Source organism: Sander lucioperca, chromosome 1 (assembly GCF_008315115.2).
Source record: "Sander lucioperca isolate FBNREF2018 chromosome 1, SLUC_FBN_1.2, whole genome shotgun sequence".
NCBI lineage: Eukaryota > Metazoa > Chordata > Actinopteri > Perciformes > Percidae > Sander > Sander lucioperca.
In genome coordinates this window covers 12,251,393-12,312,340 of record NC_050173.1, presented here as the reverse complement: position 1 = coordinate 12,312,340, position 60,948 = coordinate 12,251,393, and the positions used below count along the sequence as shown (strand labels likewise).

Here is a 60,948-nt window from a genome sequence, read left to right as displayed (position 1 = left end):
CGTTTTGAGCTTTTTCACTGAAAACAGCTGTCTGCTGCAGCCGGAAACAACAGTATGAGAACAGTTAGAGTAAACTGAGTTTTCCTTTGTAGCCGGCGGGTGGCAATCTTTGTTATGATTCGGAAACAGGTGCAGCTTTGAAAGGATTTTTGAATCATTCAGTGGATGGAATATTTCTTTTCATCCAGATAGTTAGAAAAGCTCTAACCTGTTAACATGGGAGCCGAAATAAAGATGGACACGCCATGCAGCTGACACGCTCACGCCACGCAGCCAGTGTGTAGCCGGCCTAACAGTCATTTAATACATTGTCATTATAAAAAAAAATTGTGTGCAAACAATGGAATTTGAGGTCATGGAATAAATTATGCCCAGGCATTAATTTGTTGTGACCACCTTGAATAAAGTTAACATATACAACCTGACACAAGAGACAACTCGGGATGCTTGTGGTATCTTGTAGCTTGATACTGGTCATCATGATTTGTACAAATTAGAAAAACAGACAGCCTGTTTTATACAAGCTTTATTTAAAATGTAATTTCCAAGTTTTGCAGTGTAGGAAGCACATTTTCATCAATAGGTCCTCATCGGACAGATGCTATAATGACATGGGTCTTATTTTCTCATTCTCAAATGGCCAGACACCTCCTCTACCACTGCCACAATTAGTATGTACATAGTGTGTTTGTATACAAGCAATATAAAACTTGGCAAATGGAAGGTTATTTGCTACTTCAATATGTAAAGAAAAGTTTTCCAATGAGTAAAAAAATACAGCAAACACTGCACGCGTAGTGATAAGATTCCTCATGTTGTTTGTGTCATCTCTCTAATACACTTTTGACAGTGCAATTTAGCAGTCAAGTAACACTAAGGAACACTGGGTACTTTCTTTAGCTGAGGCATATAAGTGATACACCAAATTATGATCAGGTTTTGAGAAGATGACTACAATCTTGATTCAGTATTTTGTTCTCAAACACTCAACATTCAAACATGAATATCTAGGAATTATTTGGGGTTAGAGCTTGAACAGAATCAAATGTCACCTTTGCTTCTTTATTAAGAAGACATTGGCTTTAGGTCTGAAAATGGCAGAAACTAGCTAGCTTCTGAAGCCAGTTTCTCTGGTTATATTACTGTGATAAACTTTCCCTGGTTACTCATTATTTGCCAGAAATGTTAAGTATATACACAGACACAAATGAGCAACAAAATACTGTAGTGTGGCTGACTTGATGGGGGATAAAAGGGGACAACATAATATGCTTTCTCTTAGAGAGATATTAAATAAAAGAAAATGTTTCCCCAATATCCCTGATAAAACACGTCAACCACAATGCGGATGTGTTCCATTATATACAGATTTCTTAGCAAACCAATGACTCGTGGGGATGGACGGTTAAAAGACTTCTATGTAATATAACTTACAGCTGAATGTTAATGGCAAGTGCTTTACGAAACACTGATTTGGACAGAAACAAGTAGAGAGCTGGACAAAGCATCATGTCTTCACTCTGCAAATGAATTTATACTGCAAATGGGATTTCACCGCTCACTTCTAGAAAACTAATTTATTTGATGGCCAAACGTAGAATCCTTGTTTATTAAAGTTATCCAAAGTCTGAGCACACTTTATTTGAATGCAATTACATACGCATGGCCAACAGCTATATAATACCTTTTCCCATGGAACGTGACCGGCGTCTTTGTCGCCATCGCTAAAACACAAAATGTGCTTTTTTTTTTTCAAAACAGGACACGTTTTCTAAGAAACTCCTCTTCCTGAAAAGACTTGAGGTAAATGGAACCTTACACCGTTTTCTCTATTTGACACTGGTCTCAGATGACACTGGTAATAACCTTTGTGTCATTTTCATTAAATGGAGACAGACACTACACTATTTCAAACCATCTCCTCTTTTTGTTGCATAAGACAAGTATTTAACAGTATTAATGTTGTATGGAAACTTCACATCCATTGTAACAGTATGAGTGGTGATATTATAATACTACTGATATTTAAAAAAAAAAAAAAAAGTAATAACACTGCTGTACAAGTGGCAAAAGAATAAATAAGCCATTAAGATAAAAATGCACAGCATGAATTAATCCAAGGTTACACAATATAACATTTATGAGTAAAATAGGTTAAAACACAAAGAAGAAAAGCCCTCATTAAGTCTACTTAATTTGAATAGAAGTTGTCTGTCAAGAAATGTATCATGTAGATGAGATCAAAGCTCATCTCAGGCATTGTTTTTTTCTCTATTTTCTCAAATAATGCAATACAATTGGTCTCTAAATGTGGCATGCCTTGCTGCCTTTAGTCTTTAAAAGACTAGCCAGTCTTGTTTTCTTATCGTATTTTAAACAAAGGCACTAAATTTGAGGATTACACAATCTCTCATTTGAAAAATGTATGCAATTATGCCTTTAATATGCATATATCCTTAGGTCCAGGTGTTTATTTTCTCTTTCTTTCTTTCTGTCTCACTCTTTTTATCAACATACTTTTAAGACGCTCTGGAAATAAAATTTAAATAAGACATTTATTTTAAAAAGTGACGCACAATGCACAGTATGACTTACAGCAACACCAAGTTAAGTTTCCCTATGACGGATACTATAAAATGTGTCTTGTATAACTTATTTGGTTAACACTGCATGTGTAAGCAGTCTTAACTTTTTTCCGTTAATGCCAAAAATATTTTTCACATAACTGTTCGGTTAGATCGCGTTAACGAAACACTGTGAAAGAAATGCAGGGTTACTGCAGTATGAACTGCCTGACATGTATAATACAATAAGGGTTTCATCTGTGATTAACAGGATCCTTTTAGATTGTTACAATGGTTTCCCTGTCAACATTTTTAAAATAGTTAGCCTTTTCAAGCCAACAAAAAGTACTGTACATTAGCCTGCGTGAGCTGATGTACAGTTACATCCTTATTTTCAAAAAAAAAAAAAAAAAAATTATTCTATCAAGTTAGTATTCATGTTTTATGGTAAAATGTATTTAACTGTATTAAATTCCATCTAAAGAAAAATTTAAAGTAGGCTTAATAGGGGCTTGTATCCAGTATAAAAGCATATCTGTAACAATGTTATTCAGTTTAAAACACTTATTTTTGCCATCCTACTGCAAACTGTCCCAAAGCTTACAGGGCATCACAGTAATGCCCCATAAGCTCTCCTTGTTGTACTCACTAATACTTGAGGTAAAACCACTTCTAAGAAGCCATCTAGCAACATGTTGAGGAGAGGCTGGCACACTTTTTTTTTGTTATGCAGACTGATTTGCAGGTCGCACCTCTCAAATATTTCTCTCACGCTAATGTGGACTCTCCTCCAACCATGTCAATAAAAACAGATATGTGGAAATATGTCACTGAGGTACCCTGAAGCAGCCAGCCAACGTCAAGTTACACACTGCAGAAAGGGCCTATTGAGAGATCAACTGCTGGATTGACAGACTATGCTGTGATATTCTGCCCCTGTCCTTGGTGTTTGTAACCGTTGAATTGTAACAGACTTGATGCAGTGTGGCATGTCCATAAAGAGTGAGGGGAGGGGGAATGGAGGAGAGGATAGTATAGGAATGGAGAGGGTAACAACGAGCAGGAGAATATGAAAAGCAAGGAACTGGAAAGGTGGGAAGGAGTTAAATTGCTGGCCTCCCCAGGCTTGTCTGGAGGTTACAATGCATGACACTGCAAACGGTTGTTAGTGCTCATGCTGCTGCTGGTGCGCTGGTTATTCGCAAGTCGTGTCAATGCAAAGTCATGCAAAACAGTAGGCAGGCAGGTAGTTCATGCATCGTGTGCCTCAGCCTAGCCCAGCCTGGGGCCAGCGCAGGCCAAAGACAGGCAGGGCCGAGCCACACAACGTTTGGCCAGTTCATTGGTGTGCCAGTCATGCAGTGACATTGCTGTTGAGGGAGGAGAAAGAGAGATAATGGTCAGACGGCGGGGCCTGTTAGAATTAACATTCTGAGCATGATCTAAACATATACACAGCAAACGCACAGGGTTAATTCCAAGACTTCTAAAGGTCTGTCACGTTAATAAGAAGTCATTCATGATGTGCCTTAAAAACAATGCCAATGTAAACAAGAGTGGAACCACAAATGGGTTGCAGAAAGGACAGGAACAGCTGCAACAAGCATACCTATTCAAGACTCCTACTTAAAGTGGCACGGGCAATTCTGTGTCGTGCTTATCAAAACACCTTCTTACAAACCTTGAAAAACCTTTTGACGATGATAGCAATCAACTGACTCTAAAATGATATGGAAGGTGAGTCTGCTTCAATGAGCTACACTGAATAAGCGTCTTCGCTTTGTTGTTATAATTGCATAAAGGGCGATCTACAAAACAAATCCCTTTCCAACCCAACAGTCCCAGGATCTAAAACTCAGGAACTCTCTTGTGACTACGTCTTTCTGTGTAGTGTGAGGAGGGACGCCTGCAGTGTTGCAAGTATAATATTGACCAAATACCGTGGAATCTAACACTATGACACATACGGAGTTGTCCCAGACAACCTGGTAAATGCTGGTAAAGCTAAAACCATGTGAAACATTGCTCGACGTTGGCTCCTTTTAAAAAACATTATGAAAACCAGTCTACACAGTTAGGTTAGTTAGTTTAGCTTCCTAAACAACTTCAACAGCTGAAGCAGTTACTTTAAAAAAATTCCCAGGGGAAATTACCATTCACGATTAATGCTGCACTATTACCAGCCGACAGTTACCAATTTTTTTTTCTCCAAATCATGTCGCCCTATTAGAGATCATTCAAACCATTTAGCAAGCAAATGGAACATTTACATGTGATGACTATACATCTTCCTATGCCTCAATGTATTTGTTGCTTAATATTGCATCTAAATTCAAAAATCAAAAACATAATAACACGGCAGAAGGGCAACGTATCACCACTTGAAAAATACACTTGACATGTAAATAAAAATGGCTGTCGCCTGCTGAAAGCTACATCATAAGAGTTCAAACAGGTAACGCAGGACAGAAAATCTGTCAACTCCACTCAAGAAACAAGATGAACCTCAATTGCTATGACAGGTAGACATGTGCATAAATACTGCAAGAACAGGCAGAGCGGCTCCCCTAAACAAAAACGGACAGTAACTTGTCAAGAAGATGCGACTCTTCTCTGCCTTGGGGACCAAATGTACCTGCCTGACAAAGGTTTGCCACATAGTACAGGTTGAGGAAGGAAGAGAAGGTGTTTGGGGTGATTAGTCAGGCCCTATCAAATATGCTGGGGTGTTAAAAGGGTAAGAGCCTGGCATCACAGCGGTCAGGGTAAAATATGCTTAGTCTTAGATTTTGGACAGCCTTGCCTGGCATCTCTATCTCATGGATCTGATCAAGAAGGAAAAAAAACAAACAGAAAATCAATAGGCAGAATGCAGGAAAACAAGAATGTCCATTAGAAATGAATGGAAATGGTGTGCCTCAAAAAAAGGCACATCTACTGTATGTAAGTTTGGGGGATTTGTTAAGGTAGTTTGTCGCAGTATTTTTCTGCCCTGCTGCCATCTACCTTGCGGTAGCTGGCTGAACGTGGCCCGGATAGGAGCGGCGTGTGCTGGTGGCTTGTCTTTGCCGGGCCAGGAAGGACTGACCAGAACCGGTGTTGGCAAGTCTGTCTTCAGCCGCCTTCTTCTGCAGAGACATGCCCTGTGTGAGAGTACCAGAGGAAGTAAATAAGTCACCCGAGACTCAGCCACCATCAGTGCACTAATCTTGACACATGAGAAAGCAAATTAGCTCAAACACAATATTAGCACCGATTTAACAACCCATGAACATTAACACCAGCTATTGATCAAATGTGTAACAGAGCAAACATTGCTAAGCTTATAGAAAAGCATGTGCTGCCCTCTAGTGGTTAAAATGCCTTACTGCATGATTTCGAATTGACTTCTTCCATGCAGTACTGGGCGCGAAATTTCTTTTTGCAGGATGGTAGGGGAAAACTCATGAATATTCATTAGGGAACTCATCCCTGAATGGCTAGTACTCGTTGCCTGCTCTGGTTGGGTTGGTTAGGTTTAGGCAAGAGGAGTGGGATTGGTTATGGTTAGGGTAAGAATGTCAGGGCGAGCCAATCAGGGATGAGTCTTCCCCTACCATCCTGCAAAAAAAAAAAAATTGCATAATGGGCCTACACTTAAAACAGGTATTACAAAAACATCAAAAGTATTCAAATTGACACATAAAAACATGGAATGCCATGTGTAACAAAAAAGTGTAATGTTAAGTCTATCAAAGGACCAACTGACCCCAATTGTTTTCTGGACATTTAATGTGTAGGTAAGTATGTTTATCAGTGTCTTAGGTGATCGTTTATTTTTAACTGCTGGCGACGGCTCACAACTAACTTGTCAACTAACAACTTTTTGGGTCAGCTATGTATTAATTTAGGGGCTGCAACTGAATGCTTATATACATTATGATGTAATCGTTTGGTGAATTAAACAGCAGAGAACAGTGAAAAACGCACATCACAGTATCCTAGAGCACATCTTGGTTTGTCCGACAAAAGAGTTCAAAACCCTCAAGATCCTCAATGTAACTGATTAAAGGACTAATCGTTGCAGTTCTAGGTTTACAAGTAACAAGAAGTCATTAGTGTGTTCCACAATTAAAAAAAGGACACTGATCAAAAACGGTCACGGTTTTAAGCTGTAAAAAGGTCCTTCTTACCATATTGTACCAGGCTGACACAATCAGTTTCTCCTCGTAATCTCTCTGGCTTTTTGTCTTGTCCATCTCTTTCTGTTGGGAGGAAAAATAAAGACACAAAAAGATATGAAGCAATGCAAGTGCTTTTTAAGATACAACACACTGTTGTACAATTATTGCCAATGTGTTTTCACACACTTAAAACAGGCTTTTTTTTTCCTTTTTGGTTATCTATAAGGTAGTCTCGCATTGCCAGACCTTCCTCCACAGCGCTGCAGAGGAGGGTCTGGCTAGTCTACACAGTACTCAGGGATGGGAGAAAAACATGCTGTGGTTTATTGGCATTTCTTTAAACCAATCACAATCGTCATGAAACGTGTACGTTCAAAAGTTGTTTTAGTTGTGCTAGCTAGTCTAGCTAGCTGTCTGGATGTACCCTGCAAGATCTGAGGAGCAGTTAACCATAGTCCTCATAAATCCACCGGAGTTTAGAACGGCAACACAAAGAAAGAGGAAGGTGACGGACATCCGGCCAAAAATGAGGGACCGGAACAATCCGGGAAATGAAACGTCATTGATATATAGACTATCTAATGGGTGACTGGTTAACCCAATTGATCTAGAAGCTCCCGAGTCCACCCCTTTCCTTACCAGACCATCCAATTCTTCTAATACTTGATTACCTCCAATGAGTGCAACATCCTGTCCTTCTCCTGCAGCTGGTTCTTCAGGGCCTGGACCTCTGGACCTGAACCCTGGTTCTGTTTGGGGTCCAGGGTCCGGATCACCTGGAGAGGACACATTCAACCACATCACATAAATTTTCTTGTTGACCCACACCTACGACAATGCACTGTGCAAAAGATAATTCATGTTAGTTAGTAACAAGAATATACTCACACTCTTGGCTTTTTCTAGGTATTTCTTATATCTCTCCTCCATCTGTTTCATGTCTTCATCTTTCTTCTTCAAGGCCTCTTCCAGCTCTTCCACTCGTTGGGCTGACAGGCAACAACATACATGTTATGTGCCGTTTTCTTTTTGGCATAGCTTATTTCTCCTTTGCAACGTGTTGAAAAATACAGTTTTATGTCTCAGTGTTGAATCTGTACCACAACATCTCATAATAAAAAATTTTAAATTTGAAAAATGAAAAGAACATATGGTAAGAAAGGATGGAGGTCAAGAGGCTGCAACGGCACGTCACACATTCAGAATTCAAACTCACAGCTGCTGTTGTATTTCGGCTCCATTTCATCGATGAAGGCATTCTTCTTCAGTAACTCATTGTTCAACTCTCGTAGTTTCTCCCTGATGAAGAGTACAAAGTCAAAACTGTTTGTAAGGCCTAGTTTTGTTTAATATTTCATAAAAAAGCATCCCAGAACTGAATGAAGAGGATATTTTTGAATCTATTTAAATCAAGTTTTGTCATCCTGGCCCAGCAAAACACATCTGGGTTTGTGAGACGGTAACTTACATGTGCTCCTCATTTTTCTTCTTCAGAATGGAAGACTGAAAAAAAGACAAATAAAGGATGTGTTTTTATAACATTATATCCCAACCTATACAACCTCCAGAGACAGCTTCAGTCTTCAAAACGACTTGATACATTCAAAGAGACACTCTGTTGGATAAAGGCAGGAGATGCAGCAAACTTCAGTCTTCTTGATCTTTATACCTGCGGCCACATTGCGTACCATGGCTAGTTCTCTCGCCTGGTTGAAAGGGACCTCTCAAAGTTGTAATTAAAAGGCACCACAAAATAACAAAACCCTGCACACTTCCCTTCTCATCCAACAGAGGGAAGAGTAGAACAGATGATGAAAAATGTTATTAAAGTGGTATTCTACTACAGTAAGAGATCCAGAATTACTGTAAATGAGGCAACCAATTAGAGAAGAGATGCAGACCTCAAACCAAACCTTATAACATGTAAACAGGAGTCCCCATGTTGGATAATCACAAAGAATATTTAAAGTTAGAGTAGTGCTCTGGTTCATTTTTTTATGTTTTTTTTTTTTAAATTCGGTATCCATTGCCACTATCCATGTGCTGTGCAGCAAAATCATGTGAGAGCAGAAATCTGCAGAGTATCTCTAAACTAGAAATCAAACAGCATCTAGGAAAGAGGAAACCTGGGTTTCTACAGAGAGGAAAAATCTACATGTACAGGATGCCAAAGGACTGATTAAAGAAGGTCTCTATTTCTAACAGGGAAAAGAGACCTGCAGAAATTCGACACCTAGCTAGGAAAAAAGTAACTGTTACTATGTGCTACAACTCAGTGTAACAAATGCATGGAGTTATAATTATTTTTCCAAAGAAACTAGAGAAATAAAGAACAATTTTCCAAAACTTTACTTTTGTGATTTATTTTCCGAAATGACTGATATTGGGCACCTTTACCTGTGTGCAAAATATGACTGTCATCAGATTTTCAGAAGAAAAAATTTATATTTATATAATTATATATAATTTGACATCGAAACGATACCGATGTGTTAAAAAAATGACCATATCGGCCGATATTATAATCGGCGGCCGATATATCGTGCACCACTATCTAAGATGTATGTATATGACACATGAGCACATTTATTACATTCTGAGTTGTTACACATTTGTTTCAGTAAGTCAAAAAAAAAAAACACCTTGAAAGAACAAAGTCTAAAAGAAGGAACTTGTCAGGAATCGCAAAGTTATACTTACTATAGTCTGACAGTGGGAGCATTATTTGAAAAGAAAATGCACAAGTATTTCACTGATTGGCAAGAATCACAAACCTGCCAAATGTGGATGGTTTTACATCCAATCTGTCTAAGTGTCTTTCCCATCTTTGCACCTGACATTTGGCACACCAGCTGAGTGAAATTGTACTGATAATTTTACTTAAATAAAAGGTCTTCCAAAGCAATTCCCTTCATAATTGGGATAATGAATTAAGGATATTTGTTTTCCATTCTCTGCTTATGAGATGCTTGTTCTGCATCTATAAAACAGTAAGTGTTGTGTTGATTTTGAATGAAAAGACAGATGATTAAAGCAATACTGACAACATTGCTAATGGAATGCAAAATCTACACAGGCTGGCAGGAATGGAACCAGAAACCCATGAAATGATTAGTTTTTAGTATTTAAATCAGGGTTAATTATGCAGTAAAGGAAGCTGGCGTTTGACATGGATGCAAGCTCTCTCACACATAAAACGTCTTGGGAGGTGCTCCAAACCATCCTAAATACCAGTTGTCCCCTACAAGGAACTGGTGTGAAGGAGACAGGGAACAGAGAAGAAAGCAATGAAAATGTCCGTCTTTTTTCCTCTCCGCATCACAGATGAAACACAAGTTAATAAATATGTTAATATGAACTAGAATTGATTTATGTTGCTGATATTACGAACCAACATTTAATTAATTTACTGCTGCTATCAGGGCTAACTATGGCTACAACATGAAAACTTTGTAAAAGCGCACACACACACAGAAAAATAAGATCATGGATGCTGGTGTTAGAAATGGTTATTGTTATGAAGAGTTAGTTACAACAACAGGAAATCAAAAGTGATTTCAGCTGTTTCCTATCCACTGAGACAAGCGTGTACACACACAAACAAATGTGACTGTGAATAAAACTGTTAGCTCATTTTGCCTTTCATTTTCACAAGTTACTTTTTAAAGTAAAATACCAAGACCTTGAGCCTTCAGGAGGACCGGTGTACTGCAGTCTTGTAGACCATCTTTGTTTAAGTGTGCTATGGTGGGAATTTGACTCTCTGTGGTTGTTGCCAACATTTCAACTGCTATCGGAGTTATCCATCAAGAATGCAAAACAACCATGTCATTACTTACATCGTCTGCTTTGGAACCCTGTTCTTGAAGATTTTTCTGTAGCTCCTCTACCTGACTCTGTTCCTCCATCAGGCGCTGATTGATTAACCTAGATAAACAGCACAAAAGACCAGTTTGACAAGATAGTTTTAACACATCAGTGAGCAAACATCAGAGAGGCAGGCTGCAGGCTATAAGGTCATTGACTGAAATTCCAGTTAAGACAAAGAAAATCTTTGTGAGGGGGAAAAAAGCTGGGAGATTGATCCACGTTCCAACACAGTGAAACACAATCAGCCCACATTGAAAGTGTGGCTCTCAAAACTAAATGAACAGACCAAAAGATTTTCTCTTTGCTCTATTTTCATTAAATTTGAATAAGATATTGAGCATGAAGGAGAAAAATGTAAGTCTTTATCACCTAATCAAATGTGATAAAGAACTCAACCTGCTAATCCTGATAGGCTGCATGTTTCTGTGCTCTTTGCTGACCTGTTCTCTGTCTCCAGTTCATTCTTTCTTCGGTTGGCATCCTCCAGTAGACTCTGCAACAGTGCAATCTTCTCATTGTCTGATCCCTCCTGGGCCAGCTTCAACATCTTGTTCTCATGCTGAAGACGAATCAAATGTTCTCTGCAACAAACACATTGGACAAAAGCAGGTGTGAATGCCAAACAACACTATAAACTGATCACAAATAGTTGAAACAACCAATAGTGGCCCTGTACTCAACAAAAAACTAAATATGTACCTCAATGTTGTCATTCTAAAATTAAATCGGATATCATCATGGCTAAAGACAAACAGAGACCACCAGTGAGAATTTCTGTGTTTTTATTATATCTGTCCCAGGTAACTGTTTGGCACAAACTGCGCTGCATCAGTCAATATAACGTGAGACATTGTAATTTTGTTAGCACTGGGGACACACACACACACACACCTTGTGCAAACATATGCAACACATCTGCTGGCTGAGTCTAGTAAATACTAAATCATTTGCTGCAACAAGACTATTGTAATGCTGCTGTAATACTGCAAGTGTTGGACCGTCAAACTGATCGACATTGTCTTCTCCAGAGCTAAACATACAGTATGTTTGAGACGCCCACTGAGAAGCCACTATCTTGCACTGTTCCCCCAAACTGACTGACTGCTTCCTGATGATGAACTTTGTACTCAGGACAGAGACATGTCAGGTGGAAAGACAAGGCAGAGATACTTGAGATCCTTTCTCCCTTCAATCCATCAACAGTACTAAACAGATAAGATTGGCTCAGTTTTTTGATAGTGTTGAACTCAGCCTGTCTCTTCTGTCCAGTTGTTTAGGGTGTGGCTTCCGTATGAAGGTAAATATGGTGCAAAAAGGGAGAGCTTGTAGAATACAATGTGAGAACTTGCAGAACAAAAAATCTGAACTTGTATGTTAAAATTTGCACTTGTAAAAATGTAATTTGCACTTGTAAAAATAAAATTTGCACTTGTAAAAAATATTCACACACATGTGATCTGAATTTGAAGTCATACAAAGCAAAAAAAACATGAGAGCTTGTAAAAAAAATCTGAACTTGTAAGTTGAAATTTGCACTTGTAGAAAATGTTCACACACCTGTATTCTGAATGTGAAGTTACAGAAAAAATATTCACAAATGTGTAGATTGATATTTACATGACACAATGACAGCTGCAAACTTATAATGCAACATTTACTCGTATACTTTTTTTTTTTACTCTGGTTCATTTTCCATCACAACCACAACTCAGTGATTACAACCTCTGGAATCTGTCACTGCAACTTCACATATGTGCTCTCTCGCATCACAAAGTGGCCAATCTGCGCACCTCGACTTTCACAACACTCTTGACGATACATTTGGTGCAAAACTAATTTGTACCTGTGGACTTAGGCTGTGGAGCTCTGAGCTAACAGAACGGGAAAAGCAGGGTTTCTATCGCCAGATGAGGGACAACTCTGTCCAGCTTATTTATGTAGCATGGAAACTTGGTGGAATAGCATGCTAGCGTTAGCTAGCTAACTAGCAGCCAGCCCGCTTCTAAATAAATACCTTTTAATTATCTAAACACTTTTTAACATTCAAACTAAAACACGGGCGGTGAGCTCCACGGCCTGCAGCCGCAGACGGACTGTCATCAGTGGGGATCGACCAGCGTAGCAACACTGCTTTTGCCAGAAAGCTTCGCTGCCGACCTCAACCTGCAGTCGGAAACAATAATTTCTGCAGAATTCATTGCTGCCGAAAATTGCATCTAGGTAGCAAGGAAATGCTACTACAGAGTCTGATAAAACATTGATGTCTCTAAACCTTCTAAAATCCTAATCATTATTGATGAACATGACAAAGAGATTTACTATTGCCTAGTTTTTAAACAGTACTTTGCATTATAAAATCATTATTTTCCCTAGTGGATGCAATTCTCGGCAGGGATGCGAAACTTGGCACCTGTTACCCACTGATGACGGTCCGTCTGCGGCTGCAGGCCGTGGAGCTCACCGCCAGTGTTTTAGTTTTACGGTTAAAAATGTTTAGACAATTAAAAGGTATTTATTTAGAAGCGGGCTGGCTGCTAGTTAGCTAACGCTAGCATGCTATTCCGCCAAGTTTCCATGCTACATAAATAAGCCAGACAGAGTTGTCCCTCATCTGGCGATAGAAACCCTGATTTTCCCATAGACTGTATATAAGAAGACTTTTCCCGTTCTGTTAGCTCAGAGCTCCACAGCCTAAGTCCACAGGTACAAATTAGTTTTGCACCAAATGTATCGTCAAGAGTGTTGTGAAAGTCGAGGTGCGCAGATTGGCCACTTTGTGATGCGAGAGAGCACATATGTGAAGTTGCAGTGACAGATTCGAGAGGTTGTAATCACTGAGTTGTGGTTGTGATGGAAAATGAACCAGAGTAAAAAAAAAAAGTATACGAGTAAATGTTGCATTATAAGTTTGCAGCTGTCATTGTGTCATGTAAATATCAATCTACACATTTGTGAATATTTTTTCTGTAACTTCACATTCAGAATACAGGTGTGTGAACATTTTCTACAAGTGCAAATTTCAATTTACAAGTTCAGATTTTTTTTACAAGCACTCATGTTTTTTTTCTTTGTATGACTTCAAATTCAGAACACATGTGTGTGAATATTTTTTACAAGTGCAAATTTTATTTTTACAAGTGCAAATTTTAACATACAAGTTCAGATTTTTTGTTCTGCAAGTTCTCACTTTGTATTCTACAAGCTCTCCCTTTTTGCACCATATTTACCTTCATACTTCCGACTCCTTTCCAACTAGAGAAGTGACTAAATGTTTCAAGATGAACGTACAGCTGCTGGCTAGCAAAGGTTAGACCAGGGAAGGCAAAGGAAGACTTGAAAAGAGGTTCCAATACAGCTTATTGGGAAAATATTACAGCAATATGACCAAATTTCTTGTGAATTCCTACTCTGCAGTAGAGTAATAAAAGAATAACTACATTCCCAGCTGTTGTTCAGCTGTTTTATAGTTTAAAGGGAAAATTCAATCAATCCCAGATGCTGCTTATAAAGGCCCAGACACATAGAGCCGATAATCGGCCGTTGGACAGTCTGGCGAGGTCAGTGACTCGAGTCTGTTCGGTGTGTTCCGTGCCGTCGCCCGTCCGAGGGGCTGTCAGCCTTCATTTTGGCCGATTTGACATGTATAATCGGCGGGGCGGGCACTGCCGGCAGTCGGACTCAAATGACCCATCTGATTGGTAGAGTGCTAACCCGGAAACGAGGAGCGGAATGAGCGTGACTAGAGTCTCTCAAAATCTGACGAAAATCTTTTAAACTGACCTTTGTCGATCTGAAATGAAGACAGATTCAACAACTGCATGGCCTATTTCTCACTTAAAATGTTTTCAGAAACACGTTTCGGTGAACTATTTTAGTTCAATATGAGATCGTATTCTGAACGAGCCGCCATGACAGTCTGGCTTTGAATTTCCGGAGAAACCAGACCCACGTGACGCGTTCGTGACCAATCAGCTGCCGGTTTTAATTTTTGGCGACAATACAGATTAGCACCGCCTGCTGTTATGGAGACGTATTACGTCGCTTTGGTGTGTTCAGAGGCACTTTTTTGACCAATTGGGGGAGACTGATCAGTCCAACTGCCTTTTCTGCCGACGTTTGGCCATCGGCTCTGTGTGTCTGGGCCTTTAAAGCAACAGGGTTAATCTGTCAAAATGGCACAATCTAATTTTCTAAACTCACTGAACTAACAACCAACAGACATAAATGAGCATGAATCATTATCAATTATGTATTTCACACACGGTTCTTCTTTTCAGATATCTTACATAAAACATCGCTATTCCAACATTTTACACCTTTGAAAGCTTGCAGGATATGACATTAGCTCAGGGCACAACAGCCTTTAGTTACTCTTCCTCTAGGTGGTAATGATTAGCCTGGACTGGGTTAACTTAAGTACTTTTTTCCCCCCATTAGTTGCTTTTAGAGGATTTCAATGTAAACCCATATTTATTTTGGTTCACAAGTGTTGAAATAAAATCAGGTACAGTGTGCTGACAGCAGAAAACCCAGCCCTCTTGAAACGCAGCAGTCTGGCTGATGTAACTCACACACAGCTATTACATAACTCGCTACAGAGACGGCTCTTTTTAGGCCAAACTCATCTGCCTTAAAACAGCAGAGAGAGCAAGAGGAACACACTGTAAACCATCTGGCTACCAAGTGAACAACAGCACTACAGACAATACTATACTATACAATACAGACAGACAGACAGACAGACAGACACACACAGATATTTACCTTACTAACCTACTGCTGGATATAAACACATTAGATGATTTGATATTTGTACAGCGCTAAATGACTACCTTCTCTTTTTTTAAATCACCAAAAGTGAAATGAAAACATAGGGTTCAAAATTCATACCGAATCTCTGGGGTGGTGATCTCAGCAGCCAGTGAATCAGAGCCATCGTTGCTGACCATCGGGAACAAACCTGAAACACACCGATAATACCGGTTAAACCCAACTATTTAGGCTCGACCAAGTAGATTATACTTTGCTTTACAAAAGGCCATTAGGTCAGATTTAGCCACTCTTGACCGTTACTTATTTCACCTGATGTAAGCTGTCCTTCCTGGGCTTGGACACAGTGTAGCTCCTCAATAGTTTCCTTCAGAGAGTCTCTCTCCGTCCGCATACGCTACAGAGGGAGAGAAAAATGTGTAAAGATGTTATACACAATGTGCCAACAGAATTCATCTGTCAAACAAGTAGGGGCAGCTCCCTACAGCCGTTGGTCTTACTTTCTTCTTACTTGTTGAACAAAATGCTAATTTACGAAGTTAGGCACACTCCTTTGTATGTATGGTGTTATATGAAGGTGTATTTATCGTCTTGCAGAGTAAAACAAATACTGTTGGGTAATTATTTTATAGTGTACCAGTACTTATATTAATATAATGAATTGTCCACACAAATTGTACATACATCTTTTTCTTTTTGTAGAGAGTCCACTTTCTCTTTGACCCGTTTGTACTCAAACTCCATCTTGTCGGCCTTTTTAGACTCTTCTGACAGTCTGTTCTGAAGTTCGACCACCTGTGCAGAGAAAGGGCAGTTAATGGGAACACCTTATCTCTCAAAATACACATCCAGGGGCCATATAAATAATGATAACTGCATGTGTCCGTCAACATGGCCGTGGGTTGGGTACCTGTCTCTTGTATGTCTCCAGCTGGCCCTTGGTAGCATTCGCCTTTCGTAACTCTTCTTCCAAACTGACGGTGCTCTGCATTAACACTGTGTTCTTCTCCTCCATAAGCTTATTCTGCAAAATAGCGACAGAAATGTAAATTGTATTTGTGCCATCTAACTACAAATTAACAAACATACAAACAAACACAGGGCAGTTGGTAAAAGCGATCTATAGATACTAAATGTTTCTTGCTAACCAATGGACGCTGTGTAATGTATTGTAAGGGACATTTAGTAGAACTTATCACAGTAAAGGCATTAAGTTGTTGCTGCCGGCTGCTGTCTGTGTACCTGTCTTCTGAGAAGTCCCATGTCCTCTAGTTTCTTCTTGTAGTGCTCCACTGTGCCCTCCAGCTTTGACACTTTGTCTGATGAATGCCTGGGGAGGGCAACAACAGGCACTTTCATTTTGTGATGTTACATTTAGAAAGGAAAGGAGATGGGAACATCTTTACCAAGGCTCTGTTTGTATAGCAACACACCTGTAACAACAGAAGTCTGAAATAACAGGATAGTGGTTCAGATATACATTATTTGTCTTGCATCATCTCCTGTTTTTTCTGACTCATTGAATTCCCATCAGGCCTTTGGAATCCCTTGTCATGTTAAGTGTTAAGCTTAGTGTGCTTTACTCAGGTAATCTCAGTGTGTTGCGAGCCAACAGTTTGCATCCTCGTCTTACCGGAGGACATCCATCTCGTCCTTGAGAGACTGGGCTTCATCAGCCAGCGACGCAAGCTCTTCATTCTGCGACTTCACGTCCAAAAGTTCTTTTTCAAGCTCTTCGCAACGGATCCGATAATCATCTTTTGATGCCTCCAACCTAAAAAAAATAATTAGCAACAACAATCATCGTTAAAATATGATTTTGACATCAGCATCAGTCAAGCCAACTCTCACATTTTTTATATGACATGAACATTTCTCTGCTTCTAGCATCTCCACACCTAAAAGTTTCTTCCTGCAGTTGCTCCAGTTGTGTCTGCAGCTGGAGGTGTCTGCGTCCAGCAGGGCTGTTTATGTCCTCTATGGAGTCAGACTGGTTAAGTCTCTCCATCAGGATCTGGTTTTCTGCCAGCAAACTGCTCTTCTCCTCTTGCAGGGCTGCCACCTGTGGGAGGGAAGGGAGGGAGGAATGGTTCAGTAGTGAGATACAAGGAATTGGATGAGTAGGGAGAAGACAAGGATTTGAATAACAAGAAAGGTGAAAAATAGAGGAAAGAGAAAAAAGGGATGGCATGGAGGATGGAAGGATAAAAGGGAGCACAAGAGGTATAGAGAAGAATAGAGGGAAAGAATGTTAAAGATGGAGAGAAGAGAGGCAGAAAAGGCAAATGAGTTAGTTTTCAAATTGTATCGCTCAAGCTACTTTAATTACACGTAACCTATTTTTTTACAGCATGTAATCCATTAGGTTATGATTATATCACTGCAGCATTGATTCTGGTAATAAAGCAAGCACACACCAAACACACTTCAACATGGCAAACCAACAAACTCCAACATAGCAGAGAGAGCTACATATGGTTTGATGTTGCCTTCTCAATGTGATAGACAGGGAATCAAACTCCACACAAAGCAAAGCAGAAGCAGATTTGTTTGGTTGTAATGGGCCAATATTGATACTAATTAATTACCAAGTCTGCTGCACCTCAGAAAACACAAGAACTGATCTTAATATTTGTTTTAAGAGAAAATAGAGACAAATCTGTAAAATCAATAAGCAGGCTTATCTTTAAATTTCTAATTACCTGGCATGTAAAGCCATTACCACATTCCATAATTTCTCAACCCTGACTGTTTTTAAATTTGCCAGGATTAAAGCTATAGTGCGTAGTTTCTGTCGCCCCCATGAAGAATTCTAAGTAATGACAACAACAGTCGTTGCGTCCACACTATATGAGCCTTATGTGATCGCGCACGCGCCCCCACCCCTTCCCCCACGGAGTGGCTAGTAGCCGAGGAGGACACGGAGGATTAAAAAAAAAACATGATGGGCTCTTCAGACAATCTTCTGAACATAGCCATACTGAGAAATAGAGAAATACAGAGAGAGTTGTGAGGAGCTGATAGTCTTAATTAGCTTTGTAGTAACTCATTTGGCAATGGCTTGAATGTAACGGACGCTCATTAATATCAAAAAGTTACGCACTAAAGCTTTAAGTCAATGATCCTACATCAAAATACTGTGACTTTAAAATAAATGCCAATAGGTATTTCTGACTTTTCTTCTAGCTATGTCTGCTTTTTTTTAAATGTTAAGACTTCTATGTGTAAAATGTATGCCATTTCAATGTCATTAACACTGTAATGTGGAAGCATTCTGGGAGAACTTGCACTGGTGTGAAAATTCCCTCACTGCAACAAGCACATGTCCCATTACAGCTGTGACCAGAACAGAACGGAAATAGAAAGGTAGTCAGGAAAGGGTTCCCTAAAAACATAATTAAATCACAAATAGTAATATCACATATGAGTAATATGCAGTATGTGTAATTTTTTTTGTTGTTGCATATATTCAACAGTTTTGCCAAGAAATGACTCCTTCCTGGTTTCCCCTTACTGTCTACTATTGCTGTGGGGAAGCAATGAAACACACCAAGGTAAAAAGACAAAGGATAATTAGTGAAGGAGTGACAACTGACACACCCACACAAAACTGCGGTTGTGGCTGGTGTGCCCCAAGAGAGGACCACGTTTATACGTGTGCACAAACGTGTACACACACATGCACACATAATTAGGAGAAGGGGGATCTGGATTCCGAAGGGGGGGATGCTGGTGCAAGCAGACTGAAAAAAATCCAGGACTATTAGACACGCCACACACCATGAATGGAAAAAAGAGACGGAAAGAAAAGAAAGTTTGGATTTACCCTCTCTTCTAGCTCATTAAAGTCTAACCTCAGTCTATCACGCTCCTCTTGGACATGGAGGGCCTTTAAAGCAAGGCACACAGTGTGGAAATAGTCAGGAAATAAGAGGAAACCCATTTAACACAACAGGAGAACAGGTCACCCTTTAAATTACAGCTCCATTTTTCTGCAATAACTGTGTCATCATTAGCAGAAAGAAAATGTAAATAAAAGATGTCCATTATGATCAACTGATAGATTTTTACAAAAGCTTATCAGTGTTAAGGTAAAAAAAGAAATCCACAATCTGACAAGGAAATAAGTATGGGAAAGTCCATCAGTAACAACAGAATCAGCTTTTATTGATACTATGTAATTATGCAAAAAACGGGAGCTGGTTTTAAAATGTAACCAAAAATAGCAATAAGAAGTATGACACAATCAGTAAGATAGTAAAAGAGTTACACAATATAGCAGCAAAGGTAAGCTTACAACCTAATTGGGTGGACATAAGTGTTCTTGCACAAATATCTTTTTAGTTATTATTACACAACTATAATTGCTAAAGGCTAATGAGTAATGCCTGACACTCAACAGTTTAAATTATACATTTGTGTCATTTTCCTAACAATACCGATAATTGATGAATATGTTAAGCAATTCAATTTCAACACCATGAATACAAAGACCAAATGGTCCTGTTATAATAACCGGCCGCAAATAATAAAGTTATCCACTTTAATGTCAGCTATTCACATCCTGACCTTTTTAATAATGTGCCATTGTGATAACTAACTGAACTCTAAAACCTTGCCAGGCCCATTCAGACACGCGATAGGAGTACCTGCACACTGTGCTATGATGTACAAAACCAGCGGTCAAACAGCCACAAACATGGCGGATAACAACTGCATAAAACCAACCTGCATGTCAAGCTCGCGGCACCTCTGGGCGATCTCTTCCTTGGTAGACAAAGCATCATTCAGCTCCTCTGCTGTCTTCTTCAGCTGAGAAGAGAAAGACACAAATAAAAACCCTGCAGATTTGCTTTGATTTCCACGAAATTTATTGTCCACTTGGATGAGGCTAGAGAAACACACTTTTACATCTCACGGAAACGTTGGATCAAGGGCTAAACAAATACATCTACCCAAAAAAAAAACAGTGGGAGATGTGTTTGAGGCAGTTCATACACAGTAATGATTGCACAGTAGCACAGCGCTTCTGCTGAAGCTAGCTTTTCCACACATCCAGCTGTTTTACAGGTCTGTGGCCAAAACAAGGACGAGGGTGAAACATTAGTTGAAGGGAAGATCTGGGTCAGGTTTTATAGGGAGTACTTTGTGTTCAATGACAATGGTGTTGAAGTTTCAGTGGACAGTCCAGATACCGGAGGGTATCTGTGCGTGATATCAAAGAGTTTGGGTTTTGTGTGAATGTCCAATTTTGTATCTTACAAGTAAAGTCGATTTAATACAGGACAGTTACATTTAAACTTGTACATACTTCCTGAGAGTATGAGTGTGTCTTCTGAAATTTGAGACCCTATTGATGACACTGGCGGTTCTATAAAGTCTCCATACCTGTCTGTCTAGATCCACATACGAGTCATTTCCTCCCATCACCGGAGTCTCTTTACTCATCAGCTGCACAAACACACAAAAACAAGTTAATGGTTCATGTGAAGTGTACACAGCGCCGCCGCTTGTCAACACCTTGGTTCAGTGATGATGCCAACCAAGCAAGCGGGACTGTTGTGTCGATCCTGCACCTGCCCACACCCACAGGATTACCAGCTGATCCTGCAGATGTGCCATCCCAATCCCATCCACAACCCTGTTTCTGTTAACACTCTATCTGACCAATCCCATCTAATTCTCATCGTTAATCAATAATTACCTGCAATCAATTTGATAACAGGTCAAAATAGCATGATAGCTCACCTCTTGGATGGCTGTCATGACAACATGCTGCACTGACTCCTCCATCATCATTATGGTCTGGATGTATTCTAGAGAGCACAGAGAAATAGACAAAATGATGGGGGAATTTTCGAGCCTCTGAGTCAGCTGTAAATGCAATGCGATATCACAGAACATTGTGTTCCAATATAAAATTACACGCACACATACACACACACAAGTATAGAATATGCACCTTGTTTCTGTTCACAGTTGACAGCACAGCCCAGTATAAGTTGAAGCATCCTCCCAAGTTCTGCTGCGTCAGAGTGCTCTCCAATAAGGTTAACATCTGGTAGTGTGAAGTCGTTAATGTGCTGGCCTAGGATCTAGACAGGCACAAAAGACATTTAATAATCACAATATATCATTACATGAAAAGTGGATTATCATAACCTGTGTTGTGCTACAGCGGTTAAGGGTGGTGTCGACAGAGCTTTTCTTAGACATAAGTGGGGGGGGGAGGGGGGGGGCGCCAAGGAAAAAAGGTTGGGAACCACTGCTTTAGACCACCTATCAGTCAGGGACACAGGTTAGATCCCTGATGAAGCGTTTATCCTGGATCCATTTGAAGTAGCTGAGTTAAATGTTAAGGGTGGTGTCGACAGTCACAACTTGTCCCTGTTAGCAACACATATTCTTATGTAAAGTGGATGCTAGGTACTGATCAAATCAAAATGAATACAGTAGATTCTTCTTACCTCCTGGTTATAGTCTAGGATGCCTTTTAGAACTTTCTTTAGATTGCTGATCTGAAACAAGAGAGAATTTTGTGTCCCTAGAATATTAGAAATACCAATAAAAAACTGAAACAGGCAGAGTTTAAGTACTACAGGTGAGACACAACAATCTATATTTTGAAATGTGACAAAGATGTAGTGGGATCACCTAAGTCATCAGGACCATACAGTACCAACAGATAATCACCATTTCTAGATATATTACTCATTTACAATTGGAAAGGTCTGCTATGTCACCTGCTAATAAAACAAAGACTAATTGATGCTTACCTTTAACCTCCAGTTGTCTCCAACCTCTGGCTTGACTCTACTAATCCAAGAGTCATTGAAATACACTACATCTCTAGAAAATTGGCACAGACACAAGAATAGGGATTAAAAGAGTAAAAGATTTTTTTAAGTGGGAGCATCAACAAGGGGCATCTTCAGAATCTACAGGTTTAGGAAATTGAATGAGAAAAAGGCAGACTGATGGAGTCCTACTGAATGTTTTACTTATTAGTGATAGTTATGTTTACAGTACAAACTGGCATATTCTTTTACCACCAACAATGTAAAATAACATAGAAAGAAAAAGTGTTTTTATAAAAATGTAACTAATACAACAAATAATGCATTTTCTGACACGCCACACTTCAGGATGAAAACTCACATTTTTTGTAGAGCTTGGGCCATGACGATGCCACTTGTCAAGTCTTCTACTGTCTTGCATGGAGCCTCCACTCCAAATGTCTGGATCTAAACAACAAACAGACACACACGTTGAGTGCTGGGTGCAGGACAAAACTAGTGCAATTACATCAAGTTGCAAGTCTATTAAGTGCACCTAAAATAATGTCCGCTAACATTTCACATGACAAGCTACAAAAATGGCATGTTATCTTTCCCCAGGAGCTCCCTGAAGGCCAGAGTAAATACAGTCACAAGTATGCAGCTCACACTTACTGCTCCCGTAAACTTTCTCTCAACGTTGCTTGTAATCATTGCTCAGTTTCTCCTACATCACCTCTGTCACTTTTGTTAAGATCTTTTTTTCCCCACATTGTTCTTTTTCCATCCTTCATATTCTTCCCTATAGTTCTTCCTCCAGGCTGAACGTTTGTTGCCCAGACTGAACTGAATATTTTAGTCTACATGCCAACAGTCCACATGCCAAAGAAGAAGGGGGAATTGAGAGCAGGAATGTTGGAATTCTGACAGGAAGAAAATGACGAGGTTTAAATTCTGCCTGCACGTAATTCCGTCTCACTTTTCATTACGTGGCGCTCTCAAGCCCTTAGTCGCAGATTTACAAAGAGCAGAAGGCAACAAAGAAGAGATTCAGCACATTGGCCAAATACTTTAGACCAGTGGTTCCCAACCTGGGGTCCGGGGACCCCTCAGGGCAGCGGCAAAGATCACAGGGAGTGCGCAAGTCTTTATCTGGTTTGAGGTTGAGGTAAAAAAAAAAATATTTGCACGTTAAACAAATTATGATAATACACTAGAATATATAATGTATACAAAAGTCTGTATAAAAACTATATATTTTTGTTCTCGCTTAAAATTGTAGGCAGGCTACTTAGTAGGCCAAACCTCCGGGACCTCTTGACCTGTGACCCTTGCTGTCATCAGGTCAGCTGCTAGCTGCGATCATCCTCGTTTTTCCTGCCGCCACGGCATCACTATTTTATGAACGAAACATGGCGGAGAAACGTAAAAGTGCTGATAACTCCTCTGTATCAAAAAAGAAAGTAAGGCTCTATCTCGAGAGTTACCTCAACTTCGGTTTCGGAGGGGAGGCTCAGCTTTTCTTAGACATAAGTGTGTGTGGGGGGGGCGCCAAGGAAAAAAGGTTGGTAACCACTGCTTTAGACCACCTATCAGTCAGGGACACAGGTTAGATCCCTGATGAAGCGTTTATCCTGGATCCATTTGAAGTAGCTGAGTTAAATGAACTGAGCAGAGTGCTAAAAGTCAGACTCAAGCTGGACTTTAATATATTCACATATAGTATATATCAGCGTGTCATTGTTTTTAACATAAAACTCATTCAAAGTTCTCATGGCTGGAAATACTTTACTGTGAAAAGCAGCGACCTGCCTGTTGGGTAGGCAATAATATGCCATTTCACTTGGTGTCGTCTCCACTGCTATGAAACTAATAGCTGTAGAACAAATCTTAAAATAAACATGATGCAAGAACAACGCCATCTCCGATTACTGTCGACATAATGCGAGTATCCGTTTTAAAAAGATTTAAAAAGGAGAGGTGAATTCACTCTTCTTATTTAATTCATTTTTTAATTCTTTACAACCATTTCCATAGATCTGGGACGTGAGCAACACCGAAAACTATCTAAGCCCTATATTTTCATTGATGAGCAGAGACAGAGGTCAGTAAACAAGAAAACATTCTACACTGTACAAAGTAGAGGACACACTGACTAAACTTGGCATGAGGGCAACATGACTCAAAATAACATCCACACACCATCACTTGATAAATTCAGATAACCTAAATGTTTTTTAAATGTTTGTAAAACTTTGACTGCTGGTTTACTTAAGATTCACAGTTGGTGTACAAGTGACAAGTCAGTGGTGGCCTAAAGGTTAAAGAAGCGAGCTTGTGACCGGGAAGTCGTCGGTTCAATCCCCAGACCGACAGAATAAAAACTGTGTGAGGAAAGTGAAAGAGTCCCTCCCTCATTACCACCACTGAGGTGCCCTTGAGCAAGGCCCTTAACCTCCAACCGCTCCAGTGGAGCTGCTCAGTGGCCAGCAGATCAGACTGTGGTTGTACCGGGCAGCTTCTAGGTATGAATGTGGAACTGTGTGAATGTGATCCTGCAAAAGAGAGGTTGTCTCTCAGTGAACCTTCCCTGAATAAATAAAGGTTAAAAAAAAAAGAAAAGTGAAGTGTGTACTACACAATCAAGATTACACCCGTTCCTGTGATGCTACATTATCTTGTAGAGTGGGTAACATGTTGACTTCCTGTGTTTAGATACTACAGGAACATAAACCTGTCAAGTGATATGGTACTGTATTTTAATACATGGATGGAGTAGCGATGAAACTGTTGCGTCAAAAATGTAGCATTAAATTGGCGTTACACACTGGTCAAAAATATTACAAACATGTTAACATGTTAGCCGCGCTCTGGAACACAAATTATGCATTACAAAAGGGGGTGGGGGGGTTACACTTTAACAAGACAAATAACTTTTCTATGGAGTGGCACAGGGCTAAAATTAGTTGAAATGAGACAAGCTTCATGGTACAAATGGTTGCATATAGGCCTACACACATATTGTTCTAACACTTGGTATTGGCTCTCCACCACTGAAACATTTGGTCTGCATCATTTTCCTTTGCATGAAAGAAATGGAAGTAAAGAAAATAAAGCCCTTCACAAGACAACCACAAACAGATTCCAGCAAACATGGCATCATGACAACAGGTCCAGAGCTATCTACAGACTTTGAAGAGTACAGATCTGAGAACGAAATGAATCGATGGCCCTTGAGTCATGTAATAGGCTATGCCTGGTGCTTGATGTCAGGTTGGAACACCGGTTTGAACACCAGTTGAGGTATTAATCACCTTCAATCTACTGGCTACTTGAGGTCTGGCAAATCCAAATCTGTTGCATTTTGTAGACTGACTGACCAACAGTACTGCACCCCCTTTTAGCAGGGCTCTGTATCTTTTTTTACACTCTAAACGATTGTTCCCAAGCAGCAATAGGTTCTCGTGGCCACATGAACTCCACATGCTCGACTGCATGTTAGGTCAACAAACCTGTGGTATACATACCACTGGATTACAAAGCCTTTAAACAGAATGTACACCCATGTGATGTCTCTTGAAAAGCCACAGAAGAGCAGTGCTGGTGAGTGGCTTTATGCTGTCTATGACATTGTGCTGGCACTGGCTATCTGTGAAAGAAGACCCCTTTTAATTACTGATGCCACATTTGATACACTTGCTGCCTTGAATGTTGATCAGTAATCAGATATATAAAGACAACAGATTGTCCTAACACCCAACTAGGGAAGATTTAGCAGAAATCAACATCGTTAATAGAATCTTTTTTCGGATATCCATCTGCAGTGCATAAGAATCAATAGCCTAAATGGCCCAAATGTTCAAACGCCATGGCTAGTAAGGGTTAGGGTTGCTGGCTGAAACAAGCTGCCTAATGCTTATTATGAGGATTTCGTGCAGTGCTTAGACTGAAACTCATGTCTTCTGGAAAGGTTTAGTCCTTGTGCTAAACCTCTGAGCTGTTGTTCCTGGGTTAAATGTCATTGGTCTGTGTCCCACAGTGTAAAAGGATTAATAGGAGCTATTCAAACGTTGTTGATTTTGGTTGTAACATCAGATCTCTTTACACAGTGCGTTTACATGCAGTTTAAAAAAACAATTATATTCAGGTTAAGGCAATACCCTGATTTCTCAAACGCCATGTAAACACCTTATCCCGGTTAAAATTGGAGTTCTAATAACCCGGTAAACGGAGGTAGAGAACTCCTTCAGTAACCGGGGTAGGCCTATCCCTCCATTTAGCTATAAACCTTAACCGGGCTATGATCGGTTTAAGCGTCTGTGCATGCTTCAACTGCAAAAAGCAGGCCAACAATCACTTCTGCATCTTTCGGACTAACATTGTCTATATTCTCATTATTCTTGCACAAAGCAGCTTTTACAGCTAACCCGTTTTGTGTCTCATAGCTAGTCAGCTTAAACGTTTCCATTAAAGAACCAGTAGCTGTGCATTTTGGTAACTGAAACAGCACTGGTTACTGGTTAAACAGCATATAGGCTATGCTTTCCCAGTACTGGATATTTACCACAGCACATCTTGTGCTATTTTGCACAGTATTCTATGTCCTGTGGTGCCCAATCTGTGGGTGTGAGCAGCAAGTTATGATTGAAAACCAATTAATTTGGAAACAAAGCATCATGTGATCGAGGGATTTTGAGGTTCTAGTTCAGCAAGATTTTCTCATGTTCCAAGGTCTTGCCAGATTACATTAAATCTGCTTTGATCACATCATCCATAGCAATCTGCTAAAAGGGCATAGAAGAGAGCGTAATGCAGTGTAACTGAAAGAAATTCAGACTGGAATGCCGGGTTCATAGTGGGAGTTGTCCACTATGTATCTTCATTGAAAAATGAGAATGTCCGAGAGTGTGTGACACCTAAAGAGTTTGTACAATGGATCCTAGAGACAGACAAAAAGGTGCATTGCCCATGATACCCTCAGCTGTCTGAGTCACATGCACAATAGCTGATGTAATGACAACATTATTGTGGCAGCACACAAAGGGCCACAAAATAGAAAATAAACACTACAAATTTAACATGAACTGAATTTATTTTCTACGAGAGACTAGTATGTGTTCATCACTGAGCAGCCACAGACCTTAAGCAATAAAAACATAATCATATCCTTGAAAATATTGTAATAATTACACTGTGGACACACACAACTCAGATAGGGCGGACTGAGGTCAAAAAGGAAACCCACACCTATGAGTTTGTGGAAACAGTTGGAAAAGGAAAACACATGTGTATCACACGCCTATGACTACTGATCAGAGTGAAGCAGATACGTCCCTCTAAACTATTAGTTTATATCAAACAGCATATCAGTCAGCTCTTCGGTTTGATTAAATGTGTTTTTCCAAAAGGAATAGCACACCAATGCCACACATGCCAACCTTGTACAACTTTGACAGTACCAGTGAACATTCATTTGGTGCCTAATGTAGTGCTAGAAGTAGTACTAGAAATAACTAGTACACAAATTAACCAATGCACCTAGTTGCTTTGGTGATGTGCAACCCAGTGCATCATTTCAGTGCAAAGCATGAGTGAGCCATAAATGTCACATATGATTCTTCTCAAGCGGTGATGCGATATGCTGCAGGTATTCTGTTATTTTTTTGTTAAACCTCTATACGACAGAGCTATAGAGCACATTTGTAGGAAAATACAGGTTATTAATACAGATGTTGAAATATGTAATTTCACTATGTGTATGTCAATTGAAATTTTAAGATAGCTCATGCAGCTAGGGCCATATCAATAGCTATGCCTATATGAAATAAATAATTGTTCATGTGGTGCAAAGGAAAAAAAAGTATATTTTTTGTCCAGTGACTGCAATGTCAAGAGAAATCATTTTCTCACTTGCATCTAGTTATCTTATTAGACAAACTGGTTTATATAACAGGCAAGAGGCACCAGATGAAAAAATGGCTGACATCTGGGTATATTTTCTACACTGACCATGGGATACTTCATGCTTTACAGATATGGTACCTTGACTGAAAGTCTGCAACCTCTTAAAAAAATCCTAAATTCCTGTATTTACTTGTTCATATTCACTGAGAATTGTAAGATAATGAACACCCCATTCAAAAGTAACAGCTTGCCAGTATATTATTTGGGGGAGTATTACATTATGTATGTGGCAGCCATTACTTTGGCAATCTGTCCAAACAGACTACAATAAAAAAATAAATTGACTTAGTACTGTGGCTTCTTATATTTCTGTTATTCATTTATTTATCATTCAATATAATATAACAAATAACCCACTACTTAGTAGGAACTTCATGTTTTTCAGTATTCCTTCAATCAAAACTAATTGGACCTCTTACTGCACTGACCTAAAGCAGAAACAGTTGCCTAGAAATCTCCACTGCTATCTTGTAAGAGTTACAGTCTCATCATGTGCTTCAGTAACAATCTGTTACACTCAGTGCTGTGACTTCACAGATAACAGGTATGTGAGCAATGTTTTCCAGCCACATCATTACTTGGAACATGAAAAGGGCCATTCTGAGTTGCCATACATAAGCTAGGCTATGACAACAAGAGGAGGTGACAGTGATGCACGTAAATGTCACATTAAGCTACAGACACACTGACCAGACGGCCGACCTTCAGCAGAAAAGGCAGTTGGACTGATTAGTCTCCCCGAGTTGGTCAAAAAAGTGCCTTGGAACACATCAAAGCGACGAGACGTAATACGTCTCCATAACAGCAGGAGGCGCTAATCTGTATTGTCGCCCAAAAATGAAAACCGGCAGCTGATTGGACGAACGCGTCACGGGGGTCTGGTTTCTCCGGAAATTCCAAGGGGGTAAGCCTCTCCTCGGACCGCGAACCTCCTATGGCGCCATTTTAATGCTACAAAGCGATCACCCCCTGTTAGCATTCCATTGACTGCCATTCATTTTGGCGTCACTTTGACAGCGAATAACTTTACATCTGAAGCATTTAAAGACTTTATTTGTCCATTGTTTATTTCTAAAGAAACACGACAAAGTATAAAAGGCTCCATTACCTTGTACCTCACGTTATGGCTCCGTAGCAGACATTTTTATAAAAATAGGCTAACGATTGTGTCATAACCATGCGACTTACTGTCGCATAGTAGAGAAATTACCATATAGTACAGGAGAAGCGCGCAGACAGTTTCGTCTCACATTAGCTGTTTAAGTGTAATTACTAATGTTAACTAGCATTTTAGTTAGCAATAATTAGCCTGTGCCTATGTTATCTCCTTACATATACCTACGCTCTCCGTCTCTGCAAGATTGGGAATGATTGAGATTTCTCTTGGCACAGCTATCAGAAGACTTACAACTTTCAGACAGGTTGCTCACGGCACATTTACGTCGTCTCTCTCAGTTGGAGGCTGCGCAGTAACGCTCGGCGCTCACTGGAAAAGTGCTTCTAACGGCCTTCACTGGTCTCCGTCCAGAGCAACGGGATCTGTTGGTCCATTCTTATATACAGTCTATGGGAAATTCAAAGCCAAACTGTCATGGCGGCTCGTTCATAATACGATCTCATATTGTACTAAAATAGTTCACCGAAACGTGTTTCTGAAAACATGTTAAGCAAGAAATAGGCCATGCAGTTGCTGAATCTGTCTTCATTTCAGATCGACAAAGGTCAGTTTAAAAGATTTTCGTCAGATTTTGAGAGACTAGTCACGCTCATTCCGCTCCCCATTTCTGGGTTAGCACTCTACCAATCAGATGGGTCATTTGAGTCCGACTGCCGGCAGTGCCCGCCCCGCCGATTATACATGTCAAATCGGCCAAAATGAAGGCTGACAGCCCCTCGGACGGGCGACGGCACGGAACACACCGAACAGACTCGAGTCACTGACCTCGCCAGACTGCCCAACGGCCGATTATGGGCTTGGTGTGTCTCGGGCTTTAAACACACAAGCTCTGAAAGGCCTATGTCTCAATTTCACAAAAGGGTGTGAAAAGTATGATTATGTGACATCTAAGGAAGCACATGACTATGCAGGAGTGTATCTTGCTTGAACTAAGCCCTACTAAAACCATCACCACATGCATGTTTTCACTATACACTGCTGATGTGTATCAGTAGTGTATAGTGAAAATATGGAAGTACCTATGCACAGTTTCCATCACATGGCATGTCAGCCAATACATGCACAATTCTGTTGACACCTCTGAGTAACGCTTGTGATGAAAACGCATCATACATATGAAGTCAGTTATTCATACCTATGAAGTCAGTTACCTTAATCGTTGCCCTTTCTTTGTCTAAAATCTACATTGCAGTTAAGAGATTCTGGACTTTTCTTGATTTATTACTCTCCAGATGTGTGACATCAACAGTGAATGTCTATCTGCTTGAACATCATAATTCACATAAGCATTTCCCCCAGACATCAACCATCTCTACTGTATGTTGTATCAAAACAATCAACAATGTAAACCTGCTACAATCGGTAGTATGTGATCCTGCAATCTGATGCCTTTTTCCCCACTTGGTAGCTTTAGATATCCGTTTTTTAGACTTTGACTAGAAATATTTAGGGTTATGGTAACGTTATAAGCTCGCCTGTATTTGACATTTTGGATCAAGAGAAATGGGGAAGAGCCAGCCTCAAAGCAGACACCGAGCTGTAACGTTAACGTTTTATGCTCATTCCAAAGGAAGACACCCTTCGCTAAAAAAGCGTAGAACCATAACAAGGCCACCGTCTCTGCCGTCTGATCCCCCCTCTACAACCAATACAACCATGGTTAAAATATAAGACATAGCATTACGAAAGTTGAGCTAGCTAAATACCCCACTGTACATATCTGGAACCAAAATTATAGTCTTGACTGGGTAGACGGTCTGCTGGTGGCTAGCTAGCAACACATCAGCAGCTAAAGCAGCAAACAGCTGGCCTGTATACGTAACCAACGTGAGCCCGTGTCATTTTCCTCTCGCCTGCTAATGTTACCCCCGCTAGCTCATCGAGCTAGCAGTAGCCTAGTCTGCTACCTAGCTTCGCCGGCGCCGGAGAACTGTCTGTCAGTGAAAACAACCCCACAAACTTCATATTTGATCACCTACCCAAGTCAAGAGGCTTTCACAGAGTTCCATTCGATCCAAGGACCCTGATGTAGTCATCGTTACCTAACGTAAACCGACTTTGTGTGGTAAACAGAGCCTGGAGTTAACAGTCGGCTTCATGTACTCCCGAGATCTCTCGCTCTCTGGGTGTCTCACAATCCGTCCTCCAATAGTCGGGTTCGCTGCTTCGCCAGTGCGGCGTCTGCCAGAGGAAGTCTGGATGGGCGGAGTCTGCGGACATGAATGACACATAAAAGGTGTGGAGAACATTTTGAAGCTGGATGAACCTGCTAGAGGGGCACAGAGCAAAAATGAGCCTCCATAAAATAGAGCCTCAAGTTTGTGTAAAAATGCTGAAATAACCTTGGGCCCATTTTAGTTACCATTTCAGTTGTATTGTGCTTGGCTGGTGTATACAAACAAACACATTTGTAATTTATAATATAATCGTTGCCCTCATCAGTCCTTTAGACCTAATCCAGTTTTGTTTGCTTGTGGCACGAGCAGAGGAAGAAAAGGCATTACCATGGGCTATGTGGCCACAAATAGCAGAGATATGTTAGGAGTCATTGTTACAGATTTCTGACTAAACTAGTAATTTAGGGCAGTTGTTCCCAGGGGAGCAACATAATTGGTGGGCTCATGGATTAGCAGCATAGGAAAGCAGAAAACATATCTAGGATACACAAAATGACACTCCTCTAATCTGTGCTTTTTCCTTGTTAATTACTGGATCATTTTATTTCTTCAGTTCTCTAAAATAAAATGTAGTTAAATTGCTCATATTATGCTCATGTTCAGGTTCATAACTGTATTTAGAGGTTATAGCAGAATAGGTGACATGGTTTAATTTTCAAAAAACACCATATTTTTGTTGTACTGCACATTGCTGCAGCTCCTCTTTTCACCCTGTGTGTTGAGCTCTCCGTTTTAGCTACAGAGTGAGGCATCACACTACTATTCCATCTCTGTTGGGACTTGCGAAAGTGCACAGCTGACTCACTTCTGAAGAAAGATGGGGAGTTGTGCTCAGAAATAAGTCTGGAGGATCATGACTACCAAACTTAATAAATGGTGGATGTCTTGTAAGTAATCTGACTCACATTTTCTTACGGAATCCATCAAAGAAGACCATGATAATGTTTCAAAGCCTCAGTCACTTTAGAGCAGTTTCAGTGGAAAACCCTTGAGAAAGGCAGAGAGAGTATCTGACATAGAAATGATTGTGTAGGTGTTAGTTTATACAGTACGAGCAGAGAGAGGTATAATCCTGGCATTATATTACACATTTACGAAATGTTGATGTGTACCTGGAGTATGCCATAAATCACTGGTGTTGTACTTTTTAAATTGTAATTGTTTGGGAACAGTGTTGGGAGTAACGCGTTACAAAAGTAACGCAATTACAGTAATGTATTCATTTTTGCTGTAACGCAGTAATATAACGCATTACTAATTACATTTCGGTAATATTATACTCGTTACAGTCTCAGTAACGCGAGTTACAACGCATTTTAACGCAACATTTAGTGGTGCATTGTTTCTTTTAAGAATTCACCAACACCGCGACACATTTCTTCACAGGAAAAAAAAAAGGCTGTCCTGTTTCTGTTCCCGTGGTCAGAACCAGAGATGGTACGGACAGCATGTATGTCCCAACAGGTGACGGTACGTCAGCGGCTGACAGATATAAACATGTCGGGAATTAATGTTGAGGCTTGCTACACGTAAATATCATTGCATTTTATCAGCGGTGGAAAGTAACTAAGCCTGTAGTGGAATGGCTTCGAATGACGACCAAAAGCGCTTGTCTTTTACTGTGACCATTTACTGTTCAATATGTTGCAGTTTTACAAACAAGAAATTGAACAACTGGAACCTGACGGACATGTTGCATCTCAGTAAGCTAGCAAGAGTAGGCTACACAACAGACAACTTCCGTGTAGCTTACTTCAAAATAAAAGCACTTCCTGTGACGGTTCGCAGTAAAACTAAATTACTGTTAAATAAGGTTGTGTAGGCTACCTTTTCACAAATCAGCTGTAAATCAAGTACTGTAAATAATGTAAATAGTGAGTTTTAATCACACTATAATTGAACATTTCATTTAGAGTGTTTTAAACTAAACAACATGAATTTCTTATTCAAGTGCTATAAACAAACATTTTACAACAATGCCGTACGTTTAATTGAGTATTTTCATTTTCTCCTACTTGCCTATTATACATTTTACTTATCTATTTTTTATAGCTTTAGTTACTTTGCATATTTATATTAATTATACAAAATATGAATAATCTATGAAGTATTAAAGTGGATAAAGAGGAGACTTTATTGATCCGGTGGTGAAATTCACAAGCTAGCTGCCAAATCAAACTTCCCCTGTTATTTTGGTGAAAGTAACTCAAAAGTAACGCAAAAGTAGTGTAACGCATTACAATTCAGAGACAGTAATATTGTAATATAACTAATTACTCTCAAATGACAGTAACTAGTAATCTATAATGTATTACATTTTGGAAGTAACTTGCCCAACACTGTTTGGGAATTATGATGCAGATTGCACTAAAGAACCGACTCTTCAAGCAGTCACAGTATTTTCCCACCAGGGTAGACACTCACCTAACCAGTTCTCAGCTGAAGCATTTACAACACGTTCTTTCAATGGCAAAAACAAAAGGCTGGAGGTTGCTCAAACACCCCAGACACAAACTAGAGGAGACACTAATCAGTAAGGACAGCGAAAAGGTATGACACATGACATTCCAAGAGGGAACTGATGGTCTTTTTGTATCTGAAGCTGTCGAACAAAAATTTATTTGACAGTTGACTGTCAAATGACAGCCACATGAGCCACATGAGCCTGCACCCCCATCTTCTTCTTCTACTATTCATGACCACGAAGGCCAGTGCTTACACAGCAAATCCATACCTAATAAAGCAAATGGCCTGGATACGGTTTCAGTTACCACTCTGAAGCCAACATTTTCAGCCTGATGGTCAGGGCCCTCATGGACTCACAGTAACTTTAGGGAGCTTAGCAAAACTTAACAGGGACAAAATATTCTATTTCTACAAATTGAAAGGTGCCCTGCCACACAAAACCGTTTTTACTTGCATTTTTTGAAATATGTTAGGTCCATGTGTAGGGTTAGGTACCAAAACGCTTCCAGTTCCGACGTAAATGGTAGTAACGAGACCGAATAAGAACGGGAATTTCTATTCTTCATTTCGGTATCTGACTTTTTTTTTTTTTCAGAAGCATCGCTGCACGGGACGCTACGTTACTGTTAGCTAATAGCTGGATTAACACAATGGTTAAAATGCTGACAGCTTACGTTAAGCGGTGTAAAGTGTGACTGTATTTCCCTGTAGAGGATTCCAACACCGGGACGTAACTGTCTGTAGCTGCAGTTGTTTGAAAAACAACACACACTTGAAACTCGCCAGCCTTGTGGTGCATTTTAAGTTATTGTAACATACCCTTTTCCCATCTGGTGCTTGTTTTTGTCGTTTACCAGCAATTTACTGGTGAAATAAGTTATTGTTATAAGTTGTTATTACATTATTAATCAATCATTTCATTTTGATTGTGGTTTTGTGCTTTTTTTATATTATATACATTATATATATATATATATATATATATATATATATATATATATATTTCGGTTCAGGCACTGGCACCATTTTAAAAGTATCGATTTAGCACCAGTATCGGAAAAAAACCAAATGATACCCAACCCTATCCATATGTGTTTGTGTTATGTCGTGAATGTGAAAATGAACTGCTACCTCCTCTGTCAGCTCTAGCCACTGAAAAGAAATAAGTGGAGAAATCAGGCCAATTACAAAAGCTGGTCAGTCTGACGTGGTGTTGCCTGAGCTCATTACTATTCATGAGCTCGCCCAGTTGCGCTGGTTAAAGGATGCTGATAGCCAGGCTCTCATTGGCTAGCTGTTAGCCAATCAGAGTCAAACAGCTTAGCTCGTTGAATATTAATGAGAACTGGCATAAATGAGCTGAGTCTTCCTGCAGGCTTTCTATACCACAATAGCATGGCTTGAAACAAGGTAACCAAGGCATTTTTTCCACAAAAAATGTTACAGAGTCCATGGTAGAACTTCAGACATTACCACAAAGTAATTAAATTAGTGTGGCAGGGCACCTTTAAGACATTATCTACTGCTGATTGTCACTTTGCTTTTTTTCCTTGCAACATGTCAAATCATTTTTGGCCTCTCCTCTGATAAACAAATATTCAGGAGTCAAAAAGGATAAGAAATGGAGAACTGCATCTTTACCACTCCTGTTTCAAAAATGAATTGAAGGATCTGAAACGCTTTGTGCTGTGCATAGAGTTGTTCACCCAGACACTGAGCCTTGACATGCTGCTTTTTGGATGCTTTTATATAGGCCTTAGTGGTCCCCTAATACTGTATCTGAAGTCTCTTTCCTGAAATTCAGCCTTGGTGCAGAATTACAGCCACTAGAGCCAGTCCCACAATGAGCTTTCCTTAGGATGTGCCATTTCTGTGTCTGTAGCTTTAAATACTACGGACCTTTTTCACAGCAGACATTTTGACTTGTCATAGTAGGAAAAGCACAGCTGAAATTGATAACCTTAACGATGGCTCAATTCCATCAAGTGTCCCAGTAAGCTATTTCAGTGAGTCAGCATGCACAAACCAGGGCCCCTCCTAAGTGGAATGCAGCCATCATTAATGGTTCAGAATACACCTGTGCTTTTCCTACTATGCCATGTCAACATGTCTGCCGTGAAAAAGGTCTATTGAGGAGGAGAGGGGGGGGGTGTGGCCTTGACCAACTGCCACTTTGCTTGTTTGCAAGCCATGATGTCTCTCTCTTTCTCATGGGTGGGCCAAATTCTCTGGGCGGGCAAAGCAGAGAAAGGGGAGGCAACCTTGCCCCTTATGACCTCATAAGGGGCAGATTCCAGATCGGCCCATCTGAGCTTTCATTTTCTCAAAGGCAGAGCAGGATACCCAGGGCTTGGTTTACACCTATCACCATTTCTAGCCACTTGGGGACCATAGGCAGGCTGGGGGAACGCATATTAATGTTAAAAAACCTCATAAAGTGAAATGTTCATGCCATGGGACCTTTAAGTTCTATACAGAAGACAAACATCTAAACTCATGATTATCTTTACAAGGTAAGTTAACGTTCAGAACATAAGCGAGTTTACATTCAACTTGACTTTTTTTTTTATCTCTTGAATAAAAATCTGCGAATTAAGAAGTTATTAAGCAACGGTCAGGTTGTCCTGGGCAGCGAGGTTCAGATTTAATCAGATCTGATTAATAGATGTAAAACGTTGGAAGTAAGATGATTCAGTGGTTTTCACACAAGCTGTGTTTTTCCAGTCATTAAGAACATGCATAGTCACAGGTTACTTAAATAAGTGCGTCATCAGTTTAATTGACGGAACAGGCTGTAATAGAAGAGGTGTCAGAAACACAAATCTGTCTGACAGTCGATAATCTGGATGCAGACAGCCAACTTTAAATGCATGTAATCAAGACACTGCCATTAATACAGTACATTCAAGATCACAATATGTTACACAATTGTCTCCTTTTGGCAATGCTGTCATAAAATTGCCTGCTAGTTATACTAGTCATTCAGTTAGGGGTGTTCCTCAAGTACTTGAATGGACCAAAACTATTTCCCTGTTTTACTGCAAAGTCTGATAGGGCAGATATTAACATCACATCCCTACACAGCCATCCTACATGCTGCATTGTTGTTTGCCTTGACGTCACTCAATCTATGAATCATTAATGGCGATACAGAGTCAACATTCAGAGATCATACTTTTGCTAACCCCTCTCCAGTGATGATGAAGTAACATCCCAGGCTTCAAAGTAAACCTCTGAGAGAACCAGCATAACTGATGGACTGTCCTTTTTATTCAGTCTTTACCTGCCCACCTCAGATGCTGCGTTCACTCTTCCTGAGCCTGGTATGAGCAAGCCAAGGCCTCTTTCATGAGCCAACACTTAGCCATTCAGTCTCTGCGTAACCACCTCTCTGTACATGATAGAGATGTACACAAAGAGAAGTAGGATCACAAAGAAATCGTCCATGAATCCTAGCAGACCGAAAAGTGCCTCAGGGAGGATGTCAAGTGGCGAGGCCAGGTAGGTGAGTGCTCCCACTAGGCAGAGAAGAATGCGAATCCTGAACATCCAGAAGAGGCCTCCCACAGAGAACATCTCCCTAAAGGCATGACGGAGCAAGGTGGGCACATCTCGTAGCCTGTCCATATACTGAGAAGACAGAGGAGAGAAAATATGATGAGCTAACCTGTAACTACTGCAGCCCAAATATGTATCTGGCTGTAGAATGGAATAGAATTGGAATAGATTCCTTTATTGTAGTATACTCACTAGGGGTGCACAATTCAGAAAATGTCACGATTCGATTCAATATCGATTTTTAGGCTTAAGATTCGATTCAAAATCGATTTTTAGGCTTAAGATTCGATTCAAAATCGATTTTCGATTCAAAAACGATTCTCGATATAAAAAAAAACGATTCACAGTATGTAAATGTAGTTACTTTTCCCATGTGAATGCAGACATACAATAAAAAAATATGAATAGATTTTTGGAATTCTATGAATCAATTTTGAATCGGTAGAGCTTGAATCGCGATACGAATGTGAATCGATTTTTTTGCACACCGATAATACTCACAGATCTTGGCTGGCCTGAGAACCTGCGGTTGTAATCGTTAATGTCTGTTAATATCAGCTGAGGTTCTCCCTCGCCATCCTGGACCCTCTGAGGAGCGGTGTGTTCATGAAATAGTGGGAAGAGCAGTGTTACCTGGAAAAAATAAATAAATAAATAAAAACTTGACACATGGCAACATACTGATGCGAAAAAAAGTTATTGTGTGGCACACACCTACACAAATACAAATTAGGAGAGAGTAACACTGTGTACTGTATGGTTTTCACAATAACTAACAGAAAACAATTAGACATACAAAGGTATTAGAGTCAAACGTGAGCACAAGTCTGTGTGTCAGCACCTTTTAATAAATGAGAATGTAGCATTTATATCTATGGGTAAATTTGGAAGCAAGCAATTCTAACAAATACCTGTAGGTCTGGTATCTAAAAAAATGGTAATATAAAAACTCAGGTTAACCATTCTACCTCCAACATTTATTACAAGTCTCACCATTTGTCGGCAGATGGGGCAGTGAATTGCACCCAGCCATGTGCCATACCTCCAGTAGGCTATAATGCAGGAGCCTATGCAGAGAAAAAAAAACATGAACACAGCATAAGCTAAAATCAAAGAACAAATAACTATTTTAACACATATACTCCCCAATTATACTTTGATTCATTTTCATTTTGCAACTGAATTCTATATATATTCTGACTTCTGCATATGGTCTAAAACTAAATGCACATTACTAAAACTCAGTCTTACCACAGAAAAGGTGTCCACAATTGGTTTCCACAGGCAGAACAGCCTGCTGTAAACACACAGGACAAGACATGTCTGTGTAATACTGCTGTCTGGCCTCCGCCTGAGGATTTTCGTCCTGACAGAAATCAAATAAATAAAAATAAAAAACACATATGAAGTTTAATATGTAAGTAATCATTGAACAGACGATTTCTAAATGTATCTCCTCATTGAAAAATAAACATTACATTGAAACAAGTAGAATTTGTTAATGTTTAATTAAAAACATTTTTTTTTTTTTTTTACATAGTTGTTGTTTTTATGCTATTTTTGCCAATTAGCTATATTAGGGCGGAAAGGCTAGAGTTGTATTTGCCTGCGTACCTGCTCTGTTTGGAGCTGTTGTCGGACGGCTCGAACATGCTCCTGATTCTCCGGATGAATGTTCTGCTGCTCTTGTCTGCAAGAAGGTCAAAAGGACTGACATTTGAAACCATAATATTCTTTAGCTGAAACTAATGAATGTAACAGCACATTAAGCTATGCAAACTGACATTTTCCATTCAGCAAATTATTTGCTAATGCAAAACACAAAAGTTTTAATTAATTTAAAAAAATATATAGATTTATAATACATTGGGTAAATTACTGTAAGTGCAAAGCAGTGCCAATAGTCAAACTAACTGTGGAGACAAGTTATCCTATGTGAGACTGAGCTAGAAGTAAAAACGTTGGGGTTTAGTGGAATGTATTTACTTGACAAATTGTACCAGCTTAGGTAAACAGAAGTTAGAGCAATTTTGAATATTCCAGTTTGTGATGCTACTTAACATAAATAGCATCCTGAAATTTGGATTTGAATTTACCTGCAGAGCAGAGTGAGAAGGCCCGCAAGGAAGGTGATACTGAGCACCACAACAAATAAGACCTGGTTGCTGACACCTTCGATGAGGGTGTCCTCATCTTGGACCAGGTAGTCCAAGTCCCCACATTGACTGTCCTCCATCACCCACACTCATAGCACTAGAAAACAAAAAGGTAAAAAAAGAGGTTAGCATTACACTGGACAGTGTTCTGTTTCGGATCTGTATCAATCTATTTAATAATAAAAAGAGTAACATAATATAACAACGTAGCTATAACAGCATAAAGGCCGCTAGTTTGACAGAGTAAGATAAGCTCTGTCATTTCTAATATCAATTTGTTTCAGCATATTTAGCTAGCTAAGGTATGAAAACAAGTGTCATTTTTACATCACTATAAGCCTTAACGCCTTCTTATCGTTACTCACGTTAGCTAGCGTTGGTGGACTGATAGTTAGTCAATACCTCCAATCTCCAATCTGATACCAAGGTTACACAATATCTAGGAAACCGTTATTTACTTTCCTGACATTATCAGCTCTGTCTGCCATAGGCTTAACATTAACTTAAGTTACTGAAGGCTACTCCACAGTGACAGCTAGCTAAGATTTGCGTTAGCGTAGAGTAGCCTTCACTGTGCTAATGATACGATACATTTACATTGTATGAATTCTGCTGACGTTGAAAGCCGACGATGTGTCGTTTCGCTTTTGGCACGTTACATCCGCCCGGCGGGAAGTAGCTAGAGTTATTAACGTCACACACCGATAAAAGACAGTGGCTGTTCTTCTAAATCCGAGCTCAACCTGGCCATTATCGCTCGTAGCTAAACCATAAATATATAGCTAACGTTACCCCTTCGCCTGGTTAACCAAGAACGTCCTGGGTCTGAGCACTACTGGCTTAGCAGCTAACTTAAGAGTCCACGTATGACACAAGAGCACACTTGAGCAACGTAACAACCTACCAACTACTGGAAATATGACATCACCTACCAATAGGAAGTCCGCTGTCTCTCAAGGCTTGACTTGCCAACTTCTTTCACTTTGACCCTCTAGACATTTTCTTTCCACCAATGGCAGATTATAGGCTAGTGACTCGCGCCAGATCGGGAGCGAGAACCAGTATCGTTGCCGTCATAGACATACGTCTATGGTTACCGTATCATGAACTGCGTTTGCATCAGTTTTACATGTGTTGTTTCAGTTGGTTTCGTCTTGTTTTCTTCTTCTTCTTTGGGTTTTAACGGCAGCTTGCATCCTAAATGTTGCACTACTGCCATCTTCTGGAGTTAGTTAACTATAGTGTCCAGTATGTCAGATTTTGCTCATCAGTCCTGCTCTTATTGAAGCTGACCAATATCTTCCTTGTCCACTTTCACCACACTCCACTATGTTCTTTACTCCTGCTCTTGCTAAATCGTTTCATTTCTTCCATCATGTCCTTTTTTTCTATCTATCTATCTATCTATCTATCTATCTATCTATCTATCTGTCTGTCTGTCTGTCTGTCTGTCTGTCTGTCTGTCGAGAAACGGGATCTGTTGGTACATTCTTGTATACTGTCTTTGGTCTACAGTATCTATCTATCTATCTATTTCACACTCTGATCAGTAGGTGGCAGTAGTAGGCCTTACAACGGGTGAGAATGTCCTGAAAACCATAAGAAGAAGTACTAAGGCAGTCTGTACCATCAGTTTAACTATCTACAGTTAGCGAATACAGGGATTTAACTGTACCAAAGCACCTTTTAATTGAGGCAAAATGCCTCGTTATGCACAGCTAGTAATTGGCCCGGCGGGTAGCGGTAAGGTAAGTTATCAGTCATTCAGTTGCACGTGCTGAAATGCCTTGTTATGCTATTCGGCTAAAGCGCTATGCTAAGACATGGGGTTGTCTAGTCATCCACATTGACCAAGTTTAAGTTATATCTGCCTTTGATTTGTTAATTTTTGGAGTGTTATTGTCCATTTCAGAGTACCTACTGCTCCACCATGGTCCAGCATTTACAGACCCTCAACCGCTCAGCTCAGGTGGTCAATCTGGACCCAGCAGCTGAGCACTTTGACTACCCTGTCATGGCAGGTGAATAATATACAGCATGTTTTTAGTTTACAAAATTATTACATTTAATTACAAAGAGTACATCTTAGCCGTATATAATACAGAACTAGGATGTTATTACATGCGTATATTGGGTGTATAGTGATTTAGGTCTGATTTCAAAACACTGACTTGTGGTTTGCTAATAATAGATAGCCTACATAGATGGATATATAAATACGTTGGTTCACATACTGTACAACAACAACATACTAAACTAGGACACAGTTTAGTGTGACCACACACATGGTCACAATAATGTTAACAATACAAAAAAACATGAAAAAATAAATAAAAAATACACAAACTGGGAAGTGTACTATTTAATAGTTTAGATATAAAGTGATTTCTCCTGCACTGTTAGAGATAAATGTTCTGAATCACATGCTCATGTTTGTTTTTTTGCTGTTACATTTAAAATACTTAGTTATTTTGTTCGACACAACAACCGGATTGTTTCTGTGTCCGCAGACATCCGGGAGCTCATCCAGGTGGATGACGTGATGGAGGACGCTTCTCTCAGATTTGGCCCTAACGGAGGTCTGGTCTTCTGCATGGAATACTTTGCCAACAACTTTGACTGGCTGGGGGAAAGCCTGGGGCATGTAGAGGATGACTACATACTGTTTGACTGCCCAGGTAAACATCTTGGCAGAGGCATGCTGAAAGCTGGTGCAGGATGGATTTACCCACTGGTTTGTGCTGGGTATGGCCCAGTATGTTAAGAGGTGAAAGGAAGGGGTTTAATGGGATGACATGTGTTCTGTTAACATATTGTAATACATTTAAAAAAAAAAGTAGGCTTCTTGCTCTCTACGAGCAAGACAGCTTGAGTAACAAGCATTACAACTGAAGTTTGAACATGAATTCATTCAAGAAAGTGAACGGGACATACTAAAATGAGATTTGACATGGTTTTCATCACAGTATTGGGATTATGGATTTGTATTTACATCATTATAGCTGCATTGTCCCAGTTTTGGTGCTATGTTTTCTTTTCACAGTTTTGACAAGTGGCTTCCTTTTTGCAGGTCAGATTGAACTTTATACACACCTCCCTGTAATGAAGCAGCTGGTGGAGCAGCTCCAGCAGTGGGAGTTCCGGGTGTGTGGGGTCTTTCTGGTAGACTCCCAGTTCATGGTGGAGTCTTTTAAGGTGACAGACGATGTCTTCATCTGTTTGCTTGGTTCCCCTATGTGTGTGAACACCCAATTTTTTTGCAATAATGTGCACTTAATGTAGTAATGAAAGCAAACATGAAGTATCACATCTTCCCTTTACTCTAACTACAGTTCATCTCAGGAGTCATGGTTGCCCTGAGTGCCATGGTGTCATTAGAGATCCCTCAAATAAACATCATGACAAAAATGGACCTGCTTAGTCCCAAAGCCAAGAAAGAGATTGAGAAGTAAGTTTCATATGAGCAAAGTACAACAGTGTTATGTGTCCTAAGTTAATATGAAACTTGCCTTTAATGTTTGTAGTAAGACCCAAATAAAGGAAGGGTTATAGTGACTTAAATGTTACTTTTCCCTAATATTCTGAACCTCAGTTATGGCGTTTTTCAAAAAAACCTAAACCTAGTAAAGGGAAAAGTCATAAAGGAGAGTCATCTATTTTCCTAATTATTGAAAAAGTTTTTCAGCTGGACGCAGCATTCATTATGTTTTGCTTTCTTTTTCACTAGGTACCTGGACCCAGACATGTACTCAATGATGGAAGATAACTCCGATAACATCAGAAGCAAAAAGTTCAAGAATCTGACTAAAGCCATCTGTGGTCTGGTGAGTGAAGCCCTTAATTTAATACTGCATTAATTTTTATTTGTTTAATGAGACAGTCTCTAAAGTCTTTGTCTGTGTATCCAGATTGATGACTACAGTATGGTAAGATTCCTGCCCTTTGACCGCACAGATGAGGAAGGTATTAACATAGTACTGCAAAACATTGACTTCTCTATACAGTATGGAGAGGACCTGGAGTTCAAGGAGCCGAAGGTGAAGAAACATACAAAAACAAAACGTTTTACAATATGGTGTAAAGTAATTACAATGCATTTGTCATTGTTAATAATAGTGTGAATTATTATTTTGTTATTCCTATTCTTTCCTTTTCTACAGGAGGTTGATGAAGAGCCTGCTAACCTTAATTATGATGCATTTTTTCAAGACAAAGTTGACAGCTGAGGACTGGAGTAGTAGGACTCCAGGATACACTATATCAAGTCCAGATGGAGAATGGCATGACAATAAAAAAGGGGCATGTGTGGGTTAAAAAGACGTGAAGATGAAGATCATGAATATCTTGTGTCATGTACAGTATGTTTTTGTTCTTGGGTACCTTTTTGATGACTCAAGAAATGTGTGATTTCAACCCATTCATGTTTTTTATTATGTCAGGACAGTGTTTAATTTTAAGTTCAAGAGTTGTTAATACATACATGTATTATTGCTATATTTTTTAAATAAAATATGACACAAAATATCCAACTTGACTTCCTTTGTGAAGAAACCCGGTGTGGTAGCGCCTCCATGTGGACGGTACGCCACATAACATGCGGCCACTTCCTGTAAAGCTGAAGGGTGGGACAAGCGGAAGCTGGGTCCTGTAGTGTTAGTATTTTTCTCTCGCTGAGCAGTTGGACTGATATTTATCACTCAACATGCCGGTGAGTAAATTCTACAAGATTATGAACCAACAAAAGCTTCTATTGTGCGGTTTAGAACAAAATACAAATGCATAGAAACTCCACTGTAACACACAAGGGCCTCCGAGTAAACGCTAGCTGTGATTCTCGATAGCATAGTTGGCTAGCTATGTTAGCATTTGCTCGCAATGTTTGTGATGTTTTACAGTCAAAAGTGATACATTCACTGTAACGTTTCTGTAAATCCTCCTTAGTTTAGTATCATTACAATAAAGGGTTTGCTATCGTGGTAGCATAGCCTTTACAGCGGAGGCGACTGTAGCAGAGGTATCACTGATGCTATCTGCCAGAAAGGTGACGTTACCTTGAAAATATACGTGACAGCAACTTTTTCTCTCTTTTTAAGGCGTATCACTCAAGCCTGATGGTCCCCGACACCAGGCTGGTGGGGAATATGGCTTTGCTTCCCCTCAAAACCCAGTTCAAGGGACCAGCCAGAGGAGACGGTAAGGTTTGAATCAACACAAAGTGGAGCCAATTCCTCTATAATCACAGAAATGCATACGCAGTGGTTTACGTTAGTTTCTAAAATGTTCACTCGCTTAGTTTTGTTAGCCTGTTATGACACGTTGCTCAGTTCCTGAAACATGTATCGGCTTCACTTCCATATATGGCCTCAAGAGTACATCCTATAGTTCAACTTCTTCATTGTCTTGACGCTCCGTTTCCAGCATTTAAGTGTCTGTAAAGATTGAAGTGAGTGTCCCTCTCAGACTTTGTAGACATGTTGGAGTATAGATCAGAAGATTTGATGTAGTAGTCCTAGTGAAGTCATGATTTGATGAGATTTTCACCCTAAAAACTGGACATTATAATTATTGTTTGGTCACTTGGAGTTGTTCCTTAGCAGCCTGCATATCACAACTCAAAAATAGGGACTTGCCATACAACAACAAAAGATGTGGTGACTAAAACAGGAAATGACTGCATTAATACATACTTTGACAACACTTATTAAATAAAAGTTTCTTGCATCTTTGAATTATGTAGTGAGCGGAGAGCCTTTTATTGATACATTTTTTTCTCCATTTCAGGCATTGAGTCAGACATCATTGATGAGGCCATCTACTACTTTAAGGCCAATGTTTTTTTTAAGAACTATGAAATCAAGGTAAGAAATGTACTCTCACTTGTATTGGCAGCTGGCATTTATACCTCATTTAAGGTGACTTAAGTCAAATGTTTAAAGAAAATTGAAATTTGTGAGCATCAAGCTTCAGAACTTTGCTTGCCTGTAGATATTCGACAGAGAAAAATCTAACACAAAGAAGTGTTGCATTTTTTTGTTGTTAAGATGTTTAGTTGAGGAACAAGTATGTACCTCACTAGTGTGCGACTGTTTCTGTATGTTGTCTCTTCCCCATCTCTCTCTGTCTTGAAGCAGCTGTGCATTTTGTTCAACATGCCCTAGCTTGCTTCTTCCCGTTCCCCTCAGCAATGCATATTTGCTCAGGATTTAAACTACTGTACTAATTACAATAACATTCATGCTGTAGACACATTTCTTTCAGTCTAATTCCAGGTATTTCAGCTAGTATTGTGTGTTTTCTTCCAGAACGAGGCAGACAGGACGCTGATCTACGTCACACTGTACATTTCTGAATGCCTAAAGAGGCTACAGAAGGTAAATTGCATATTTATTACATATCTCTGCACATTATACAATGGCTTCATACTAATCTTTATATGAATAGCATCAATTAAAAGGCTTGTGCTACAGTCAGGGTTCTCAACCAAAGGCTGAGGACCCACAAGGGCTTACCAGATGGCTTTTAGGAAGCCATTAAGTAGAATGTGAATTTTTTGTTTCTTGTTTTACACACACAGGGAGGAGGAATTAGCGGCTTGAATGCCTATTCAAATGGGTGTTACTATAACAGGTGATCTGACCCTTTGCATCGGTGTGTGTGGTTGCTCTTTACAGTGCAGCTCCAGGAACCAGGGAGAGAAGGAGATGTACACTCTGGGCATCACTAACTTCCCCATTCCTGGAGAACCTGGCTTCCCTCTCAATGCTATGTATGTCAAACCTGCAAACAAGCAAGAGGACGGTAAGAACCAGCACCATCAACTAACTACAATGCTGTTTCACTTGCCTGTGTCCTTGTACTCTTCTCATATTGCATTTAATTCCCAGCCTGAAGTAATATCGAGCCCAAAATAGCAATGCTGACCAAAGCCTTGTCAGCTTTAAGGATCCGACGTTGGAATTGCGTTTTCTTGCTTGCGTTGTGTCCCTCAACCTTGTTCTTATACAGCGGGCCTGGATATTAATCATCCCTCGTGATATGTAGTGGCTGAGACTGTAATTTTACTGAATCAACACATCTTTCCTGAATTTGGAATTGTCACAACTGTGTTTTCCCTTTTACTCCTGAAAATTTACACTGGCTTTTTCTGTAAAAAAAAGGTGGGAGGTCAACAATTCAATTAGTGCCTAAGGTCCTTATTCTGAGTTTTCATGTAGCTGTAATAAATGAAATGTTATGCTATGATGTGACTTTTCTCCATAGTAATAGTGTCTGTTAAAATCCTGGTTCTGTAACCTTTTCCAGAGACTATGAGGGCGTACCTCCAGCAGATCCGCCAGGAGACCGGCTTGAGGCTATGTGATCGCGTGTTTGACCCCCAGACAGACAAACCCAGCAAGGTGAGTCCCAACACCTCCAAAATTTATATGTCCAGATTTGATTGATTGAGCATTAACATAGCACATCCGCTGTAAAAAATATATTGTATATCAACATATTGAGCACAGGGTCAAATGTTGGAGTTCTAGATGTATTTCAGCATTAAAACAAATCTATCCTGTTATTTTTTTTAAGATCTTGCCTCAGGTACTTGCAGAACCTTAGGCCACTTTTCTTAACAGAATTTGTTTTTTTTTTCCAGTGGTGGGTGTGCTTTGTCAAGAGGCAGTTCATGAACAAAAGTCTGTCAGCTCCTGGACAGTGAACGACGTTTCTATTCTACACCTGCAAGATGGTGGGGTGGGGTTGGAGAGGGGGGGGATCTGCTTCTGTGTTGCTAAGATGATTTTATACTCTTTGAGTTTAAGGATATGTCTTAATTTGTCTGGATGTTAACCATATTGAGCTGGTGCTTAATTCAATAAAGAAATCATGGAGATTGGAAAATAATGTGGTACTGTGTTTTGTTCTTATTGCACTTCACACTAAAAACAAGGCACATTCAGGGAGTTGTGATTAACAGTAGCTCTGAATGGACTTAAATCTAAAGTTAGATTTCAGTGACCTGTAGACACGTTAATTTAAGATGAAAACTTGAATAGTGGAGAGGTAGAAACATTTCACCAATCCCTCACACACATCCACAAGGTTTACTTGTTTTCACAATATAAAAACTTGATAGACTTAAAGTGGGTGCCACTGCATACCTATTACTCATCATGCCCATACTAAGCATACTATAGCTATTCCTGTTTAGCTCTATAAAGTCACTTGATCAGCAGATAATGTTGTGGGTGGTATAGGCTTTTACAACAACAAACTATTTGACTTGTTATAGTAGGAAAAATGGCTCCGTTCCTTTTAAGTGTTCCAATTAACAGAGTGAGGCCACATGCGCAATAAATACCAGGACCCTGAAACTGACACAGCTAAATGGAATTCTATTTACACCCATGCTTTTCCTCGTGACTGCCAAAATGGCCTCTTGGGGAAAAAAAAAAACAAAACTCTCCCATAGGCAAGGTGAATGCATTTTCTCTATACACTTGCAGTGTTCAAAAATGTTCAGACAGTTCTTCCAAGCAAGGGCAAACGCAGTTTATATTTACATAAGTAAACAATGTAGCATGTTCATTAAAAATATATTTATTGGTGCATTCTCTTTGGTTTGTCCACAATAGTTTTTCTGGATTCAAAACAAGCCTTCAGATGCAGTCCTTATTGAAGATAAGTTTCCTTCGCTGGCAGTCAAAGTTAAGGCAGCGCTGGGTGATAAGTTTGCCCCCTCATGTAGAGAGGGACCACTTTCTCTGCAGAACACTTTGGCTGTGCAGGGAAATTAGAGCCAATGTCTGTATTTCCATCTCTTCAAAGAGTACAAATACTGCATCATTGATGAAATAACTGTAGACTGGATGGCTCAGTGTGGCAGGTTGAAAATAAAAAAAACTCCATTACAGACAATATGCATCTTAAAACACACTAAATAGTCGCGCTCTAAATAAATAGGTAAATATAAAGTAAACTAAATAAGGCCGCGATCAGACAGAGCGCATTTGTTTGTTATTTTGCTGTGAAGTTAAATGACGTGGGGCATTTTTTCAGCACCGAGTTGAAGTTCTTTTCAACTCGAGGAGTTCAGGGCGCTCTTGCAAAAAAAAAAAAAAAAAAAGCAATGCGCTCATCAACGCAAAAGCAGCGAGCAAAACGCTTCACTTTCATTTAAAACAATTAGCCTACAAAAATCTGCCCCGGGCTGCTCAAACACTGTCTGATCGGGGTCTAATGGTGCATTTATCAAAGGGGATGACTCCTAAAATGTGATGAGTATGTACATAACAAAGAAAGTATTAGGCTGTATAATGCATCTTCCTGCGAGTAAAAATGCTGATGCCATGTGTCTTGTGCAACTGATGGTGGAAAATGGAAAAAAGTAAAATGGAACTTTTGGCAGCATGAATGCCACTGCCCTTCAGCAAGATTTATAAATATCAACACTCAAACTGCAAGACACAAATTAGTAGAGATATATGGGTTTAGAAACTTTTTTCCTGCAAGTCTTTTTCTTGTTTGGGTGGCTAGTTGATGTTGACAAAGTTGTGCCCCATGGTCATCTAGCCGACTTAAGTGTAACCAGTTGTCAAATCCCCTGTGCAGTTCCAACCTGAAACAAAATCAACATCTTGGTTTGGTTAATGCTGTGTAAAGCTACAGCACTATAATGATATTGTTTTACAAGTAAAGACATCCGCCAAATGAGCAACAGTAACTAACTGTGTGTGATTACACTACAATGAATCCTGATAGGTGGTTGTACTCACTGTGTTGATGGCTGGAGTGAGGCCTTAGTCATACGCCATCTCTTGACTCCTCCGCACACAGCGTGCCACCTTTTTCTTAAAAACTCCCTTAGGATCCTCTCGCCACTCTTTCTGCAGGATATAACATTTAAAATTTTTTTTAAAAAAAATCAACAATCTCATTAGCTTGTGCTTTGTTTATAACTACCACCCAACACAGCTAAGCTGATAGATATTTACTTCATTTAAAAATAACTGAGATCAGTTGCATTGTTTTTTTTTAACCAGGGCAGCAGTTTTCAGATTACATTATGTGCTTACATAATTGCAAAAGGGTTCTCCAATGTTGTAGAAAGAAGTGGCTGATCATTAATGCAATATCTACATTGTCCATTATCAGCAACCATTCATCCAATGTTCCAAAGGCACATTCTGTTTACTAATCTGATATCATTTTAAAAGGCTAACTGAGAAAAAATTGGAGAACCCTTTGGCAATTATGTAAGCACATAATGTAATCTGAAAAATGCTGCCCTGATTAAAATAACAATGCAACTGATCTCAGCTGGTATTCTGTCTATAATGGAGTGGAATGTGTGTGTGTGTGTGTGTATCAAAAAAAAAGAAAAAAAATCTACAAACTAACCCTAGCTTGAGATCGTTCTTATATGACAGTGGACACTTACAGCTGCATCTACGTTGGCAGGAGAGTCTCCATTGGGGTCTGCCAACATGGAGATAACACTGATCATGATGGTCTCCACTGTGTGGATTGGCAGCCAGCGCTCTTCAGGCTTCTCATAGCCATACTTGTCCTCGCCAGGTTCATGCAGGATGGAGATGCAGACATCGCCATTTTTTGCCACTGGCAGAAAAAAAAAAATTTAACAGATTACTGACACGTTTGTACTAAGGCAATAGATGAGATACTACTCTGCACTCTGCAAAACTCAAGCCTAATACATTTAATTATGAAGCCAGTTACAGTAAGAGACTTTTGTCAAGGGACCTTTACCAGAGAACTACTATCTGTAAACTAATATACTCACAGCCACCAGTGGCCACTGTTTAAGGGGGTTTTCTCACCTGCGCTTTAAGTCTGGTTAAATCAGACTCTGGTTTGGTTTCCCCCTTGGTGCGATTCCTTTAGGCAGGTGTGAACACAGTAATCGCACTCAGGTGCTGACCCAAACAACCACACCGAGACTCTTTAGAGGAGGTGGTCTCGGTCCAGTCCCAAACAAACTCTGGAGCGGTTTGTTTGTGGTGGGAATGTGATCCGACCCAGTTGTACTCCAAGCTATGCAAGTTTGAGCTCAACGGCTCCTGAAGCCAGGTGTGCTTTGCATTCTGGGATGCAGCAGAGCATGCAAACTGTAGCAGCTTGCGTCGTAGTAGCAGCTAGCCGGAGAATTGAATAGGAATGTTACAGAAATATGCACTAGCTCAGAACACAGGACCTTCCTCATGTACTTACTTTCTTGCTCCCGCCCCTGACACATCTGACCAATAAGCTGAGTAAACGTTCTCACGTGGTTTGTAGTGATGCATTTTACCAACGGGAAAACGCTCCAAGTTTACAAACTCATCAACTGATTCAGACCAGAGTAAAGAAAATTGAGTCCATTTCCCCGAAAAGAGGCCAAAAATTGATTTACACACATGATTAAAGATACTAATTAACAGAATCATGGTACAATAATGTTGATCAATGGAATATAAACGTCTGAGGGATTGTAATGCACAGTTAAGCATGTAACAACAGTATTTACATAGGCTACCCTAATATGTTTTCACACCAACTGCAGACAAAAAAAATTAATTACTGAATACTTTCTTTAATACAGATTAATTAGAGATACAGTGGCCTGGTAAGTAAGTCCTTAACAGTGGTGTAGTCTAATGTATTGTAGTGGGTATACTGCACTGTGTATTGGCCAGAATCTGCCTTTGGGGGAGGGTGGGGGGCATATCAAAGTGGGGGGTCTGGGTGTCCTCCCCCAGGGAAGTTTTGAGCATCAACAACTTCATTTCCTGTATTCAGATACCCTTTTATGCACCAATTTACGGTGGCAATACCTTTATTTAGCCTATGTGAAGAAGAAAAACATAGATGAAAATTCAAAATCTATCAAAAATATAATGGAAAGTATGTTGTTGCGTGTCATTGAGCATTTTTAAAGCTACATTGTGGAAGAATTTCTCCCATCTAGCGGTGAAATTGTATACGACAACCAACTGAATATTACTTTCTAGCCCTTCCAATTCCGAGCGCGGTTTCACTCCTACGATAGCCTGGGTAAACCCTGACGAACTTCCCGCAAATTTGAGATTTGCTCTGCAAGTCAGTCTGGCGAAGAGCCCATTCAAGCCCATTTCTAATGTCCCCAAAATCAAGGCACCAATCACAACCGCTGAGGCGGCCTTTACACCGATCACAACCGCTGAGGCGGGCTTTACACCAATCACAACCGTTGAGGCGGGCTTTACGCAACGACGATAGCGCAGCGACGGCGAGCAGCTTTTTGTTTACATTCAACATGACGGCTACCGAAGCGCAGCGTTACCCGGATCGTTGGTCTGATTGGTTGGACTATCCAATGCGCCCAGAGGCATTTGAGCGGCGTCCGTTGGTGACGCCCCTTTGGAAATGAACTGTCAATGAACCTTTCCCAGACCCACTCTCAGTTACAACTGAGAAGGGTCTGGTGTCAACCAGGCTACTCCTACGGTGGCCGAACCCAAAATTAGCTCTTAGTATCTCTGTTGTTTACACGCAGCTGTTCTAGCCACTCCAGTATTAACTTTGGTCTTATTGCTTTGCCTGTCGCGTCATCGTTTTAATTCTCTTTTTCGCTTCCCTGGCGAGTAATCTCCTGGCTGGCATTCGTCACGGTGCCACTGAGTGTAAAAGCGCGAAAGGCGGAGGTATGTCCCTCTTTGGCTAATGTATTTTAAAGATGGAGGCGCAACATGGCGGCCGTCATTCAAGCGACTCGCTCCTATGTATTCTGAATGGCAGATTCCACGCTTACGAGAATACTTTGATTAGTTGGTGGAAGTAATTACACATGAATGAACACATATTTGTGAAAGAACAAAGGGGTTTTTGCTAAGAATCAACTCAAAAAATTACACAATGTAGGTTTAAGTGGGTATTATGGAAATCCTGGAACTTTCTTAGTGGGTATACTGCGTATACCTGCGTATCACATAGACTACACCGCTGGTCCTTACCATTTGGATGCCAGATTTCTGTGATGAACTTCATCTTGGGAGGCCTCAAAGGGTAGTTACGGGGGAAGGTTAAGGTGGCTTTGAAGAAACCTCCTTCACTGAAAAATAAAGAGGATGGTGTAAATATGCACACTGGGTATTATGAGTGAACAGCTCAGCTACAAATCAAGGTAAGTTCACGGGCAAATGATTTCTCTCACAACAATGTGTCCTGAGGTCCAATGACGACCACTTCCCACTGATAGATGTCATCATCATCCACAAGACCCGCAGAAAAGCCTTCCACTGGGTTCTTGTTGAGCTCTGAAATTTAAGTTGCAGTTAGTCTAGTCTCGCATTACCAGACCTATCTCCACGGCGCGGTGGAGTAAATCGGTTTTTGTCACACAAAGTATATCAACCTGGGCGTGTAGCTAAGTGAATCAAATTAGCTGATGTGCAAGTAACGTAATGACAAGTAGACTGACGAAAAGACACCTGGCAATTAATGCTTAGCTGGCAGCTGAATATCCAAACGTATGCACTGGCTTGTGTGTGTGGTGATTTTGAAATGCCTTCAGTGGTTATTGAGCAACAGTCAGCTAGCCTTAGTCATAGTCGGGCTATCTGTGACGTTACACGTGCATTTCAACTTTGTTGTCACTAGCCGCATATGTAACAGTTACGTAAACGGTCAAATGAAACGCAGCGGCTGCTCTGATGTGATAACTTAGCTAATATAACGTTACCGTAAAATAAGCTCTAGTAGCAACAATTATCGTTAACGTTAGCCAACTTACCTGCTAATTGTTTACGTAGTAACAACGAGGACTGTCCCGTCATGTTATAGCCAACGTTATAAATGTTTAACCCCGTTATTGGTATTTATTAACGCCAACTAACTGTGAACACGGTTAAATTTAACATTGGGCAGCTAATACAGCTAAAACAAACCGTCCACGTTTCTCCTCCGTCTCTCTGCTCTCTGACAAGACCAATAACATAAGTGAAAAAAAACGGTGAGAGGTAAATTGCCCTCGGTACAAACTCTCAGGCACGCCTTTCTTTCAGACGTTATACTGTCCCCAGTCCCCAATAAGGTCCAATTAAATGAAAGTTAGTTTCAAACCTAGGGCCTTCGCTAGGATATAGGGCTGTTGATTTTGGCAAAAGAGCGTGGAATGTATTACTCACACAGCTCACGAAGTACTAACGTTCAGGCCTAATCCTGGGCTAAATCTAACGCTGTCTTTTCTTCTTCGTGTGGCTCCGCAGCTGGCTATTCCCCCATTGGTGCATTACTGCCACAAACAGTTTGTAATGAATACTACATGTTCAGTATTTGCATCTCGAGGTGTAGACTTGTGTAGAAAATGCAGCAACATAAAGCCAACATTTAAAACTACAATAAATCAGTATGATCCCACCACAGTTATATTCCTGGTAATGCGAAGAAGGCGTTAACAACATTTAGATCATCATCTCGGTAAATTAACTTGACAGAAAACAGATTAAACAGTAAATAAACCGAACATGAAAAATCCTATTTGTTAGAAACTTGTGACTATGGCCCTGCCCCCTGCCTGCACAGAACTCTGACCTCCAGTGCATCAAACATCTTTGGTATGAAACGCAGACTAAAACCCATGTGTTATTGCCTGCCTCAAATGGGAGCAAATCCCTGAGCTAAACTCCATGTAGCCTATAAAACAGTGTCTCAGTCTTAATTATCTTTATTGCCTCATTGCTTACCTACAAAGTGTCCCCCCCTACTCCCTCTGCCATTTTCTTGTTGTTTTATCCCCTCATTTATCACTTTCAGATCCCTCTAAGGCAGCTTTCAAATCCACTTCATCTCACTCTATTCCCCTTCCCCTGCTACATCCACAACCTCATCCACGCCTACATGTGCTTCAATCTCTAAAAATACAAAAGCACTTCCTGTATCCACTCAATTCAGTGCCATTAAAAGCTCCAAACGACGTCAGGCTTGACCAGAGATCATCCCTCTAGCAGTGCTGTCAGTGCATCGGCTGAAGAATATACCTGTTTGTTACATGTCTTACTCTGGTGAAAACTGACAAGCCCTCTGGCAGCAGCCTTTTCTAAACAAATTGTACTACAAATCTATCTGTAAAAAAACCTGCAGGTGCTATACTCCTGTAGGCTTTTCAAAACCTAATCATCATTTGGCTTTTCATAATCTCCCCTCCTTATCTTCTCCAGTACTGATAGATATACTGTATTTCAGGATTTGATAACAGCCATGTTGTAATACAGGGCCAGGTTGTGTGACCTTTCGCTACCTCAATCAACCCAAGTACATCCACTTCCTCACGTGCTGTCCTCACAAAGATGCCTTTACCATTTTTTCTTCTGGTTTCTCTGGGTGAACCTAAAGCTTAATAGTATTTCCAATATGTAACATGTATTGTGCTTTTTGCCTTAGCAAAACAAGGGGGGGGGGGAATGGGGGGTTACAACCCCCCCCAATAATCCAAACTGGCCAGTGCAAACCCCCCCCCCCTCCCAAATATTGTATCATAATGATGAATGCAAAATATTACAACGGTTTAAAAAACATCCCGAAACACGTGGGATGTTAACACATGTTAACAATTATAACAATAATAATAATAATATTTATACATAAATTAAGACATTTTCACCATAACTTGATGCAGAAAAGGCACAACTTGTTGCAGGAGAATTCACCAGAATGCAGGAAATTAAGTGTTTGATGCTCAAAATTTCCTGGGGGGTGGACCCCCAAGAACCCCCAGCACCCCCGGTCAGAATGTGTTCTCCCAATGATGAAACAAACGGCCTTGCAAGATAGGTGGAGATCTCAACCCCCCCCTCCCCATGTTCAACCCAAAGTAACGCCCCTGCCCTCTTATCTATCTCCCTTTAGCTTGTATGTCTCCAGCATGTTTTAACACATACTGGTAGAGAAATTAAACCACAAATAATTTCTCTGAACCAACCTTGCTTCTGGAGCTTGTAAACATTTACTACCCACTCCATGATCTTAAACATAACAGCTGCCAACTCAATTGGCCTGTATAAACCTGGGTATGTGACATGCTTTTCTGGTTTTAAAATGAAAATACTGCATGTTTTCCCCTTGACATTTTAACACTACATCATCTCAAACATCCCATTGCTAAGGTCATTCATTACTTAAAAGATTCAGCTTTGTATTGACCCGTGCAGTTGTCCAGCAAAAAAATACAAGTATGGATCAGAGCTTTTCTAATTTATCACACATTGGGTTTCCTTAACATTTTACTCCTCATCCTCCTGACACCCTTTAATAAGACTTCAGACATTACATGTGGTAGTGCCCCCTTCTTATAACACTTGTTTGTATTCTAATACACTTATTTGACCAACCATGCTTTCACCACTCATGTTTCACAACCTCCAACGCTTTAGTAGATTTAATTATAGTTTTCTGGCCACTGCTCTTAACCTCTTATGCTCTACCTTTATTTATTCTACTGGATATTTTCTCACAGCTCCCCATGGCTTTATTCCTTTTACCATCTACATTATCACACGTTTCATTCCTCCAAACAGGGTTCAACAAACTGTAAAATAACCACTTTATACTCAAAAATATCAACAAATCTTTTAATGTGTTGCCCATTAGCAGCAAAATATACAACATACCATACATACATACACACTGTGAATCCTCCAGCAACTATTCTGTTGCTTCAACCAGCACTCCAGTCACCTCAGGTCTTTTACTGACTTGTTTGTCTTTTGCCCACGGGCACCCATAATAAATGCAAAGAAAAGACTTCTAATCAAATATGTTTCAGGAGGTCTTCCTACTTGGGTTGGTCTTGAGGATGATATTTTCATGTTTTTCAAAAAGCTTTTTGAATTTGATCCATTTCCACATTTCCCACATCATCTTGCAGCTCTGCAGACTTCAGAAACTTCAAAAAAGAAAGAAAGAAAGAAAGATGTCAAGGGCAGGCCTCTATCTGTAAAATGTAAACAGAGATGGGTTTTTGGGAAATGTGGTCGTGGAACAGTGGGCCAGCTCTTTACCCTTGCAGGGTTACTAAAGGGGTCACTAGAGTTGTCTCATCCAGTCTACATGTGGATTGCTCCACCTTGGGAGAGAGTTAGTGCCCCGAGCAAAGGAATAAGTATCTTAGGGTCTTGCTCACGATTGAGGGTAAAATGGAGCATGAGGTTGACAGGCGGAATGGTGCAGCGTAAGCAATAACGTGAGCATTGTTCCAGGCCCGGTGTAGTGGACAGGGAACTAAACTAGAAGGCAAAGCTTTCAATTTATCTACGTTCTAACCCATATGGTCATGAGCTTTGAGTTGTGACCGAAAGAATGAGATTGCGGATACAAGCAGCTAAAATGACTTTCCTCTGTAGGATGGCTGGGAAATGGATGTATAAGACTGGGCTCACTCTGGGTAAGGAGCTCTGACATCAGGAAGTTGAGGTAGTTTGGGCATTGGAAAGGTCTGGGCGCCTTCGATTTAGGGGTTTTCCGGGCACGTCCAACTGGTAGGAGACCCCATGGTGGACCCAAAACACACTAAAGAGATTATAGTTCTTAGCTGGCTTGGGAACACCTTAGGATCACCAGGAGGAGCTGGAAAACAGTGCTGGAGAGAGGAACATCTTGACTACCTTGCCATACAGCCCTGGATAAGGGGCTGAAAATGGGTGGATGGGTGGATGGATGAATGCTAACAATACCACTGGCATAAGACAGAAGCTATACTTACTATATATGCTGGTCTCAGTTGTATAAGGTAATTATGCTATTAAATGCTGTATCATTAGGCAGTGATAGAGCACATTGATGTTAAATAAAGCTGCATGCATTTGCCTCTGTGCACATTTTCAAAGATTGCACTGAAACCTAAGGGGGAAAAGACACAGAGCCCTGGTTAGTGGCTAATAGCAGGTAATTTGTTGCATTGATTAGAGCTGTCTCATTGCCGTTCTGAGGTCGAAACCACATTGGAGTACGCTATTGATATTCTTTAAACTAAGAAAGAGAACAAGTTGCTGACCTACACCTCTTTCCTTGAGAATTTACAATGAAATGTAAGATTAGAAGTGGCTTGAAAAGTGCACACTACCTGTGATTGAATTGTACCTGTAGAAGCCTGAAACCTGAAAATCAGATATATAATCCCTGTATTTTTACGAAAATGTCATAAAGGTCTGATGAAAAAAAAAAAGATCTAGTGGGAGATTATGAACAGCTCTGAGAAATGAATTGAATTATTTACTTTTGTTTCAGCCTGGTTAAAGATAGATTGTGTCAGAACTAGGGATGACTTACAGTGAAGGCCATTTTATTACCAGCTTAGAACACAACCATTTTCAAACATTTTTGTCAGGCATGTGTAACCTGAATACCAAGCAGCTAAATGTCACATTGTCTCCTATAATTTAGGATTGGACATATCACACAAACTACTTAATGTCTTTATGGTCCCAGAGATTTACTGTCTGAATGTTCTTTTCACCTTCCTTGTCTAAACATAAGAGTTTGTGTGATGCTCATAAAGAGCTTGGCTCTCTGAACTCAGTGGGTAACACTGGATCTTTGAATGTTATAGGGCAGTGGTTCCCAAACCTTTTCACGTCAAGGACCCCTAAACTGACACACTTTCTGCAATAAAACATCTAAAAGCAAAGATCCTATTAGATGGGGGACCCTGAGAAAAAATCTTATTAAATAGGGGTCTGTGGTGTTATATTTGATGGTAATCTCAGTTTTAATAGGCATGTAAATTCCGTTGTCAGGTCCAGTTTCTTCCAACTCAGGACCATCTCCAAAATTAGACATTTCATATCACCCTCTGATCTAGAAATAATCATTCATGCACTAACATCATCCAGCCTGGATTATTGTAATTCCTTCTACCTCGGCATTTCCCAGGCTACCATTTCCACATTACAACTAGTCCAAAATGCAGGCGCCCAGTTAATAACAATGACAAAGAAACAAGACCACATTATCCCTGTCCTTGCCTCCTGACACTGGCTCCCTGTTCACTTCAGGATAAACTTCAAAACCCTCTTAATTGTCTACAAATCACTCTATGGTCTCGCCCCTGCACATATATATATATATATATATATATATATATATATATATATATATATATATATATATATATATATATATCAGAACTTCTCAATCCCTACAGCATCAACACAACCCTCAGATCAGCCCATCGTGGTATGTGGACTGCCCCGGTCATGAAAAAAAAAGGCAAAGGATAGGGCCTTTTCTGCACTGGCTCCTTGGCTCTGAAATAGCCTGCCAGAAGCCATTAGACAGGCTGAGTCTGCGGATGTTTTTAAGACGCACCTTATGATGCACTTTTATTCTCTGTGTTTACCCAGTTTTCTTTCTTTCTTTCTTTCTTTTATTTGATACATATAAAATAAAAGGAAAGAAAACCAGTATGTGTATATATGTGTGTTTTATGTTTGTATACATATGTGGTTGTCTTTGTGAAGCACTTTGGTGCAACTTGTTTGCTTTTAAAGTGCTATATAAATGAAGCAAATGAAAATGAAATAATTTGTGCCATATTAGGGGTCCTTGACATGAAAAAGTTTGGGAACAACTGTTATAAGGGATTTAAAGCTATAGTGCATAGTTTCTGTCGTCCCCATGAGGAATTCTAAGTAATGACAACAACACTGTTGGCGCATCCGTCAGTAAATTAAATAGCAATAATTCCTACTCCTAATAAGTTATAAAACCCATTACTAACCTGTTAAAGAGCAGTAAGGCGACATCCGTGTCTGAGCCGTCGGTCACTTTCTTTTTGGGATTGTAGTCCTTCTGATAAACATGTAGGTCTTTTCTTAGCAGTACAATCAACGACTGAAACATTTTGTGGGCGCACTTTGGGTTTTCAGCCATGCCTTCACCTGTTGCAGCAGTTCTTTTCGTCTCCATAGCTGAACGCTGTTGTTGTCCTTTCTCAGCAGTGACGTAAAACGCATCACTCGAGCTGCTGCGAGCGGAAGTCGCCGTACTACACCATTTTGTAAACATAGCCATACTGAGAAATAGAGAGACAGTTTTGTGGAGCTGATAGGCTTAATTAGCTTTGAATCAACTAATTTGTCAATGGCTTGAATGTAACAGACATTCAATAATATGGAATAGTCGCGCACTATAGCTTTAAGGCAGAAACAAGTTTAAGGCACTGCTGTTCATAAAAAATAGTCCAGGTGGATCAGCATTTGCTGATTCGAGTGTTACTCAACATGGAAATATGATCAAAGTTAATTCCCAACGTTGTGCACAAACTATGGTCTCACCTGTGAATCTGACCCTGTGTGCTGTTGTTTTTCATTTCTTGTCGAGTGAACTGCAGAAATCTTAGTTGACTTTGTGAATTAACCCTGTCCACATGCGCCTGATGGCTTGTTTCTCTAAGTTTGTTCATGTCGCCAGTAATCAAAAGAGGTATTGTTAGCAAAATATTCTGCCCATATGTGCTGGCAATGTCACTGTAGTCTTTTATACTTACCCATTGCAAACTGTCTTGTTTAATGCAGTCTGTTGCTGATATTGTATTGATATTTTGATGTAAAGTTGTTAAACTTGGGTGTTAAAAAGACGCTATTTTTTCACAGTTGATGCTATAATGTATGTAGACATAACCTTTTTTTTAGTTAAACAGACTGCATCTTTGTAAATAGTAAGTGTAACTTTTCTTAATTCATTAATTATTTATATTAGTGGAAATGGGATACTACTCATGAAACTGCAAAGTAGCATGGTCGGAGAAAGTCATTGTCATGTTGCTAAAGCAATTAGCAGAAAGGTTGTTAAACCGAGAGCTAGTGGGATTACTCACTCTCCTGGGACTATGATAGTTGTAAAAGGGGTCACAACTATTTGCAGGTTGGAACCAACAGTGCTTGTTTTTTTCCAGTCCACTGGGGATTTTGAGCTATATACACCTTATTATTTAGGAAGCCAGGTGAAGTAATTAAAAGATTAAAATCTCAGAGGTGCAGAGACAGTGTGCTTATCTCCATTTGTTTGTTTTTATAAAACTTGACACACATATATCAAAACTGTTGCCATGAAATTCGCAACGCACATTCAAGCACCAGCAGAAAGAAAATTATTGATTTAAGTGACCCCTGACCTTCCCTCTTGCAGTGTTTGTGAAGTGCATCTACAAGTACGGCAGTTTCTATGCTCAGGAGTCCCAATTACTGGCTTGACTGTTTCTGGCCAGCCAATGAGAACACAATTAAAGTATGTTTCAGCAGACATCCATACAACAACATTTCTAGACTGAATAAGGTGATCGATGTGGACT

At 40.0% G+C, this 60,948-nt stretch overlaps 5 protein-coding genes across 12 annotated transcripts; 2 read left to right on the top strand and 3 right to left on the bottom strand.

Moving 5' to 3' along the window:
* Positions 1-510: 510 nt before the first annotated feature.
* On the bottom strand, positions 511-31,493 carry hook3 (hook microtubule-tethering protein 3). 5 transcript variants are annotated; one of them, XM_035998915.1, is made up of 26 exons: positions 31,264-31,493; positions 22,526-22,611; positions 22,144-22,216; positions 21,835-21,885; positions 21,330-21,462; positions 21,116-21,183; positions 20,756-20,818; positions 20,096-20,179; positions 19,194-19,256; positions 17,266-17,429; positions 17,001-17,141; positions 16,610-16,697; positions 16,278-16,391; positions 16,052-16,162; positions 15,680-15,764; positions 15,488-15,557; positions 11,038-11,178; positions 10,567-10,654; positions 8,196-8,230; positions 7,944-8,026; positions 7,616-7,716; positions 7,399-7,503; positions 6,737-6,808; positions 5,571-5,707; positions 5,368-5,389; positions 511-3,934 (listed from the first exon to the last, which is right to left on the bottom strand). In XM_035998915.1, the coding sequence occupies exons 1-25, from the start codon at positions 31,318-31,320 to the stop codon at positions 5,377-5,379; spliced, it is 2,226 nt and encodes a 741-aa protein (XP_035854808.1). In that variant the 5' UTR covers positions 31,321-31,493; the 3' UTR covers positions 511-3,934; positions 5,368-5,376. The 5 variants fall into 5 exon arrangements, with proteins under 5 accessions (XP_035854808.1, XP_031133715.1, XP_031133714.1 ...); XM_031277855.2 differs by having other exon boundaries at positions 511-5,389; XM_031277854.2 differs by lacking the exon at positions 5,368-5,389.
* A 5,187-nt stretch (positions 31,494-36,680) lies between these two features.
* On the bottom strand, positions 36,681-40,713 carry rnf170 (ring finger protein 170). 4 transcript variants are annotated; one of them, XM_031278084.1, is made up of 7 exons: positions 40,574-40,713; positions 39,582-39,738; positions 39,100-39,175; positions 38,737-38,851; positions 38,479-38,552; positions 37,987-38,118; positions 36,681-37,557 (listed from the first exon to the last, which is right to left on the bottom strand). In XM_031278084.1, the coding sequence occupies exons 2-7, from the start codon at positions 39,719-39,721 to the stop codon at positions 37,288-37,290; spliced, it is 807 nt and encodes a 268-aa protein (XP_031133944.1). In that variant the 5' UTR covers positions 39,722-39,738; positions 40,574-40,713; the 3' UTR covers positions 36,681-37,287. The 4 variants fall into 4 exon arrangements, with proteins under 4 accessions (XP_031133944.1, XP_031133945.1, XP_031133946.1 ...); XM_031278085.2 differs by lacking the exon at positions 40,574-40,713 and adding an exon at positions 40,434-40,559; XM_031278086.2 differs by lacking the exon at positions 40,574-40,713 and adding an exon at positions 40,233-40,400.
* Positions 40,714-41,206: 493 nt separating this feature from the next.
* On the top strand, positions 41,207-44,165 carry gpn3 (GPN-loop GTPase 3). The gene is made up of 8 exons (XM_031277885.2): positions 41,207-41,389; positions 41,554-41,662; positions 42,152-42,319; positions 42,712-42,836; positions 42,974-43,089; positions 43,369-43,465; positions 43,550-43,678; positions 43,802-44,165. The coding sequence occupies exons 1-8, from the start codon at positions 41,342-41,344 to the stop codon at positions 43,865-43,867; spliced, it is 858 nt and encodes a 285-aa protein (XP_031133745.1). The 5' UTR covers positions 41,207-41,341; the 3' UTR covers positions 43,868-44,165.
* A 46-nt stretch (positions 44,166-44,211) lies between these two features.
* On the top strand, positions 44,212-47,525 carry arpc3 (actin related protein 2/3 complex, subunit 3). Its single transcript, XM_031277886.2, has 7 exons — positions 44,212-44,349; positions 44,735-44,834; positions 45,423-45,499; positions 45,944-46,012; positions 46,313-46,439; positions 46,944-47,038; positions 47,281-47,525. Exons 1-7 carry the CDS (start codon positions 44,344-44,346, stop codon positions 47,341-47,343), a joined length of 537 nt encoding a protein of 178 aa, XP_031133746.1. The 5' UTR covers positions 44,212-44,343; the 3' UTR covers positions 47,344-47,525.
* A 683-nt stretch (positions 47,526-48,208) lies between these two features.
* LOC116035012 (ubiquitin-conjugating enzyme E2 G1-like) lies at positions 48,209-53,806 on the bottom strand. The gene is made up of 6 exons (XM_031277887.2): positions 53,395-53,806; positions 52,816-52,918; positions 52,616-52,713; positions 50,065-50,243; positions 49,400-49,510; positions 48,209-49,242 (listed from the first exon to the last, which is right to left on the bottom strand). The coding sequence occupies exons 1-5, from the start codon at positions 53,435-53,437 to the stop codon at positions 49,424-49,426; spliced, it is 510 nt and encodes a 169-aa protein (XP_031133747.1). The 5' UTR covers positions 53,438-53,806; the 3' UTR covers positions 48,209-49,242; positions 49,400-49,423.
* Between the last annotated feature and the right edge of the window lie 7,142 nt (positions 53,807-60,948).

What these genes read in the sequence shown, in the direction of transcription:
- arpc3 (XM_031277886.2), top strand. An exon ending in GGGACCAGCCAGAGGAGACG is followed by an intron (nt 44,835 to 45,422) that starts GTAAGGTTTGAA and finishes TCTCCATTTCAG; the next exon opens with GCATTGAGTCAGACATCATT. An exon ending in GCCTAAAGAGGCTACAGAAG is followed by an intron (nt 46,013 to 46,312) that starts GTAAATTGCATA and finishes TGCTCTTTACAG; the next exon opens with TGCAGCTCCAGGAACCAGGG.
- rnf170 (XM_031278084.1), bottom strand. Translation starts at nt 39,721, where the DNA reads ATGGAGGACAGTCAATGTGGGGACTTGGACTACCTGGTCCAAGATGAG. An exon ending in CTTCTCACTCTGCTCTGCAG is followed by an intron (nt 39,176 to 39,581) that starts GTAAATTCAAAT and finishes ACCTTCTTGCAG; the next exon opens with ACAAGAGCAGCAGAACATTC. An exon ending in AACAGCTCCAAACAGAGCAG is followed by an intron (nt 38,852 to 39,099) that starts GTACGCAGGCAA and finishes GATTTCTGTCAG; the next exon opens with GACGAAAATCCTCAGGCGGA.
- gpn3 (XM_031277885.2), top strand. Translation starts at nt 41,342, where the DNA reads ATGCCTCGTTATGCACAGCTAGTAATTGGCCCGGCGGGTAGCGGTAAG. An exon ending in GCCCGGCGGGTAGCGGTAAG is followed by an intron (nt 41,390 to 41,553) that starts GTAAGTTATCAG and finishes TGTCCATTTCAG; the next exon opens with AGTACCTACTGCTCCACCAT. An exon ending in CTAAAGCCATCTGTGGTCTG is followed by an intron (nt 43,466 to 43,549) that starts GTGAGTGAAGCC and finishes CTGTGTATCCAG; the next exon opens with ATTGATGACTACAGTATGGT.
- LOC116035012 (XM_031277887.2), bottom strand. Translation starts at nt 53,437, where the DNA reads ATGACGGGACAGTCCTCGTTGTTACTACGTAAACAATTAGCAG. An exon ending in ACTACGTAAACAATTAGCAG is followed by an intron (nt 52,919 to 53,394) that starts GTAAGTTGGCTA and finishes CTTAAATTTCAG; the next exon opens with AGCTCAACAAGAACCCAGTG. An exon ending in GGACCTCAGGACACATTGTT is followed by an intron (nt 52,714 to 52,815) that starts GTGAGAGAAATC and finishes TTTATTTTTCAG; the next exon opens with TGAAGGAGGTTTCTTCAAAG.
- hook3 (XM_031277854.2), bottom strand. Translation starts at nt 31,320, where the DNA reads ATGACTACATCAGGGTCCTTGGATCGAATGGAACTCTGTGAAAGCCTC. An exon ending in TCCTAGACTATAACCAGGAG is followed by an intron (nt 21,463 to 21,834) that starts GTAAGAAGAATC and finishes GTGCCTGTCTAG; the next exon opens with ATCCTAGGCCAGCACATTAA. An exon ending in TGGGACTTCTCAGAAGACAG is followed by an intron (nt 16,392 to 16,609) that starts GTACACAGACAG and finishes GCTATTTTGCAG; the next exon opens with AATAAGCTTATGGAGGAGAA.